Source organism: Brassica oleracea, chromosome C9 (assembly GCF_000695525.1).
Source record: "Brassica oleracea var. oleracea cultivar TO1000 chromosome C9, BOL, whole genome shotgun sequence".
Lineage (NCBI taxonomy): Eukaryota > Viridiplantae > Streptophyta > Magnoliopsida > Brassicales > Brassicaceae > Brassica > Brassica oleracea.
Genome location: NC_027756.1, coordinates 26,993,850 through 27,065,938, shown reverse-complemented (window position 1 = coordinate 27,065,938; position 72,089 = coordinate 26,993,850). Strand labels below are relative to the sequence as shown.

Below are 72,089 nucleotides of genomic sequence, written 5' to 3'. Positions count from 1 at the left end.
GCGAAAAAGTGTCGATCAATAATTCGTTACGAATATCGATCGATACACCTTTCAAAATATCGATCGACATGGCTATTGCTGCGTCGATCGATACTTCTTCAAGAAAACTTTACGGATGGGTTTGATTTATATTCTCTAACTCACTAGACCAACTCTCGTCTGTAACTACTCAGTTAGATCATACTAGTTAATTTCAGGTATTGAGATCAAGCCATTGCTTGATCTCAATTAATCCTAAGATCTAAGTTTAAAGGGTGATCAATCCTAAACTTAGCTTTAAGCACAACTAGATGAAGAACTATATTTCTTAACACCCTCACAATTGTTGTTGTCAGTAATACATTTATCAACCTATTGAGAAATCTAAATCTAACAGTAAGGACTACTCAAACATATTCATGGAACACATAGTTATGATGGTCTGAATAATGCTTAAATAAAATGAGTAAATAGAGTAAGCAACAAAATGAATGAAAACAAGGGAGTTCAAGATCTTCTCTGTTTTACAGTGTTGATCTATCTCTCCAATTCTGAGCTCTCCCCTTTCAATGGTGGCTTCTTGCTTCCTCCACATTAGGTCTAAAAAGGTCTCTATGCAAGTCTGCGTCTAAAATTATACAAAACCCTAATAAATAGCCTAACAGGCGGCCAGAAACTTAAGATGTAATTATTGAAACTTTTGTGAAACATGAAATCTTCTAATTTGTCATTAACTCTCGGGTGGCTTCGCTGTCGAACGATAAGAAGATGTCAACATCGATCGATATTTGTTGGCAACCATTATAATAACCGTTATAATAACTGTCTGATTTATATTTAATATGAAAGTTATATAATATATTATTTATTTATTTTTAAATTATTTTAATCTGTTTAGTTATTAACTTTTAATAAAATTTATGTAATTCGTTTGGTTAATTTTGTGATATACACTTATTTGATCATTGTTTTATTATAAAACTTATTTAATGTCAATTTACTAACTCTAACATTTTATTTGTTTGATATAAAATTAATTAAGTTAATGAATTATTATATTTACATTTTCATAAATAAAAATTTCCTTTATTTAAACTTAGTAAAAATTTCATATAAGATTCTTAATCTTAGATTTTTATTCTTAAATGTATATAATTAATAATTATATACGTGAGATTATGTTTGGTTTAAGTTGACATCAAATAAATTTAAACAAATAAAATGTTAGAGTCACTATAATAATAATGTTAAAACACTACATATCAAAAATCTTAAAACATATTGATTTTGTATAAAAAAATTCTTACACTTTTAAAATGTGGGTTAAAATATAATTTTATTTAAATCAAGGTCGAATCGGTCATATTTAATTGATGAAACGAGATATTTAAACGGTCTTTGGTATCTACATCAATTTTGGATGAATGAAATTAAACTTGTGATGTTTACTACATAACATCATTAAGTTGAGCATAACATATACTTCGTGTAGCTAGGTATACATTAATTTAGCTTGCATGGTTAGCGATGGTCAATACTTCACGTAATCAATCTTTTTTCCATAAATTTACTACCATTATATCCTAATAAATGTATTTTTCCTAATCCTACCAAACGAATGTGGCCTTTTACCGGTGAGTAAAAATTCAAGACATTTCAAAAATTAACAAAACTAAAACATGACTCTGGTTCTAACCTGACTTGCTATGGCATCAGCGCAAATGTTGCATATCCTGGGATAATGGACTAAAATCCAGCTCTTAGAATAAATATGCAAGAGGCGATAATAAGCTAACGCGGACGTAAAAACTGGCCAGAATATGAATTCAGGGCCTTGGTTCTCATTAGGGACCGGATTAGGGTAACTTTTGACATATACATGACCTGACATAAACGCTTCCTGCAGTTATTTTATTCCATCTGGTATTTAATGGCTACATAGATACAATAGCAATACTAACTTATTATAAAGAAACTTTACAATTTTCAGCCAATTATCATACAAGCAGCTGATTATAATTATCCACAAGTACGATAAGCATAATATATATACATATATATATATATAAATCATTAGGGGCAGGCACCTTCATATCGTGAATATATATCTAACACCATGAGCTTAAAGTTGAGTCATGAATGCATACTTGTGGTTTCCGGTTTGTTCTTTAAATTTCCCACTAAATTGGAGTGTAGTGGTAGGTGTGCATGGTACTTTCTCCTTCAACCACTTACATTTTTCCAACATCTATAGATTCATCTTCATCCAATAATACGCTTCCCAGAATGCTAAATGGATTTCACACATATTCTCAACTAAAACTAAAAAATGTTATCTTACAACACTAATACGTTTAAATCAATTAAAAATAGAAGGTATTGATCTCTAAGAGCATGATTATTGGGGGGCTCTTATGGTGGGGTTCTTAGCGGAATATAAGAACCCGTCTCTTACCTTTTAACTAAAAAAACTAAGAACTGGTTTTTAAATAAGAGTTTTAAGAGCCGGTTCTTAACTTTTTTAGTTAAAAGTTAAGAAACAGATTCTTATATTCCGCTAAGAACCCCACTCTTAGAACTCCACTTTAAGAACCCCCAATAATCATGCTCTAACCGCACTTGCGATAAGTCCAATAAGCAATTCAACTTTGTCCGTTACTTGCTGCTTTTTGGTATAGTGATATCAACTAAATTGTCACTTGATCAGCGGGGGAAAAGAACTGAGTGACGGTACACCATTCAACGGCCCATATGGTCTAACTTAAGAAAACAATATGAAACAAAGTCACTTTCGTAGCCTCATCTCACTTCAAATCCTCCAATAGTTGTAAGCGAGGTCAAAGGTATAGTAGTCTCTTTCTTGTTTTCTGGTTACAATCGTTTGAGGTTTTATTTAAAATACATACGATTCAGATAGGAACTCTTAATTAAGCCTATTCCAACATTGTTGGTTATGTCCGGGTAAATAAAAAAAATTAAAATCCCCCAAAAAATTATTTTTGTAGTTTTGTAAACTATTGGTACAATAATTTTTTTTTTTGTCCACCAACAAAAATTAATCAAGAAATTAAAATGTGGTGTTGGTATTTTTCACAGCAAGGAAACTTGTTTGGTGTACATGGGACACTAAACCTGGGCCTAATTTATTTAGTTTGTCTTTCGTTTGAATGGAAAATATTAAAAGACTTGGGATGTCAACACATTTCAGGTTCGATCCACCTGTGATATCACTCAAATTACCCTAAGGAGTGATTTGTACTCTTTCAAATAAGAGGCCGAGTTGTAGCACTTAGGGATCAAATTCACAAGGAGCTAGGACACACACTAGATCTAAATAGTTATTGATTAAGGTAGGCTAATAGATTATAAAGCAGTAAATACCAAAACATAGTGAACAAGGTAGTTGTTCAGTAAATTGATGAGTTGTTTGATGGAAGGATAGTTCGTTAAACTTAGAGCTTCTATTCAGGCAATCAGAATTATAATGGTATAGATGCTAAGGTACGATATTCTGAAACTCAAACTAAGTAATAATCTATCAACTTCTATTTGTTTAGATTATCTATTTTCTAGATCTAAGACCTCAGCTGTCGCTTGTTGGTCTTGAGAAAGTGTCGATCGATACCAATTATGGATTGTCGATCGATACACCTTTCAGTCAGTCGATCGATGCAACTACTGAGTTGTTGATCGACGTTCCTTCTAGCAAGCTTTACCGCGCGATTTTGACTTGTTCACTAGGTTAAACTAAATCAGTTGTCACTTGTTTATAGCAATCCTAGCACAATGTAAACTAAATCAGACAAAGGACCATGCTTCTCTTGCGTCCAATTATCTATGGACAAGGTCCTAGTTAGCTACTTTAGAACACAAACATTAAAGAACAGTAAAGTTGATTGATATTTTAACAACTTAGCAGATCTATTTTTTTGGGATAATCCCTCATGACTATCTGAACCCTAAATCTAGCAAGGTGAATCTATTCAAACATGATAGTTGTCACAAAAAATCATAGATGAAACTGCAATATATATAAAAACCGAAGGAGTTCCAGGAGGACTCTGAAGGAGTTTCTCCCTTCTCTCCTAACTAAGAACAATGAATAGAATAAATAGCGTAAAGAAAGTTTAGCCGTCAGCAATGGCTTAGAAAATACATAAATATGGTTTTAGGTCGTCCAAGGGTATTCTGGTAATTTTTGGTTTTTCTGGGCTTAAGTCGGTCTTGAAATATACTTGGCCCGCATTCTGTAATCACCGTCGATCGACACCAAGGATGTCTTATCGATCGACGTTCTTTCATCTCCTCGACAGTTTTCTCTCGCGAGGCAGACTGACCACTCTTCAGTAAAACGGGCATAACTTCTGCTACATGATGTTGATTGACCTAAACCGGTGGCATTGGAAAGCTACCTCAAAGCTCTATCTTGTGTCAAAATATCAGCTCAATCTCACCGTGGGAAGGTTTCCATCCATAGCTAGACATCTGACGTGTCTGTGCATCTCTTCACCTAAAAAAGCTCTAAAAGACTCTAAAATCACCACTTTCCTCTAAAATGTACCTTAACCTAAAACAATACTAAAAAGACTTCAAATCGTAGTAAATATATCCTAAAACACTTATATATCATGGGTAAAAGTAGGTAAAATCCATGGTATATCAACCTGCCATGCGAAACTAAATCACATGTTACCTAAACACCCTACATGATATGGACATTTGCTTTCGGCCCATTTAAATACCCGGAGAAATATTTATTATTGAGAATTTATACTCATAAAATAAAAACAAAATTTCTAATGTGAATTTTTTGAATGCAAATTTCAAAATTAAAATATTAAGGTCTCAATAATTTTTAATACAAATTAAAAAAATTATCATATTTAAGTATTTTTCTATGTTATATACTTTAATTTTTAACTATATTAATATATAGTATGAATATCAAGTAAATGAGACTTCATATTCATATTATTTATGATCATTTGTATCTTGTTATTACAAAAAAAAAATTAAAAAATTGATCACAAAATGTTAGTGTGCGACATAATGTTTTTAGTAATTTATAGTCGTTTTAAAAATTCAAAATATAACATATAAGAATTTTTTTTAATTATATATTTAATGTGGTTGTTTAATATCTTTTAATAATATAAAATTAAACAAAAATGAGCTAAAATCAAAATTATTATCAAGTATTTATTATTCATAATCATTAATTGTCATATATACGTTAATCATATTATGCAATTCCGTAGTTTTTATTTGAGAAAAATGCGAGAATATTCTTTTATATACTATTTATCAATTTAATAGTTAGTTTAATAAAAAGTATAATATAAGTTAAGATGAACCAACCTATTTCTCTAAGAATTATGAATTTCATTCTCATGGTGACACGTGGCTACAAAACAATGTTGTAATGTTTCTCAATTAATATATAAGGGATATATCTATATTGTATCTCTCTTATGTTATTCCAATAATTCAATCAAATGCCATCAAAAGTATTGTTTCTGGACAAATAATAATGTGTTTATTTGATGGGCCTAATCTATAAACGAAAATATTATTTATGGGATAAATAAGAGATTTTAAAAGGCTATAATTTGATATTAGATGGACCAAATGTGTAATATGTTTTTCACAAAAAATGTAACCTATATAAATCTCTAAAAAAATTGTGATATATATAATCATTACTATATAACTTTTAATAGAAATTTATTAATCCTAATGTTTAATATGAAATTTCTAAAGCACAATTAAGCATGTATATTTCTCAATAATACATTTTGATAACTACAATGTTAGAAAATGTAATGAAACTCAAAATTAATAAATTAGATTAAACAAATTTTTATTTGGTTAAAATTATTATAAATTGTGTTTGACTGAACTAAATTATTTGTATAATCAAATGTTAACCAACATAAAATTTAACAAAATCACCTCCTTAATTTAAGAAAAACAATAACAAAATTAATCCTTAAGTCAAACCACTAAATTACCACATATTAGCGCTGGGCAAAAACCCCGAATCCGAAGAAGCAAACCAAATCCGATTTGAATAGTACCGAACACAAATATAAATTGGTTAAATATCCAAATGGGTTCAAAAACTGAATCTGACCCAAACCAAAGTATTTTGACAAATCACCTCCTTAATTTAAGAAATATAATAGCACAATAAATCCTTAAGTCAAAACACTAAGTTTATACATATTAGTGCTGGGAAACCAAAGAAGCAAACCAAATCCGATTCAAAAATATGAAGATAAGATCCAGTTCTCTAGTTTATATATATATGTGCATTTTGAAAAAATGCAGCAAGTTCGTGAAAGATCTATTGGTAGATTTTTGTAGAGAGATTCAGATTGTTCTAGCTTTTTAGCTATGGACGTCTCACTAAATTGCGGCCGCCTAGCCGATTTTTCTGCCGCCTACACACTACACGGTTGATGAACGTGGCGATTATCATCAATTTGGTTGTGTTGAATAGTATCACGCATAATCTGCGCCTAGATAATAGAATAAGAAAAACGCGGCGTATAATTGTCGGAAGCCGATTAATCAAAATCTAAAATTTTCGATGTCTATTCCTTTCTTCTCTTTAGCTGGTGCTGTCGTCATCTTCATTTCTAAACAGTGGTCCCATCGTGTTTCTGGCATATTCCCTAGCTCTTAAACAGCCAATCTCTCTGTATCTGCATAGTTGCTTTAAAGGATCTTTTACTTCTTGTAGTTTCAGCAGCTGGAGTATTGCTTAAATGTAATTTACACTAATAAGCTCATCATAAGCTGCGTTCGTGTGTTTGGATAGATAGAACATCAACCGTTTATGAAAAATATCAAAAGAAATTGACAAAATATTTTGAATAAAAAAAGAATGGTTGATGGCAGAAAAATAAAATACATAACTCATAGTAGGATTTTTAGGAAGATGACAGGGAAAATGACTTTTGTGCCCTTCTCTATGTTTAAATGAAAGATATATCTGATAAATAATGGAATGAAAAAACAGTAGCAAACCACTGCACTACGTAGTTTATTGGTATTTTTATTTTAAAAAAGGTATATATTCGTATATATAGCTATAACAGTGCTAAAACTAAGTTCCGATTAATCTCCGCGTAATCTCCGATTAATTGATTCGGCGCTAGGTCCGGGTCGAGCGTACGCGTTGTTATGCCTAGCGTAATTTTGAACAAGGATTATATTATTACAAGTTGGATGGGCTGCGTGTCTTTGAGAGTCTCCCCTCATGTTCCAGATACTTCATGTAACAAATATGGCAAGACTAAAGAAAATTGGACTAGCCCATGACACTTCTTTCTGTGCAGGCCTATTTTCATTGGCCCATTACAATTACTGCATTTTTCAATCAAGAGATGCGAATGTTGACGAGTCATAGACCTTTGTCTACGCATGGGAAAGGGATGGGGAGTGTGAATGTGCCATGAGCTCCTGACGTTCTAGGGTGTTGGATCAGTCTATGCTTGTCCAATGTGCCATTGCCTATGGTCATTCACTTTATCCCCCAATCTTAGTTTTGCATAGTGTGGTCCTCTCATTTCTTTTGGCTTGCCATGCTTGTGCATTAAGAGAAGCTTGTTGTTTTGTCTGCCAATTTATATCTCAAAAGGAAACAAGTAGTACACAAGCTTCTGGAGAATCATGTCATGGGGACTTCGGTAGCAGAACATTTATTGACTTAAATGCCACCCACAAAGTTGGTCTAACCTCAGCATGTGAACCTATTCAAGTTTCTTCTTTCTTATTCCACTTCTCTTAGATTCCCTCCTTGTCCTACTTCTTAATAATGTTAAGGAACATGTTCAGTGCCTTTGTATTAGAAACTTGAAGGATGAAGATACAGTGTGAAGTGTGTGAAAAAGCTGAAGCAGAAGTACTTTGCTGTTCAGATGAAGCTGCACTTTGCAAGCCATGTGACATTACGGTTCATGAAGCTAATAAACTTTTCCAGAGGCATCACCGAGTTCCTCTACAGAAACCTTCATCCACCACATCATCTGCAGCTCCTCTATGTGATATTTGCAAGGTTTGTTTCCATCATCTCTGTTAACACTCGCAGAGGTGTTTTACCAATTGACTCGAACACATATAAATATGTAGGAGAGAAAAGGGTACTTCTTCTGCTTAGATGACAGAGCATTGCTCTGTAATGACTGTGATGGAGCCATTCACATTTGCAGCTCCCACCAAAGATTTCTACTTTCTGGAGTCCAAGCTTCTGATCAGTCTTTGACTAAAAGCTCCGGATGCAGCACTAATCTTAGCTCCGAAACTTACCACATTCAGTCAAAAGCATCTTTGAATAGTCAATATTCCAGTGAGGAGAATGAAGCCGGAAACTCAGGTGAGACAGACAAGACTCCTTCTGTCATCTTAAGTCCTTAAAGATACACAAAATCATGGATGGTCCATTCATGTTTGTAGACTAAGTGACAAACTACTGAATATTTATGTCTAATAATAACAGTTTATGTAATGAAGTCTATATATATACATAGTTTCCTCTAGGTTCACCAAATTAAAAAAAAAAAACAAAAATATTGTCAAATTATATTATCTTTTTAAAATTAAAAGGTAAAAAGAAATAAATAAAAAATAGTAATAATTACAAAAAAAATATTTTTAACGTCGTCAGCAAAACATTAAACCCTAAATCCTAATCACTAAACCCTAAATCCTAAACCCTAAACCCTAAACCCTTGGGTAAACCCTAAACTCTAGGATAAATCTTAAACTATAGGATAAATCTTAAACTTTAAATCAAAATCACTAAACACTAAAACGCTCAAGGGTTTAGGGTTTATAATTTAGGGTTTAGAGTTTTAGGGTTTTGTGTTTTTATTTAGGGTTTAGGATTTATCCAAGGGTTTAGGGTTTAGGGTTTACCCTAGGGTTTAGGGTTTACCCTAGGGTTTAGGGTTTACCCAAGGGTTTAGGTTTACCCAAGGGTTTAGGATTTAGGATTTAGGGCTTAGGGAATAGGATTTACGGTTTAGTATTTTGCTGACGACGTTAAAAAGAGTTTTTTAATTCTTTTTCCTGTAGCTGCTATTTTTTTTTAACTTTTTTAATTTTAAAAACATAATATAACTTGATAACATTTTGTTTTCTTTTTTAAAAGATATCGAAATTGAAATAATAAAATCTTATTGGCTGGTGAACCTAAAGAATAACTCTATTATTCCACTCAGAAGAGATGTTGAGTAATCATATTTGTGGTTTATCCGAGCAAATATAGAACATGACTTCAAAATTATATGGAAAATCATATTTTAAATCTTGAAAGTGACACACAAACGTATTTTAAATTTTGAACTTTTCAAATTATCACTTTTAACCTTCAAACAAACAACATTAACATATCAAACTCGAAATTTTATTTTACACTAAAAAAATTAATGAATATCCCCTAGACTATATTTGCGAAGTGATTTTGCCACATGTCCTTTCTACAATCAATTTCACAAAACAAATATGACATGACTACTGAAATTGATGACATGTCGTATAGCTTAATATGACATGGACAATTGCATTTAATGTTAATTTATATGTTTGGTAAACTTTTTAAAATATGGTAATAACTCATATATTACATTTAATGTCAATTTATACTTTTGGAATTGTTTTTAGAATATGAGAATAACTCATAAATTATCATTAAAATAAATATATTCAAATATGACATTATAAATTTCGAAATATAATTTAATTTAATATTTTTAAATTATACAATTTTATTACTAAATTTTTCAAAAATGTATACAATTTTTTTAGAAAATTATAAAACTTTAATCGTAAAATCATTATTTTCTTATATATCTACAAATTTTATAAATATTGTTTAATTTTAATTTTTGGTAATTATGCAACTTTTACAAATTTATTTAATATATTTAATTAAAATAAATAGATAAAAAATCTATCTAAGATTATAATTTCAAATATACATGCATATTCTTAAATATAATTTTTATGTTTAATTAAATCAAATTTATAGTAAAATATTGATAAGAAAAAGAAAATTTACAATATTAATAAAATTTTATTTTAAAATATAATTTATATTTATCTGTTAAAAAATATTTTAAACTTTTTTACTGCAAATGGTGCAGGAAGACACCTAGTAATGTATTAAAAGTGAAGTTGTGGAGATATGACTACATAAATAGAAAAAACGTCAAACTTATTACAGTAAAAATTCGATTCAATTAAATTATTATTTGTAATTTATTTTTATTAAATTTTTAAATTAAAAATAAAACGTAACAAAACTCTGATTATAAATTTAGATTTTTTTATTAAAAAAAATTAAACTACAAAACTAACAAAAATATATTTAATATTTGATTTTTAATTTTTTTTGGAAAACATAAGATTTCACTATATAAAATCAGAATATATAGTTAGATTTGTAAATATAATGAACAAAAAATCTTTTTCATAGCAAATTTGTAAGAGAGTTGCGAGACACAAATTAACCTTGCAAATTTTCTAGGTACATGGTGAATGTGAACATGGTGAATGTGGATGCATCCTAAGTCTGTCGCAAATTTTCTAGAAAATTTGGTGCCCCTAAATATTTTCATCGCAAATCCCTCTTACAATTACAATAGAATTGCGAGAAAGACGTTTAAGTGTCTCATAATTACCTAGAAAATTTGGGAGAAATTTGGGTGATAACTTTTTGAATGCTTAGCAAAAACCTCACAATTTTGCCAGAAATTTATAAATTACATATATAATATAAATTAATAAATAAACACTAATGAAATTTTAATTAAAAATATATATTTTAATATAAATAAATTAAAATAAAGTAAAAGAAGTTTTAAATTCATTACAAACACATTAAAATAAACAGAAGTTATAAAATAAGATATAAAAAAACTAACTTCTTCAGAATCGTTGTTGCGGCTTGAGAGTGTTCCTAGAAAACAACAATAGGGGTCTGAAGAATTGTTGCCACGGTCAAATCTTTTGTAGCAAGATAATAACAGACATCGCATAACTTCTGAATCTTATCATCATGGCTCTCAACCGAGCATCGTGGCTTTCGAGCCGACTGTTTTGTGCACGAATCAAACGAGCTCATTCCTCGATGATCATCTTCAACTTCAGAAACGTCAGAACAAAAAGAAGCGGGAGTGGATGCTAAAGATTTGCTTATAGAACCTACTTCGTACATTCGTCACTTTTTAACGGGAGTGAACTACATAATAAAATTCAAAAAATCAAAATTTAAATTGATTTAAAAATTTTAACATTGAGAAATAAAAATTCATTGTAACATGATGAATCTGGTTCCATCAAGAGTGAGGAAGAAAGGAAGGTTCACATTTGATAAACGTTGGTGCACTAAACCAGAAGTCATGGAAGTGGTTCGTAAGGGTTGGAATGTTAATTCTAGAGGGAACATAGGCTCTGTTTCCGAAAGAATTAAGTCATGTCGCAAAGAACTGTCGCACTGGAAGAAAACGGCGAATGTAAACTCAAGTGAGCAAATCCGGAAGCTGCGTCAGACTCTAGAGATTGAGGGGCAGAACCAGTATCCAGACTTGCAGCTGCTGGCTTCTATGAGAATGGAGCTTGAGAAGGCTTATCAAGAAGAGGAGTCCTTTTGGAAGCAGAAATGTAAAAACACATGGCTGCAGGTTGGGGATAAAAATACCAAAGTCTTTCATGGCTGGGTGGAAACGAGGAGAATGAAAAACAGAATTCAGTCGCTTTTGGATGGCACGGGGGTTGAACATTTTGATGAAGATCACAAAGGAGAGATCGCGGTGCAGTACTTCCAAGATCTTTTTCATTCCTCTGGCTCTCAAAGTGCAGACCTGTTGCTAGAAGGAATGCAAACAAGAGTCACAGACAGAATGAACAACAGCCTTACGAAGCCGGTGACAGATGCTGAAATTAAATGTGCAGTCAAAGCTATCAAAAGCGACAGTGCACCGGGGATAGATGGCATGACAGGTCAGTTCTTTCAAAGATACTGGAGCATCACGGGTGCACAAGTGACCAAGGAGGTGAAAGAATTCTTCGAGTCTCGAGTGATGCTGAGAGACTGGAACCATACTCAACTGTGCTTGTTACCGAAGGTGCCCAATGCGAAACAAATGAAGGATCTGAGACCAATTACTCTTTGCCCGGTGGTGTATAAGATCATCTCGAAAGTGTTGAGCAACAGGCTAAAGGTTATCCTACCTCGGATTGTCTCTCCGACCCAAGGAGCCTTTGTTGCAGGTCGGTTGATTTCAGATAATCTTCTCATAGCGCATGAGATGATTCATGGTCTCAAGACGGATCCCAACTGTAGAGGAGATTATATAGCTATAAAGACAGATATGTCTAAAGCTTATGACAGAGTGGAGTGGGATTTCTTGGAGACTTTGTTCACGGTTGGGGTTTGCTGGGTGTTGGATCGAGTGGGTAATGAGCTGCGTTTAGTCAGTCTTATATAGGTCCTCTTGAATGGAGAATCCTTTGGAAATATCACTCCTGAGAGAGGTATAAGACAGGGATCCCCTCTTCCTGTTCTTGTTTATTCTTTGCGCTGAAGCTCTTGTACATGTGATGGAAAGAGCAGAAAAAAATGGGTCACTTACAGGCATGAATTTGACGAGGAACTGCCCTTCTGTTCAGCATTTGCTTTTTGCAGATGACAGTATGTTCCTGTGTAAAGCCAGTTTAAGTGAATGTACTGAGTTCTTAAGATGCTTAAAGCTGTATGAAAACTCCTCGGGTCAGGTTATAAACTTCCAGAAGTCAGCGATCACGTTTGGTACTGATATTCATCCGGTTATGAGGAGTTAGTTTGCTGATATTCTACAGATTGAAAACGAAGGTGGCAAAGGGAACTACTTGGGTTTACCTGAATGCTTCTCGGGTTCAAAACAGACACTGCTTGCTTTCATTGGTGAGAAACTTACAAGGTTGGTTTGCCAAAAAGCTTTTCCATGGAGGAAAGGAGGTGCCCCTCAAGTCTATTGCTATGGTGCTCCCAGTATACGCGATGTCATGTTTTCGCTTGACCAAACACCATTGCCAAAAGATCATGAGTGCAATGGCCAGCTTCTGGTTGGATGAAGATGGTGAGAAAAAGAAGATTCATTGGATTGCTTGGAAAAAGATATGTGTACCAAAGGACAAAGGTGGTTTGGGTTCAGGGATATAGAAGATTTCAACCAAGCGCTATTGGCAAAACAAGCATGGAAGCTGCATAATGAGCCTGATAGCTTATTGGCGAGGGTTTACAAAGGTCGCTACTACTCTGCATCGAGCTTCTTGGAATGTGGCAAGGGCTATTGAAATTACGCTTGGCGTAGTAGTATCTTGTTTGGCAGAGATCTATTGAGGAAAGGACTAGTTAAATCCATTGGAGACGGGAAAAATACCTACGTATGGTCTGATAAATAGATACTCGATGATGTTCCTCGAAGACCTGTGAATAAGCAAATTTCTAAGGATGTAAATTTGCGGGTTTCAGAGCTGATAGGAGATGATGGGAAGTGGAAAATAGATACACTGGAGGAATTATTCCCACCAAATGAAGTTCAACGTATCAAGCAGATCATACTGGGTAACATGGATGACAAGGAGATTTGGGCCTTTAACAATGCTGGAGACTACTCAGTTAAAAGTGGATGTTGGATACTAAGGAAACTAGCTGAGAATGCGGGAGAAGAAGGTATGGTGCAGGATCAGGCTGTGATTGATCTGAAGAAACAAATATGGAGAATGAGTACTATCCCCAAGATTCGAAAGTTTTTATGGGGTGCAGCATCGGGGGGCCTAGGGGTAGCAGAACGTCTTACGGCCCATGGCATGCATGTGGAGATAACATGTAAGTTATGCCACCAAGGGATAGAGACAATTGAGCAAGTTCTGTTTCAGTGCACAAAGGCACAAAAGCTCTGGAGTGAGTTTGATCTAACCTCGGGCCATTCCTTTAATGCTGGTATACTCACAGAGTTGTTGAATGAATGTCTGCGGCTTATGAAGGATGAAAAGATAGAACACACAAGAAGAAGAGCGATCCTCTGGATGCTATGGACGATATGGAAAAATAGAAATAGCTTAATCTATGCTGAAGTTCAAGTATCTCACTCTCTCTTGGTACAAACAGCGTTAGAAGAAGCAACATTATGGCATGAGTTGAATAGAGTAGAGAGCAGTGGAGTTACAATGCCTAATGACCTAGGAGTTCCAAAGCAGTGGACTCCACCAACGCCTGGACTTGTGAAGTGCAACTTTCATGCGATCTGGAGGAATAATAGATACCACTCAGGAGGAGCTTGGATCACATGGAATCATATGGGAGCGGTGGGTATGCACACAAGAGACGCTTTTGCTCCATCACCGGATAAATTATCGACTGAAATGGAATGTTTACTATGGGTCCTTCGTAGTCTGAGAGATTTGCGGCTAGAAGAAGTTAGTATAGGTACAGACTCTTCGAGCTTATTGGAAGCTATAAAGAACCCGTCACGTTGGCCACGGTACAGAGGGTTTCTTAGCCAGATTGCTGCAGTTTGCACTGAATTTGAAGTGATTTCCTTTGAAGTGGAATCAAGTGATTCCAATCAGGTGGCGAGAAAGATAGCTAAGAGCGTTCTGCGAGATGGACGGTTCCAGTCTTATCTTGGAATGGGAGGACCATCGTGGTTACATGATCTCATCCGAACTGAGGTTACAATCGTTAATTCTTAAACCCTTCCCTTAGGGTGAGCTAATGTAGGCCTTGGTTTTTGTTGATGCTTATATTGTTGGCTTTCGCCGTTTGATTCTGCTTTGCTGTTTGTAAACTTGAGTTTGGATTCCAATTCTTTGAATTAAAAAAAAAAAACATGTACCTCAGAATATATCTTGTTCTTCTCCGTTGGGGTGAGGCCGCCAAATACGGTTCTCTAGGGATCATCACTAGCAGAATGAGATAACTTCTCAAATCTAGAAGTCACTGACCTGATGAGATTTGTCAGCGTCGACGAAATATCCATCATGGTTCCATTTAGTCTGCTCGAGAACCCAAGGCAAGTCGGGAATAAAACACCCAGTTGCCCCACGGTTCCGTTTAGTCTGCTTTTCCTGGTTGCAAAGCAATACGGGTTATTCTTTACTAACAAGTCGATACCATCCTCAATCAACGTTTGACTGCATAGATCCCTAAAAATGGCTCCAATCCCTATAAATTTCATCATTAAACAAAATATTATTTTTATTTAAATTGAAAATTAATATATATATATATATATATATGTATATATATATATATATGTATATATAATTTTTAAAAGTAAATTTCAAATTTATTATCATCTTTTGCTTCATGGACATGTGTTGGTAATAGCTTTGCCATATAAACGGTAAGAGTTGCTGCATGAATATGTGACAATCTTGGCTCTTTATACCATAAAATTTCTGGTCTTGCTCTTTGCATCTTCAAAACATCGACACCAGTGTTTTTAAAACCGGACTAGCTAGTGAACCTGAAATATTTTGGGTCATGAGTCATTGTGGTTCGACCGGGTTTGAACCGGGTTCGATCGGGTTTGACTGGATTAAATTAAATTTAATGACATTTTATAAACATTATGCATATTCTTATAAAATAGATCATATCAAATAAAATTTTTAAATAGCCATAATGTTTAGAAAAACTTAAAAATAACAATTAATATGTAACAAAAATAATAAAATAATTTAATAGTTCAAATATAAAATCAATATGAAAAGCATATTTAAACTTTATTCCCAGATCTTATCACTCTATATCTTTGTCACCATTTTAAAAAATTATATATACATTAGGTAAAAGTTATATTTTAAAATAAAAATTTCACAAATGTAAATGTTTCAATTATTAAAGTCTTCAAAACAAGTGATTATAAAATAAAATTTAAACAAAGTGAGAAGTAGACGAAAACAATATCTTCACATGAATATTAAACTTTGTGAATCTTGTAATTGATAAGTTGTAGAGACGTCAAAAGAAAAAGACAAGAGGCGACTTTGTTAATTTTTAATAAATCATATTTTTTCTTAAAAAGGAAGAAAAATTAATTGTTTCATTAATAAAATTTTGGTTTATATACGAACTGGGGTTTGGCCGGTTCATTGGGTCGGCGGTTTCCGGGTTTTTAACGGTTCGATAGGGGTTTTTAACCGGTTCAATTTTAGTTGGGTTTTGGCATTAACCCAACCCGAATTATTATCGGTTCATGGTTCAACCCGGTCCGACCACCGGTTCGGTTCGGGTTTAAAAACAATGATCGACACATATCAATCCGTGATCTTTACGATAGAATTTTGTTTACACTTTTCCTTGAAATTGAAAATTGTGCACAACGTTCTCAAAATATTCATTTGTGTGTCCGTCAAATCAAGGTTGTGCCTTAAAGATGATCTTTTCAATCTGGAAGCTCCCAAACTATGTTTTTTTTGTGCCAATTATGAGATGTTGTATATTCATCCAGTAAGTTAGCTGGAGTGTGCCAATTTCCCCCAACTTTACATATCTCATGAATATAATAATACTCAATCTGCTCTAACAAATCAGTTTTTGATTGATATGCAGGTCGATGAACATACACTACCTTGTTTTTCCTAAACAACTTTTTGTTCTAACGATATGTCTGAAGTGGTAGAAGAAGCATACGGTGACAATCAAACCAGAATGATTTCCTCCCTTTATTCAGTTGAAAACATATGATCTATCCAGAAAATATGGACATGATAACCTTACATGCGTAGTACACCCTTATAGCATTTCATATGAGAGAAAGTCACTAAATGGTGCACACAAGAACGCATGCATATTGAAGTTCTGCTGCTGCGAGTAATCGAACGTCCGCGCACCGCAATACCACAACTGTTCCAGCTAACGGAACAGAGGTTGCATAAATACATTAAGTGCTCAATTTGGATGTTCCGGACCAGGCACGAGAACGCTTATGAACAAAAATTCTCTTGCATGCTCATTTACATAAGGAGATTGTATGGCTTCAAGATGACAAGCCATCAAAAATATTGTCCCCCAGACATACCAAATGAACTAAATCCATCAGTGCATAGGCCAAACGTTTCAATACTCACTCGAAAAATCGGTATGTTTGAAAGTGTTTCCATAACTTAGCATCTGAGATGTGTAACCTCGCCATCTTCTATCGAATGTTGGTCATGCCAACACATTGACGTGGACATCATTTACGAGTGATACAAACGCTTTAATGTATCTATTGATTGACAAGTATAACATACGTTCATACGGGACACATTTCCTTCTTATGGTTTTCTGATATCTCGGCTTTTCAGAAAATTGGCATTCTTGCAAGGTTCTCATCACTTTTCCAAAAAAATAATGCAATTGTCGACACATACATCAATTATATCAGATGGTATACCAAGACCCGCAACTAACCTCTGAATTTCATAATAATTTGCAACAACAATATTACCAGTAGGTAAATACTCATTAATTAGTTCAGCCTACGAATCCATGCACTTCTCATTTAGAATATGATCACTTTTAACTGTCATCATCTTAGATGTCAGTGATAATCTAAAAAGACCATCTCTATGTTCTTCGTCAATGGTTTTTTTTTTCATCGTCTAATATATTAAACCGTTTTGAGTCTATGCTAGGCTCTTCCCTATACTATCAGGAATTCTGCTTCATGACATAAATATGTAACCATATCATGATACCTAGTTCCCTGGTCATACTACCTATCACCCGTTTATGATTGTACATCCACGCATGTAATGCATATTTTGATGTTCTGAAGACATTTTACTCTCTCTCTCTTTTTTAATCTTGTGTTCAGAACTCAACAAATGTTTTTCTATTTATAGATTCTCCTAAAAACATTGCGAGAGACTTGAGTGGAAACTGTAATGGCGAGGGATTTACGAAAACATAATATTTTGTGAGGGATTTGAGAGCGATATTTCCCTCACAAAAAGTTGGATACATACCAAAACGTGTCTCACCTACTTTATTCGATAAAAGACCATCTCTATGTTCTTCGTCAATGGTTTTTTTTTTCATCGTCTAATATATTAAACCGTTTTGAGTCTATGCTAGGCTCTTCCCTATACTATCAGGAATTCTGCTTCATGACATAAATATGTAACCATATCATGATACCTAGTTCCCTGGTCATACTACCTATCACCCGTTTATGATTGTACATCCACGCATGTAATGCATATTTTGATGTTCTGAAGACATTTTACTCTCTCTCTTTTTTTTTTTATCTTGTGTTCAGAACTCAACAAATGTTTTTCTATTTATAGATTCTCCTAAAAACATTGCGAGAGACTTGAGTGGAAACTGTAATGGCGAGGGATTTACGAAAAAAATAATATTTTGTGAGGGATTTGAGAGTGATATTTCCCTCACAAAAAGTTGAATACATACTAAAACGTGTTTCACCTAATATATTCGACTTTTATGAGAGAATTACGATGAACCAGAGTTCATTCGCACATCCTACGCAAATTTGTGAGGGAGTTAAGATGAACCAAGGTAACAAGCAAATGCCTCGCAATTTTTTTGAGATTGTGAGGGTTTGGGGGGGGGGGGTATCATGATACCTAGTTCCCTGGTCATACCTATCACCCGTTTATGATTGTACATCCACGCATGTAATGCATATTTTGATGTTCTGAAGACATTTTACTCTCTCTCTTTTTTTTTTTCTTGTGTTCAGAACTCAACAAATGTTTTTCTATTTATAGATTCTCCTAAAAACATTGCGAGAGACTTGAGTGGAAACTGTAATGGCGAGGGATTTACGAAAAAAATAATATTTTGTGAGGGATTTGAGAGTGATATTTCCCTCACAAAAAGTTGAATACATACTAAAACGTGTTTCACCTAATATATTCGAGGGGGGGGGGGGGGGGGTTCCTCATCGAAAATTTCTCTTGCAAATCGATGGTTTGTAGTTTACTCCTCTATCAACATAATTCTATAAATGATTTGCTTTCGTGTTTATGTGACCAACACTGAATAAATTTAAGAACTCAAAAAGAACTAATAAAAGTGTACATTTTGGAGATGCAACGAAAGTTTCAAGCAAAAACAGTTTTAGCTTGCTTTCATCTAGCTATCTTTCTTTTTCTTTAGACATCGAATGTTTTCATAAGTTTTAGTTTGATATTTATCTGTTTACCTGGTAACTTTACTGTTTCAAAATTAGTAAGATTGTAAATTTCATGATTACTAAAGGCTACAATATTAATCTAGGTAAAAAAAAGTAATAAGCCCATTAAAAAGCCTAACTACCAAAAATAGGGGCCCGTATATGAAATCATTACCTTCACTGAATGTGCAGCCACAATCCGCCTTCGCCTTGTCTTTCTCGTCATAATTTTTGAAGCTCATCATACCACCAGTTCGAATTTACAACCCTGTTTCTCCAATGTCTGCAACAAATCCAAAATCGTTCCTTTGCCAAAGAGATAGGGTTCATCGCCTTTTATTGACAAAATACCCAAAAAATTTGTATTTAACTAACCATAATAAATGCTCTCCAAACTAACGAGTCATTTTTACCCATTCCTCCAGCGTGGAACAAATTTTTCCCGGGCAAAGAACATCGCATCTGCGCAAGTTTGTTGGGCAATTTCGCAAGTTTGTTTGGCAAATTGGCCCAAAATATAAGCCCAAACCCGATTTTCCTGCAAAATCTTTTAAAAAAAAATTGTTGGCGTGTCGTTCGCACATGCATGTAGCGCGTGTGTGTCGGAAAGATGGGCACATGTTTTAGGGCAAAAATCACTCCAGAGCCCACAAACAACTTAACAAGTTTATGGGGCAAAAAGGTTAAAACAATCAAACAAATATTCTCTCTCCTATTAAGTCTCCCATTTTGCCAATTTAAACTTGATGTTGCCCATTTTGCCAATTATAACTTAAACTAGTCCAATTCTCTAATTTTTCCTAATTTTGAAAAAAAAAAAATTGAACAAGTAATAAAATGACAAGTGTTTAAGTGGTCTCTCACGTATTTCTAATAGTCCCTCGTTAAAGAGACGACCTTGACATCTTTCTTGTTTTACTGCTTTCTCTCTCATGCTTTTGATTAGTTTACAATATTTATTGTTTAAGAAATTGTTTTGGTAATTGGGTACTACCACTGCTAGTGCTCTAAGTTTCAATATAAATCAGCTGATGGAAAAATATATTTTTTAATATCAAAACATCATTTTATTTTTTAATGGAAAGTCAAACAGAATAAAACAAATAAAAACAAATAAAAACAAATTTCTATGAAAAGAAGAAACATTCCGAACTAAATGATCCACACTTGAACGCAAGAAAACGAGTCTAGCAAATTTATTGAGCTCGGTTGATAAGTTATGCCATGATTCTAGATCTTATGGATATCCTTTTGACACTCAGTTGCAAAGGCTTGAACTTATATTCTTACGGATGCCAATATGTTTCATAGAATAAACATAAATATAAAAATACGGATGATGAAACACATCCGCTTGGATTGTTTCCATGGACGCGGAGAATTGCAGGGTTGTCTTCTTTTTTTTTTAAATGATTGTTAAATTATATTCACCAAAAAAAAACTGTCCATCATAAGCTGAGATGCTAGGGTCTAACAACAGTTTTACAATCTTGTGCCAAACCAAAATTGTAGAAGACCTTCCTGTTTCTTGTTGTCCGTAGACCTCAGTACGTAGAACAAGGCGATTCCTCACATTTTAATCCAACTGTTTGTGTAGAACTTGAGCAGAGCGGGAAGCTTCACCGTGAAGACGATTATTTCGTTCACTCCAAATCATGCGGATGGCAGCCTGCAAAGCATACCTAACACACCCCTTCGACTTGAAATCAAGCTGCATGACGGAGACAGACTGAACAATCTCATTCCAGAACGTAGTGTGATTCCCTTGAAGTATACCCAGCGTGAGGTTGCGCCAGGCCCATGAAGTTTACTCACAGGAGAAAAACAGATGGTTTCAAGATTCAGCCGAGTTATTACAAAGCACACAGTGAGTTGGTGCGTCGCAGGGTTATCTTCTTGCTCTGCTTATTAGTTTTGTCAATGTAAGTGGTTGGCACAAACCAATAGACTTTTTTGAATCGTTTTGATTGGTTCTTTGACATCTTGATTGTCAACTTCATAACCAAAGAACAAAAAAAACACAAGAAATGGACTTGATGCTTATGTTTGATACAATGATTCATATGTAACCCTCCAATATTTTGCTGACAGTTTCTAAAACAGGTTTTTGAACAAAAGTGTAAGGATTTGATAATGCAATCAAGTAAACCCTATACATTAGGTCGTCTATTTATCTCAGTGTTACAATTCAAGGGTTTGTCTTGATTAGCAGTAAAATGAGAACCCTAACTCTTGTTGAACTTAAGCGACTCTAGGCTTCGGATTGAGCTCCGTCTCCATACATACTGGTATTTTGCGGGTTGAAGCATCGCCGCCAAACTTGCGAACAAGGATCTTGAAACACGGAAGCAACACAAGGTACAGCGCAATAAAGAAGAATGGAGTTGCTACAAGCCACCCTAGTAACTGCAGTAACCAATAAACCAAAGGACTAACAAATCAAAGACGTATCTTTCAAACCATATATGACTAGGCTAGGGACTGCAACACGGCAGATTTTATAATGCTGGAAACACGCTTCAAGCCTAGGCAAATGCTCAATGTCGCCTTTGGTATCCGAGGCGCCTTCACTGATCCCTACACAAGAAAACATTAGGTGAGTTATCTTTATTGATCCCAAAACCATTTTAGGACATGGTTGCAAACTTGGAAATAATTTACTAGATTATATATTCACGTGTACTTAAAATTTTAAAATGAAAAATGATGTTTAATGCAAAATTTACCTTTTTGGAGGCATGAGAGCAGCGTGAGGAATTACAGAGCGAGCTGCTATGTGAAATTGCATAGCCTCACTATGTTAGGCGATGAATGAGACTGCTTACCTCACCTTGAAGCCTTCGCGCCATTTGAAACACAAGATTACGCTAAGAGAAAAGAGAGAGTCTCATTGTAGCTACTTACCGCATTACCAATGCTTAAAAAGACTTCATGGGAGGCTTGACCAGTGAAAACCTTCTTCAGGGCATCTGATGTCAAAGGAAAATGAGGTCCACCTGTGACTTTCTCACCAAGTCTTAGGAAAGGCACCACGAGGCTTTAAGTTAAAGATAAACCAAAATCCAAGTCAGCAGAGAGTTGATGATGTCAAAAGAATTAAAATGGTGTGTGTATAGCAAAAAGGATATACGCAAGTTCTGCTGGACTGGCAATGATGTTAGCCAACATCACGGTAGGAGCATGACAAGCAGATCCAAGAAACGCAATAGCTACTCCACACAGAAACACAGGAACACCGCATATGGGAAATATCCCCAAGGTAATACCGAGTGCCGGGGAGAAAGCAAGCTGCTTCGGCTCAGTGCCTCTATAATAAAATTGCATAATGTAAACAAAATCAAACTCAGATTATTACAAGTTACAACAATCATTTAGGAGCTACAATGAAGAAACCAACATAGGTCAGGTTTTAAGACTCAGTTATTTTGGAGGAGAATCTAAGTAAACAACTATCAGATCCCATATACAGTCAGAGATGTGATGATAGAAAACACGTAAAGAGAGAGAAGACAAACCTACGCAAGATCTGGAGGAGAGGATCGGTGATTTTCTTATTGAACAAAAGGTTTCTATTCACAGATTCGGAGATGAACGTGAATCGGCTTTTGCCTCCGTTGGTATTTTCAGAAGCGGGTCTGGGTAATCGGTCTACTATTGACTTACAAATAAGGCCCCAATAATATTTAAGATTCCGAAATTTATAGGCCGATGATAGATTTATTATTTTGAAAGTTATGCAGTGTGTGACCCACCAAAATTTTGATTATCCCTTATATACTAAATCACAAATATTAAATCACAAGTCACTTAATGAATTAAAATTTGACATTTGACAAAACTTTTTAAAAAAAAATTAATAAACACAAGAAAATCATGTTTTCGCTTCTTAATATTTATATAATAAAAAAAACTAAATTCTTAAATTTTCTCACAACATCTCATCTCACGTTCAAAAATTTTGGTTTACAATTTCAAATGTTTTATCCTTTATAAAATTCCATTTACTAATTTATTTCCTCTTTGCTCTTTTCACTCTCTCTTCTTCATTTTCGTCCTCATTGTAATCCTTTTGTTTTTGTTAAGATTTTGACTGTATACAGAAGAACTGTTAATATTTATTGTTTCTGTTGTGTATCTTGAAGATTGAAGATGAAACTTGAATCAGAGCTTCATTGTTGAAAAGAATGTGAAATAGAAACTTCATCATCAGCGACAGCAACTAAGGTAACGAAGTATGTTCTTCACTTGTGGCTTTAATGCATTTTTCCTTCTCAAAACGCTTTCATTTACTTTCAAAGAAAAAAAATTATATAACTCTAACTTCATCATGCATTTAACAAAAAAATACATAGGCTCTGTATGAGAGAGAGACTTACTTAGAAATTCACACTAGCCAAGAGGGATTCATGTTCCCATTCAGAAGGGTCCAACTTTCTAAACTTACGGTTATTTTCTTCAACTTCACAAGCAAGAGTATTAATATTAAGTATTTACGTATCTGTTTTGTGGCTTATGTTTATTGAGTTACTTGTGTGGCATTGCATCAAATTTAAAACAAAAACTCTTGATATTGGATGATCTAGGATGTTTGTCAAAAGTTATACCCTATTTTAAGCTATAAAGATTGAGAAGAACAATTATTCATGACACACCTTTCATACACACGAAACCACCACAACAATACTATAATATCACGTGTGCCATTTTAAAATTTTACATCTACTTCAGTTTTGTGACGTGAATTGATCATCATATATTAATTTTATGTTAAAGTAGCTGATTATCCTAGAAGAAGTCATTTTCTTTCATTTGATAGGGGGTTAACAATTCCTTTATATGTCTTATATACTAATCAACAAGTCATGTAACGAATAAAAATTTGACATTTGGCAAAAAATTCAAAAAAATAATAATAATAAACACAACGAAATCATGTTTTCGATTCTTAATCTGTATCTAATTTTAAAAAAAAATCCTAAATTTTCTCACAACATCTCATCCCACGTTCAAAAGTTTTGGTTTACAATATCAAACTGTTTTTATCCTTTATAAAACTCCATTAACTAATTTATTTCTTCTTTGCTCTTTACACTCTCTCTTCTTCGTTGTCGTCCTAATTATAATCCTTTTGGTTTTGTTAAGATTTTGACTGTATACAGAAGAACTGTACATATTTATAACTGTTAATATGTATTGTTTTTGTTGTGTATCTTGAATATTGATGATGAAACTTAAATCAGAGCTTCATTCTTCAAAAGAATGAGAAATAGAAACTTCATCATCAGCGACGTCAACTAAGGTAACAAAGTAAGTTCCTCACTTGTGGCTTTAATGCATCTATCCCTCTCAAAACGCTTTCATTTACTTTCAAAAAAAAATTATATACCATGACTTCATCATTCATTTAACAAAAAAAAAATATATATGATTTGTATAAGAGAGACTTACTTAGAAATCCACACTAGCCAAGAGGGATTCATGATCCCATTCAGAAGAGCCCAACTTTCTAAACTTGCGGTTATTTTCTTCAACTTCACAAGCAAGAGTATTAATATTAAGTATTTACGTATCAGTTTTGTGGCTTATGTTTATTGAGTTACTTGTGTGGCCTTGCATCAATTTTAAAACGAACACTCTTGATATTATGTTTGATGCTCTACGATGTTTGTCAAAAGTTATACACTATTTTAAGCTATAAAGATTGAGAAGAACAAATATTCATGACACACCTTACATAGACATGAAACCACCACAACAATACTATAATATCACGTATAACATTTTAAAATTTTACGTCTTCTTCAGTTTTATGATGTGAATGGATCATCATATATCAATTTTATGTTAAAGTAGCTGATTATCCTAGAAAAAAGTCATTTTCTTTCATTTGATAGGGGGTTAACAATTCCTTTATATATAAATATGCATTTCAATCGTTAGAAGAACAAGTTCATGTGTGTTTACCATTATCCCGTGTGATTGTAATTTAAACATAAATTCTTAAGAAATCATAGATTTAGAAGGAAGAAGAAACTGACCTGTTCCTAGCATGTGGGTAAATACTAGTAAATAAATAAAAGGATGAAAAAAGTTTAATTTTAGAAGCTGAATAAACACATAGGAATTTATGTTCCTTTTTATTTCCCATCAAATGTAAGGAACAAAACAATTTCTTAACTTTCTACAATACCTAACAAAAATAGAGAGATAATATGAAACCCGTATACCAAAATTTGACAAAAATTACTTTAGTAAAATAAAGAATTATTGTGAAGAATATATTTATTTTATTTTTTTGTTCAACGATTATTTTAATGTAAGCGTCCAAAAACTTGAGAAAGTACAGTCCGAGATAAACTCAACAACAAGCTGATTAACGAAGACAACTACAACAAGAAAAAGATAGATGTCTCTAAGGAATGAAAGGACCCGAAGAGACGCTTCACTTAAGACCCGAAAACTGATATTCAAAATAACACTTTATAGTCGAATAAAACAACGTTGAAGCACCTGTGAGTAGAGATAGGAGAACGATCCAAAGGATCGTATCCGGTAGTGGAATGTTACACGACAATAACTTTTGGTGAGAAGTTCTAGAACTGTAGATAACATCAAGAGTAAGAAATCCTAGCTGACTTTATCTGACACTGAAGTTCAAGTGTTGTGGATCCAAAAATCCTATTAAGAAGTAGCATTTAGCTTTACAGAAACGGCTAGGTGAATCATAATAAGCAGAAAAAGAAGTGATGGATTAATACTGAGGTGTAATACCTTCTTGGCCTTAAGATTTGGGTCATATCTCACTTTAATAATGGCCAAGGCCCGTATGGAGAGAGAATAGTCAAATAAATAGATCATTGTTGGAGTCAACTAAATGTGGACTACGCCATGGAAACTGTGAGGCTTGGTACTGAGCTAAAGCACCTTACGAAAATTCTCTTACAAACCAAATTTTTATATTTAATTGGTGTCAGTTGACCCCTCTACCCCTCTTTTCTCTCTGTGGGTCCGCCCCTGTCCTCCACCATCAACACTTCAGCCACGACCTCCATCTTCATTCTCTTCCCCAAATCTGGTCCTCATCTGATGTCTGCATCCACCCTTGAAGCTTCAGACACACCCTTAACCATGTCCTTCGTCGTCAAGCTCTCTCCGCCAAATCCGGTTTTCATCTACTGTATTCCTCCATCTTCTATCTCTGTCAATAGTCAACAGCTTCGAAGTCAATATATTACATCAAAAACGAAACTAATATCTAGAAAAATTGCTCAAAATTTTTAAGTTGGTTACCACTTTTCAAAAATACACTCGCTTAACATTTGGATTTCATGTTTAGTGATTAGTGTCTAGGGTTTAGTATTTAGGGGGTCGGATTGAGTTTATATATAAACTTATGTAAATTATTTATAAATTATTTTAAAAAAATTATAAATGATTAAAGAAAGTTAATTTAATTTTTATCACAAATTTTTCTTCATGAAAATGGTTATCATTTAAGGGAATTTGAAAAGTGATATCAAACTTATGGTAAAATTTAAATTCCCCAAATAATCTGAGAGAGAGAAAAAAACAAAAATTATCTGTGAATAGAGATAAAGCGATATGTGAGAAAAAGAGTGAAGAAGAAACATAGAGGAGATGATGAAAAAAAAACAGCAAATCAATTAATATTCACCAATGGATCAAATTTAATCCTGGCAAAGGATGTTCATCCATGCATTTCCATATCAGCCAATAAAAACTTTGCAAAAGTTATTGTTCAGATTTTGCAATAATTTAATTTTAAATATTAATATTTATAATTTACTTCAACAACAAAAATTTCAATTTTCTTAAAGACTAATGTTTGAAGTTTGAAGTGATCATTAATTTCAATAATTACAATTATTAATTTAAAAAATTTCAATTATGATATATACTTTAGGATTTAGTAATGAAAATAAGGTTTAAGTTTATATTAAAAATTTATGAATAAGATTTCAAAATTTTAAATTTGAAAGTAATAACTTTTACAGATAGATTTTAGTTTTTGATATCTAATAGTATTTAAGTTTTATGATTAAAAATTTAGTTTTTGATATCTAATAGTATTTAAGTTTTATGATATATATTTAAAAAAATCTGGTTAAACTTTGAAAATATTAGATTTTAAGATTAAAATTTAATATTTGTGGCTAAGTTTTTAAAATTTAGATTTGAAGTTTATATTTAGTGGATGTATGGTTTATGTTTGAAATTAAGGTTTAGAGTATAGAGTTTGATTGACGAAAAAAAGTTTGTATTTTGGAAGAGATTAAGAAGAATAAATTTTTGAGTTTAAATTTAAAATCTGAGGTTAAATATCAAAATATTAGAGTTTTAAGGTTTATAGAGTTCTAGGATTTAAATACATATTTTGTTTAGGGTTTAGGATTTCAAATAGGCAGGAAAAAATCATGGCAATATCATGGCTATTTTATGAAAGCCACGATAAAAACAATGGCTATATCATGGGTAACTTATTTATCTACCTTTTGTAACGTGACAAAAATGTGCCTAGAAAAATAGCAACGAGTTACTTGGTGACTAAACTATTGCTATTTTAGCCATTTTCACCTTGGCTAAATCATATTAAATCTAACCACGTTTTAGCTAAAGTTTTTCTATTACCGTGGCTAATTTTAAGTCGTGGCTAAAAAGTTGTTAAACCGTGCTTTTTCGGTTTAACCACGATTTTGGTGTGGCAATGCCGTGACTATGTCAAAGGTTCTTACTAGTGCATTGTTGATGCGATTCTTACATGATTCCTCAATCTTCATGAAGTTTTGTCCGTGAAACTCTTTTACCTACACACAGATAGATCAAGTTAGTCGACTGTAGTGTGTAAGGGTTTAGGAGCTTAGACTGATTTTTGTCGATTGGTTGAGCATCAGGCAGGTTTTTTTTATTGAGATTACTGGTGTCACTGATACTCTCAAAATAAGTGGTTGGTTAATTCAGCACTGGAGTTGTTGTTTCTTCCTAGATTTTACTTGGATACATAAACACTTTTGTCGTTTCACAACCTTCACCATATTCCATGTTATTACCTGAAATATTTTCAACCTTTTGGGCACTATATAGGTATGTTAAGACACTCATGGAATTTCTTAAAACAAAATTTGACACTTCTACTTGATCCTCTACAATTTTGAAAGGTGAAACAATTGTTGGTTTCTCAGTCCCATGCGGTTTAGAGAACGGTTTTACTTTCTCTTCAGAATCTAATAGTAATTTTCTCTAATGGAATTAAAGAGGTTGATTGCATCAGTTGCTCTTATCCATTTTGAGAAGAGAATCACTTACACTGAGTTGTAAAGCAGGTGGGTTTACGATTTCTTGTGGCTCATGACTAAGTGTTGTTGAGATTGTGGCTCTGTTTTTATTAAAGCTTTTTTTGTGGGACAGAATTTAACAACATGTTCCTTCTCTTTACACCTATAACATGTTAGTTCAAAGAAAATTGTAGGATCGGAAGACTTACCTTGATCAGGTCTAGATTTTTTGTCTTCTCGGGTATTTGGCTTAGGAGCTTGAGTTTCTTGGTACTCTGGATGCAGGCTGTGCGGGGGAAACTTTGCAGACATATACTGTGACACCCCCGATCGTAGATAACCGGAAATGACAGGGTCGATGTTCCCCGATGGTCGACCCGAGATTCTCGGAATATATCTGATCGCCTTACACCAACAACCAAGGAACATATATGTTCCTATCGGATATCACTCTAGGCTTTTCAACCCGATAAAGCAATATCCGATAGTTAGTTCGTCCCAGACAAGGACTAATATATCATATGAGAACTCGTGATTTATAAACATCTTTTATACATTATTTATTTACTTTAAACATCTTACAAAGTGTTATAGTTTTATTCTGCGGCCTATCGCCCAACAACGTTTTAAGTAAATATACATCAAAAGGTACGTTGCAAGGACAACAAAATACTACAGCTGGTTGGCCGTTCCTTCCGTCCAAAAGAGTAAAGTGTCTCCCGCCTAAGGGTTACCTGCACACACGAATGAGTAGTTTACTCAGTGAATCTAGAATGACAACACAATCAATAATGACCCAACAATTATCAAATGCATAAACATGATCATTCAAGGACTAGTACTGTACTTTAGTATATAAATCATCATTGTGAATTCTTATTTTAAGCGTCACTTCCACAACACCCACCCGTTACCATAGTCATGTAATACAATATATATACTAGACCCGAGAAACCACTAAGGCTAACCGAGACTACTGAGTTAGCATCACCATCATTGGCGAATGTCCTGTATGAACAATCCGACACGGCATCGTCATGCAGTACACTGTCTCCAGGGAGCTACCTCATCATCGTGTATTCATTACCTTTTTCCGTTCGCAGGACCAAGTCATGGTAATGCGGGGACTTTAGGGATAGTGAATATAACAAGACTTCACATGATTTTCACTTTTATGATTATTCCCGAATTAATCCATAATTATTCCTTAATTAATCATAATTAATCCTAGATTAATCCTTAATTAATCTCATATTACTCCTTAATTAATCTAAGATCACAGCTTCATTTGTAAGCAGATTTTAACCGCAAAGCATCATGAGTTGTGGTTCCATTATGCTAGGAACCCTTTCAGATTTTCAATGCAAGAATTCCATGCGATCACTGGTCACTGAAACGCGAGTTAGATTCACCTTTCTCACTGAACGCGAGGAAGGAATTCACCTTGCTCACTGAACGCGAGGAAGGTTCACCTTACTCACTGAAACGCAAGTTTGATTCCTCTTTATCAAGCTCAATGTTTTCGCTATTACCATTGATAGGTGAAGTAGACACACACAACCTTGTCGAAGGTTTTCCACGTACATATGTAAGAAGAATTTTGACTTGCCGATCATTCCCAATGATAACTGGGGGACAGTCTATTGTACTGATTAACTCCATAGGTAAGTAGCTTAACTCAAGCTCGACATCGTTTTGGTCACTTCCAAAATCCTCAAAAGACATAATTCCTAATCTTTAAAGGAACTTGTCAATTCCACAACCAGTACTCTACCTCGTTTTTCCTTATCAACCGCAAATCCCCATCCTTTAAGGGGATCAAATTTCCACACCCCCTTAAGAGGCATAAATATGCATCCTCTTCAACAAAAGATTCAAATTATTTTAGGTGGTTACAAAAAAAAAGTCAATAACGTGTGATGAACAAGGCGAACACAGTTTTTTTTAAAAAAAATATTAATTTAGGAAACACGAAAATTTAGAAAATTATAGATTTAGAATATATTCTCTTAACAGGTTTTGGAAAGACTTAGAGAAAATATACATTTCGAATCTGGCAGAACATACATTCTGTTATTTGTAGAATATAGAAAACATGGTAGATTATGTAAACCGGATGCGGTAGGATAGAGTATTTTGGTAGATAAAGTAATCATACTTTTATAGAGTATTAGTACATAGGCAGATTTTTTTATTTTGTTTTCGTAGATATATTGAGAAATAATAGTTAATGAAATCTATCGTAGTTCAGAAATAAGGGAAATGGCAGGCGATTTACCCTACCAAAATAGAATTATAACCATTGGCCGATTTTACATTTTACAAGCTGTAGATATCCATGTAGTTAACCGAATCTACAATCTACGAGCTCGTAGACTGTAGATCATGTTTTCTGCCATTCGTAGATCAAAATATGAAATTGTGTTCTAATAATATTTATTCAACCAAAATATTTTTCATATGATTGTCTCATGTTTATGTACATTTTGTATATTTCCCATATTTTTCTGACTCATAAAATTGATATGAATTTTTAAAGTTGGTCAGGATATTTTAAGTTCAAACCAGACCAAAAAGAAATTTATGGCAAAGAAATTTATGGCAAAGAGACAATGTAGTTATTTTTCTATTCCGTTTTGGCACTTTTTTCAAACAAAAATAATTCAGGTCCATGATGAAAAGCTTGAATTGAAAAATTACATATATTTTACAAAAATATATAAAACTAGGTAAATTCCATAAAAAGGGCTAAACTTTTTTATTACAAAAAAAGCGAACATAAAAAAAATCATCAAAATAGCATTTATTTAAAAAATAAAAGGGCAAAATTTTCATAAACTCTTTTTTTTTTAATTACCCAGAAAGTTTGGGTGGGCCTTAATCTTCCCTAGGCCAGGAGCCAGCCTTTGCTAATACCATTTCTGACGTAAAGCACTCCTTCCATGATAGATCAAATCCATGAGCACAATAGCACCAACGCTTGCGCTTAAACCAACTGAACTGCAACATCCGTGGTAAATTTTCATAAACTCTAACTACAATTCCCTAAATACTAAAACCTAAATTCTACTCACTAAAACCTAAGCTCAAATGTAAAATATATTTATTTTATAATTTATATATTTTAAAGTATTTTAGTTTATTATAATAAAATTATAATTAATAAATATGGGTACATGTCATTTTACCTTTCTAAGGAATGATCTATCCGAGATTATTCTCCTGAGTGTTTTTGTGACAATAATATGTTGTAGTGCTATTTGAACATATTTCTATATAAAATTATGTGTAACCACGTATATTACATTAATATAAATTTATTTGAATACATAAAAATAGGATTTACAAGTTAAATAAAATAATAAAGCTGAAAATATTGATATATAATGGTATATTTTTATTTATAATATTATAGAGTTACATGGTAACATACAACACCAAATTTTAAATAAAATATTTATTAGTTTATCAAATAAACTAAAAAAAAATTGATTTAAATTTGATCATAATTTTGTGCAAAGAGGTGATCACTCATCACCCCAACCTAAAAAATAAGGTCAAAGGATATTACATAACAACGGCTAAAACACAGCTTCTACAAGTATGTGTCATTTCTTAGACCCAAACCCAACAATGTGGGTTAGATAAATTCTTCCTTCCTTCACAGTAGCCGCTGAGACTAACCGATGAAACATACCACTCCTGAATAAACCCGTCACAGAAGCTGTCCGCCACTTGTCTGAGCTTTCCACCAATCTCGTAGAAGGATTACCTGAAAATAGTAACTCAATAACCCATATGCAAAACTTGTCTAAAATCATTTGTTAGATAACAAAAAATCAAAAGATATTAAGACTACCTGCAATAACAATCTTTGTTGGAGACAACAATTCGATCCCATCTCCAAACCTCAATGTACCACCAGTAACCTCAATGACATTGACTTTATTACTCTGATCTCCTTCCGTTAGGTCGATTTTGTATAGCAAAGCGGAAAAAAGTGTGGATAACGATGAGGAACCCGTTTGGGTGATAAACAATGCCGTTAAGAGCGACCAGGTTAATGAACCATCCAGGTGGAGTGAAGAGAGGGCTTTTAATAGTGGACATGAGCTTCCCATTGACATCAACTTTCCAAATTTTAATTCCTTTTGCATCGGTAACATTAGTGTTGCCTTATGCATCAAAAGCTACATCGTCTGCGAATGATATCTCTTTACCTTCATTCATCAAACATAAAAACAAGTCAAGGAATCTTTTTTCATGTGCTGTTGGTTTGCTTGAACGAACCAACAAGGAAACGTGAGATATGAACAGCAAAAATGAAATTATTATTAGATTGATGTTTAACTTTAAAGTTGACTACTTCCACTTGTTTCAAAAATAACAAGCCAATTAATTATGAATTATTTATGTGATATCCATTATACACATAAGTCTATGAGTTAGAATGTTTTAGATTTACATGTGTAAGTTGATGACAAGATTTACATGTGTTAATTTATTTATTCTTCAAATTCTACTTAATCTCCAAATTAAATTGTTTTGTTATATATATATTCATGGAATTAGACATTAATTTATTTCTCCTATTTTTATTCGCAAAACCAAACCTATTAGAGCATCTCCAATGTACACCTCTATATAATTTCCTTTAAAATAGTGATATCTATTATAGAAGTGAAAATGCTCCAATGTATGCCTCTATAATAGAGTTCCTCTATTTTAGAGGAAAATATAGAAGAAAATTACTTTTTGCTTCTATATTTAGAGGTGAAAATAGCATATCTCTATATTTTCTCCTATTATTAGAAGAACTATATTATAGAAGCATACATTGGAGCATTTTCACCTCTATAATAGAGTTTTTTCTATTTAAAGGGAAAACTAGATTCTGACCCGCCATTTTAAATTTTTTGTTTTAAATTTTTTAACAAATTTAATTTTTATATTATTGGTTTTTTAATCATATGTCAATAATGTAACTGCATAAATTAATTACATGTAAATTAATTACATGAAGTAACGTGTTATATTCATCAATTAACAGGTTGAAATTATTAAATAGCATAAAAATAGTTTGAATTCAGTTCAAAACAAAAAAAATTGGACTCAATATTGACAAAAGGGGAAAACGTAACCAATTGTAAATGGTCCGAAAATTTTGGATAGGAGGTTACATATTGATTAATAAAGGTGGTTACATTTATAAAATATTTGATTTATTTTTTATGTTGGACACAACATTAATCAATTGGTCATGATGCTGTTTTAATAGTATTGATATAGAGATAGAAATAGGGGTGGGTTGGAGATGGTCAAATAGCCAAGTGTCGCCTCTACAAAACATTGAGCGAGGTTCTTGCTATAAATCGTCGACGGAGTTAATCCACAGAAAATAAACAGAGGTAGGTATAGATATTTAGAAGAGCTTACTATGGCCACTAAGCTCTGTAAGGAAGATACGATGCCACGTGGACAAATCATAGGCCGCTAAAGCGCTGTACTTATTTCCAACCATATCGCCGATGGCGACGAGGAGACGGTTTCTGTCGCGGTCGATAACGATTCCAGCAGAAGCGTTTCCGGCGATGTCAACGTCTTTGATCAAAATGACTTCCTCCAACACCTCGCTATCATCACTGTCCGAATCTCTAATAACAACCTCGCCGATTCCTCCTCCGTCCATGAAGGACACAAGGAACCTCCGACCTACATCATCCCATTTGGCGCACTCACGTAAGAAGCCGGAGCTATGATAATAGATTACATGTGTAGAAGGAACAGCTCGCTCTAATGAAATGAGATAAGCTATAGGAACGGCTGAGAGTACCAGGAGGAGAGCAGCGGTGCATCGGCCGGAGCAGAACGTTATTTTGTAAAACAGAGGTAAATAAAAAGTCGGTGAGCGACCTTTCGATTATAAGACATCAGAAAAGTGTGCCCACTACTTGACCAATATTGGTGGCTCGTTAAATGCAATATTGGGCCGTATCTAAGATTCGATACCTTGATACTCTTTTTTTCTTTGTGAAAGTACCATGGATTTAGATGTTTTTATATCAAGTATAGAGTTCAATTACTAGAAGTTGTCCATTAAGAACGTCATATAGGTAGAACCATCCATCGATCCGAGTGTTATATGAAAAATTATGCTGTAGAATGTTATCCATGAATTTGTTTATCAATATCAGATATGTTTGATACGGCCTGCAACAAACTTAAATGCAAAGATCTAGAGATGATGTATGAACCATCTAGGTCTCTGATAAAAATGTGGTTTAGTAGGCCATTCAAAGGGAAAATTGGTCTGATTCATAAGATATTAAACCAAGAGAAGATGCAAACTTTTTATGCGTCCTTGGAACAACTTGAACCAGCTATCAAACAAGATTTGGATCGCCTAGTGTTGGAATCTATTTTTGACTAAAACATATGAATGACTTTTTCAAATTTTCGGTGGCTTTTCCGGCCAAACTGGTTATTGTTGTAACCAGATTAATATCTCACTGGAAAGCTTGCAACGAGCAGTACAATCTAGATTATCAAACATCAAAAACAGATTTGAATTGAAGGATAAATGATGCAAAAAAGTTGATAACTTGTCAAAACACAAAATGCAGACCAAAAATGACTTATAACACATCGGGTAAGTAAAATCCTTTTGAGTGGTGTATATATATGTTCATTCTCATCTTTTTGTTCAAAGGCCCCAAGGAGATAGGAGTGGCCCACATGCTCGGCCGAGCCGAGCTGCGGTGTCGCGGGGCTGAGGCATGGGAGAATGTGTGGCCCTGAGGCCAGTACAAGATGATTTTTTTTAGTATTTTTGTGATGTTTTACACTAATTTTATGCTTTGGAAAAAAATTTGTCAACCAAGTCTTGCGAGAATTTAGGAGCTGTTACACCCATGTTCCACGTTTCGTGAGTCAAACGATTAGCATAGATTTCCTAAATAATTTGCACATAATATCTCAGAGTATAAGGAAAATTATTTCCCTTTCCTACATATACAAGTCATCTCTCTTCTCATTTGATATGTTTTTTGCAAAACATTTCTCACCAGCAAAAAATCCCTAGACGTAAGTTAGTTCAAGAGTGTTTTGTAGTTTATTAGTTCGGGTAGATCGTTCATGAGTGGTGGTGAATGGGTCTATCATAGTTTTATCCTGAGACTCTCCTCCACTATATCTCGTCGCACTAGCAGAGAAAATTTAAGAGTTAAAGAAAGATATCGCATCTCAACTCCATAGTTTTTTTAAGTTTACGAAATATTTTCAAATTGTTTTCTTAATTATTCGTTTTCATATTCTTCTTTTCCTTAAAATCAATTTATAATATTTGCTTTTAGTTTCAATTCGTATGTCAGGCTCTTACAATCTTAACACTATCACTTCATTACTAAAGCTTTAATCAGATTGATTTCAAAACATTTTTATAAGACAATTCACAAGCATTTTTGAATCACTTTTGTTTTATTCTGAAACGGTTTTTTTAATTTGCTTACGCGAAATCTTTATCATTTCTCTTAATATGGTTCTGTGATTTGCTTTTAGTATCTCCAAAAAAAGTTTATAAATCTTTTCCTAAAAATTATAAATCTTAAGTTTCCACAAAAGCTTTAATAAACGAGTTTCTAAAACGATCTAAACATCTGTACAAACTTTTTATATGAACACTTCTGAGCAAGTTTGCAAACGTGTGCAGGCTTCTACTGATGTTATTTTGTGATTGGAATCACTTTTTAGTAATGTCATTTGGTGATTGAAAACACTTTTTAGTGATCTTCTGAAGAAAACCAAAAATTTATATCGATATTAAATAATTATTTTGCTTAAAATAATATGTTATTTTATGATTGTGTACTCATAGGCTTCTAATTTGCTGTCAACAGAATGACTATCGATAATATCATCATCACCGATCATACTCCACGAACGTTGCTCAAGTCCAAACGGATGCAACCGTGACAACTGTTGAAACAGAAACATCCAATGTTTCAAGAGGTAACAATGCCAATGAAACACACACCATAACCTGTGCGGTGCTGGTTCTTATCATGTGGGTACACCTGAAGTCACCACAAGTGCTCCGGTTGCAAATCCAAGCCCTCCGGCAATACCAGCTACAACCAATAAATGATCGCTGCCAGACAAATTTGATGGCAAATGCTTCAAAACATGGCAGAAGACAGTGATGTTCTTCCTAACAACACTTAAATTGGGCAAATTCATCAAGGAAGACAATCCCATTTTGCCTCACGATATTGATGATGTCCACACTCTCTGAAATGCTGAGATATACATGCAATCTAACTTCCTATGTAAAGGATGAATTTTGGGTCTCTTCATTGACCCATTGTACCGAATCTAGTGAGATTTCCACGGCGAAAAAACTATGAGATCATTAGACAAGAAGTACAGTGGTGAGGACGATGGCTCTCAAAAGCTTGTAGCTGCGAAGTTCCTTGATTTCAATATGGTGGATTCAAAGCCAATCACGAATTAATTTGAAGTTTTGCAGCTTTTGTGCTATGAAATTTTCGTTGAAAGAATGTCCATCTGCGAGACATTCACAACTCACAGCTTCATCGAGAAGCTCCATCCAGGGTGCTTAACTTTCAAGAACTACCTGAAGCACAAAAAGAAGAAAGTGAGTCTTGAAGATGTTATCATGAGGCATTCAAATGGAATCCAGGAACCGAAATGCTGACAAGCACATCACTAAAGAGCACCATGCCAACATGGCCGAGTTGAAAGGCAAAGAAAGGCTAAGGTACAACTCTTCTGTAAGCCTTCTAAAACTGTTGCATCCTTGAAGGCTCTAGAATAAAGTTCACGAAAATGTCGTTGAAGAAAATGTGGAAAAAATCAAAGGGAAGTGTCAACAAAATTGGAAACAAGTCCACAACAAGATCAAAGATGAGTGCCACAACAAGATCAAAGATGAGAAGGATAAAGTCAATCTCACTGAGGAAACCTTTGGCAGTGGTGATTGAGCTCAACAACCCCAAAGAATGATGGCGACACATGATCTACCACCCACATTTGCACTAAAAAGGCAATGTTCAACACCTATCAGAAGAGCAAAACTTAAGAGAAGTTGTTCATAGGAAAAACTGCAGTCTCCGAGGTTGAAGGTCACAGTAAGGTGATTTCGAAGATGACATCGGGACTTGAAGTCAATTTGCAGAATATGAAGCACCTGCCTGACATGAGGAAGAACCTGGTTTCTGAAACCATGCTCAGGAGGAATAAAATCGCCATGACTCGTGAGGCTGACAAGCTCATGATTAGAAACAATAAGATTTACTTGGGTAAAGGATATGTTAAGGAGGGATTGGTCAAGATGAATGTAATGATCGTTCCTTTGTACGTAGCTGTAAAAGTTTCAATGAATAAGAAGAAGCTAATTTTTTATTTTGTTGATTCTTTTAGTATATAGTGCAAACGATTCGACCATGTGAACCACAAATCGATACAAATATTAATGAATCAAAATATAATCCGAAAATGCAAAACAACTAAAAATGTGTTAAGTATGCGTACATGCTAAGCTCACAAAACGTCGTCACCTCATGTCAAAAGAACTAATGAACCTCTAGTTTTAATTCATACACATTGGTATGATTTAAAATACATACAAAATAGATGTGCGAAAAATACTGTGGCATACAATTACGACAGTGTTTGTGATATGGATGGGTTTAAAAACTGACAAAAACGATACAATCCACTAGTGAACATATAACATGGGCACATAAGTAAGATGTGAAACATAATACAACCTAAAAAGGGCTACACACCAAATCAACATTTACGACCTACAAAACTCTAATGACAGGAGACTAACATCTCAAAAAATGCATCCAAAAACACATAACAATCAATTGTTAGTCCTTCGTAAGATTTAAAGCACATTAAAAAAAATTCCCTCACGACACCTTCATTAACAAAATTGTTCAACATAAAATATCAACACGCCTAATGAAATCAAAACACATATAAAATTACAAACATTTCACATATAACAAAAATAAATTTTGATCAAAATCTGAAAGAATGTCCTAGTATTCATTGTTGTAATGTTTATGTATGTCTCGGTTCAGGTTGAGCTGGGTTAGTTTAAGCTTAACCGGAACGCACATGTATTATCACGTGTATAGTTTATTGTAAAACGGTGTAGTATAAGCCGTTCAGCTCAACCACTTGACACTCACTCTCTTGGATCTTATACGATCAAGAAAACAGATAGAGAAAACACCAAGAGAGAACGAGAGAGACAAAGGCGTCACTGATCTGAGAGCTCGAGTTTGAGCGTGATAGTGGATTGCTGGAGTACCAGCTTCGGTGAGTGTAAACGCTCTTCCACATTGGAGGAGTGCGGTGAACACCAGGTAAAAATATGTTTTCTTTTGTTGTTTGGTTGACAGAGAATACATCGTAGTAAATCAAGGTCATAATCATATCGTGAATCCTCACAAATTGGTATCAGAGCTCTGGGTGGGGCAAAATCAGATTACGCGATTCAAGATATACGTTCTCTCGAAGGAAGATTCAAAGATTGCTAGATCCAAAGTTGACATCGAGAAATTCGACGGAGATGGTGACTTCTCTTTGTGGAAGTGCATGATGTACGCTTACCTTAGCGTATCGGGACTTAAAGATTTACTCGTGACCAAGAAGAAAACATAGGAGACTAAAGAAGAGGAATCAGATCAAGATGATCCTAAGAAGCTGAAGAAGAAGCCAAATTAGAGAGGTGCGAGAAGGCAATGAATACTATCTTCTTGAATGTTGGTGACCACGTACTGAGCAAGACTAAGAGATGCACAACCGCTGCAGATACATGGTCTCTTCTCGAGGCTTTGTATATGCCTAAGTCACTACCTAATCGTGTTCATGCCCAGCTCAAGTTGTATGGGTTCATGATGCATGATCACCAATCTATTGCTTAAAATATAGACAACTTCAAGGTATAAACGGTTACTTCCAACTCTCTAGACGATATAAACGGTTACTTTCAACTCTCTCTTCTCCGAGAGTCTCTCGTCTTATTAGAGATAAAATATCTCATATCGGAAATTCAATGGAATTCTAAAAAATATATATAAATAGATGTGCCACTTCTCTTATCACCAAATTAATTTTCAGTTGGAAGCCTATAATAAACTTGAATCTAATACGATATCAGAGCCCAGATCCTAATACGCTAAACCCCTAATTAATACAGTATAACCCTACCCGACCGAATATAAAAAAGTCGTAATTGACTCGCTCGGCCGAGTATAACTGTAAGTTCTGAGATTTCTGACCGATAAGAGTCATTATCTCGAAGAAGAATATTAAGAGATATAATATCCCACATTGAGAATTCAATAGAACTTTAACTAATATATAAAGGGTTAGGATTAATCCATTAATCACCAATCTAAACTATTAAAACAGAAGTAAAATTAGAATTAACCCTAACTTTTCCCTAATAATTACAATCATATCAAATGCCATTAACATTAAAACTACTATTTTAATACATCATTAAGAGGCTTTCTCCAAAACTTACTTTGTACCGATTAACTTTGATTTTGTTCCCCAAATAAATTGATACTACAAATACATCTAATTAATTGATACAATAAGAACAATCATAAACCGGACCTTTTAAATCCAGTCATAAACCGCATGTATATTGACTTAGTGTGATTGAACCCTACAAAATTATTTTCTTCAAAACCAGTAATAAACCAACTGAAATCAATCTGTTATAAACCAAACATTTCAAAACCACTTAGTTATAATCCTTTCTCATTCCAATATCCATTTTTATATGCTAAATTTGGAAAGTAGTTTGCACACTGTCAAAACCTAAATAGTGAACCGACCATACAGATCAATAAAATTAAATTGAAGCAAATACACTATTAAAATTCGGTTATCAATTAGTATTTAAAACTGTTTAACGAATTTGAAAGTGATATATTCAGATCAATATGTGAAGATCAACTTGTGTATTAATGAATAGTATAGTCAAAGAATATATGAAGATGATGTCACAAATGTTAATACAAATCAATAATAACTTAAAACTCACGTCATATCCTACAAAATATTGTACAAATCTTAATAAAGAAACAACTTACTTATATTACACAAAATTTTAGCAAAAAAAACTATTTACTTATATCACGTGAAATCTTCATTTTCTATTTCTAATTCTAATAGTATATATTTTCAAGATTTTATTCTCTCTTTTTTAAGTGTTGTAAATGTGAATTTATTTGTTATATAAAATAAGTGGGAAGACATATAAATTGAAAATAAATAAAAACATTCCAACAAATATTTTTAAATAGATATATTAACATACATAAAATATTAAATAATTTAATTTAATCAACCAGTCATTAAATTTATCTTTTATAAATTAAGAATCAAATGTATAATATCAAATATTTATATCAAAACAAATGTCCGGTGGGACGCACAGTCAAAATCTAGTTGGTTTTAATCTGGAATGCCATGATACATCTGAATCTAACACTTCTCTATCCTCTTCTAAAATTTCAATGGATGAGATGATTCAATCTTCTATTGTAATATAGTTCGATCAATTTTCACTTTCGCTTGTCGGATTTCACTTTTGTTTTGACGATTTTCTTTGTTTTTCAATCTTAAATCAGATATGTTCTTCACGCACTCTTTGTTTTTCTAATTTAGGATTGAATTTTAATAAAATTTGTGGCAAGCTTCATCTCTCGTTCTTAAGTGGTTCTAATTCCGTCTGTCTTTAAAATTTTCTCCTCCTTCATCCGGTCATTCTCAATTTCGTATTCTGAAAATATCAACCTTTTCTTACTACGACTTTGGCAAAGTATTCTGAAGAATCAAAGAGTTGAGTTTTGGAAGCTAGATTTTATGATTTTTGTTCATTCTTATCATATATAATAGGGCCTTAATTGGGTTCAAAGTTGTAATGGGCTTTTTTGATTTGATTCCATTGGTAACGACATTAGCCTTTGGGCTTATAAATGAAATGCTGACAAGGAAAAGAAAAACGTATAGAATTGAACCCAAGTCAATTGTGAAGAAAAACGAATTGCCTTACCCTAATAACCAACCCAACCCCTTTGGTGTATCGTAATTGCACAAAGTAAGGATTCAACAATCATGCTTCTGGGTGAAACGTCACTCCACGACACATACTACGAGATCCTCTCCGTCAAAGAAGACGCGAGCTATGACCAAATCCGCAACAGCTATCGATCCGCCATCCTCCACTCGCACCCAGATAAGCTAAAAACCTCTCGTTGTTGTAGCTCAGACGAGAAGTTTCTCAAGATCCAAAAGGCGTGGCAAGTCCTAAGCGATGCAGAGCTGCGCGTGGTTTACGACAACGACCTTCGGTCTTCGAGACAGGACGGAGGAACCACTGCTGATGAGATTAGTATAGAGGATATGTCGGTGGAGATCACTGGAGAAGACATGGAGATTTTCTATCAGTGTAGGTGTGGTGATTACTTCTCTGTTGATCCATCTGAGCTTGAAACGATGGGTTTTGAGTTGTTGAGAGACGGTGATTGTGTTCAAGTTAGGAGATTGGGTGCTTCTGTGGCGTCTGTTGTTCTTCCTTGTGGGTCTTGTTCTCTGAAAACCAGAGTTTGGGTTGATTCTGACATGAAGATTCCTTTCCAAGATGATTCAGAATTGAGGAATCTATCTTAAAGGTGAACTCACTCTGCTTGAGGGTGATCTTTGAATGTGTGGATAGATTCTTTTAGGAGAAGTATGTCTTGTTACCAATGTGATTTTGGTTGGTTCAGATTTGAACATATTCTTCTGCAAGTTTGTTTCTTTTGTGGCTTGTGTACTAATTTTTTATATTAGCCGGAGAGCTTTTAGTTCTGTAATAAACTTAAACTATAATGGGTAACAAAAGGGGCATTTGGATTTCCAGTCTTGTCTCTTTTTTTTATTTGCTTGAAGCTGAATTGTAGCGAAGATCTGTTTAATAATCTTCTTTAAAGTTCCATTTGTGCTTCTGTTTGAGTATGAGAACATGATCGAGACGAAGCTGTATAGGTGTGATTGATGTAGTACATCAAGATTATTCTTTCTCAAGAGAGTGGTATCTCTTCTTCAACATCATAATTCTCTGATATCTATTGAACTTATTTTTATGTGGTAATGTCATAGTTTATCTGATATTTATGGTGATTTTGATTAAGGTGAGATGTAGAGGACCTAAAAGGTGGATGACCTGTTTTGGAAGTACTGATACAGATGACTTGAATTTTGACTTTGGAGAAAGACTTAGATCAGGGAGAATTATCTGTCATAGTTTGTAGATTCAGTTTTATTATTGGCGATTTGACATGTAAAGATGATTCAAAAGTCTTTAACAGTTATAAGATCTTCTTGTCTTTGGGTAGAAACTTTTCCGGAAGTCAAGTTTAGAATTAGGTTTTAACCTTCAGTTCTGTAATCACAGCAAGTTCCACTTGTTGCAGGGAAAAAGTTAACTGCAATATGCGTATGACCAAGGAACACAATGTTGGTATAAGAGAAGCCTAGGGAGTGGAGATAGCAAACTAGATAATAGATATAGTATCAGAGTACCATGATCCTTCAGGTAGCTATCATACTCTCTACCAATTTGTGAAGTGTGAACATCTAAAGGAACTAGGAACATGGTAGTTCTGTTGAATCTGTGCTTACGCAGTTATATCCAGCTTCTCTTGTTTCACTATATAATATCATACATATAATGTTTTGTAGTTCCGTTATTATTCACTGTTTACAACCCATTAAAGTAATGAACTGAGATAACAAGTAAATGAGGAAAAATTACTTGATCCCATAGGCGTCAGAGTGGATTGAATTTCTGGAGTTCCGGCATTCTCTTCAACATACTGCTTAAAGTATTATATTATTACATACTTCACAAATTGGTGCTACTAGGTACAACTTTGACTGATACTAGTGGATACAACTTGATGAAGACATTCCACATACTAGTATGATACTAGCTAATGGATACAACTTCTCATTAGATACCAGATTGGTAGTACTATGTGCAACTTTGTCAATTCAGAAATTGACACTACTCATTGAGTATTACATATGAAAAGAACAATCAAATATCCAAATTGGTAAAATGGCCAAAAAGTTCTCTTCTAGTTTATTTGAACTTTTGTAAGAAAAATTCACAATTATTAAACCACTTCATAAGTTTACATTTTCTGACATGCTTCGTGGATAGTTTTGCTGCAGCAGTTCATTTTTGTCATCAAACATAAATCTTTTCATAAGAACATGGTGGCAGATGCTTTAACTCTGAGGCATTCTCTTCTTGTGACGTGAGAAGTCTTGATCATTGGATTTGCGGCTATGAAAGAATTATAAGGGAGCCAAAACTCACACAATCAAAATTTGTTTCCCGAACCACTACAAACCAATGTTTCTTAAACCGAAAGAAAATATTTTTGGTCATGGGTCATTGTGGTTCAATCGGGTTTGATCGTTTTCGATTAGATTAAACTGAATTTAATGATATTTTGTAAATAATATGTATATTCTTACAAAAATCAATCATATATGTTTCAATAACCATAATGTTTAAAAATAACAAAATGAAAATGTAATAAAAACAATAAAACAGTTTAATAGTTCAAATCTGAAATCAATATGAAAAGGCACTTTTAAACTTTAGGTCTTCCACTTTAAATCTTCGTGACTTTAAAAAAAAAATTATATACGTAATAGTTAAAAATTATGTTTTGAAATAAAATTCAAAATCATATCAATTCAGTTCTTTGGAATCTTTAGGATATTCTTTAAGAAGTTTATCTTATAATTCAGAAGAAAAAAAAAGCAAGTTCCCCTTCTCCTTCTTTTTCCATGATCTAAAACTCAGTTTTATCAATTGACTGATAATCAACAGGATCATATGATCTTTTTTTTGCTGCATATCTACATAAACACAATAACATATTACCAAATGAATAATAACACACAATTATATGTTTTAAACTTCAAAACAAAAATAACCTGTTTTGTAAACCCAAGTTGTAGTGAACAGATACACGATCGTGTCTTTGATGCTCTAGCCTGTTTTTTTTTGTGTGAATGCGTTCAAAGACACTCCAATTTCGCTCACACCTGATGAAGAAGCTGTTTGACTAAGGATTGGATTGCAAGCTTTTGCAAATCAGGAATATCACAACCAAATAGTTTCCACCCTTCATCTGTAAGTACAATAATATATATATATATATATTAGTAACTAACCAGGTTAAAATGGAAAACATGTTATATTAGCATAAACATAGTAACATTACTTACCGGTTGGAGTAGTTTTGCTACAAGTAAGTGCTATTTCTCGAGAGAAACTAAGTTCTCGATCTCTACAGCAATGAAGAGTGGATACCAACATTGTTTCACTTAGACTGCCCCTCTGCTTTTCAACCAGATTTAGCAGTCCTCTTGTAATCTCGGCTTCATCACAAGAGTTCTTTTTCATACGAGAAGGCTGGATTAAAAAAAAAGGTGCAGTTTAGATATCACGACGAAACATCCTATCCAACCTATTGGCAATGATCTTCGTATAAGACCTATAAAGATTTTTATCTTTCTTGAATATATTTTTAATGCCTAGTCGTGCCCTATACATCCCTTCATATACATACAAAAGGCAAAGATGGTTTCTCATCAGCATCAAAGAGCACTCATTCAAAAGTCTTCATCAAAGATAAGCGGTTTCGCATGTTTGCTTTCTCAGATCTTGAGATCTCAAATAATCTTTATGGGCATGTAAACTTTGTAAAGCAATGAAACTTGTAGCAAATTCAGTTTCCGCAGGGCGAATTATCTCTCTCCAACTCATTCTATTTCTCAACCAATTGAAAATATGCTTATGGCTATACACAAACACAATGATCTTTGATGCATTGCTGGTTAGTTTCTCCACATGATGTAGCTTTCCCACATCTTTTAATATCAAGTTAATATAGTGAGCTGCACACGGTGACCAATATATGGTAGGACATTTTTCTACAAGCCTACCACCACCAGCTTTGTAGTTAAGTGCACAATCTGTCACCATATGGATCACATTTTGAGGGCCAATCATCTCCACAACCTCAGCAAATAAGTAACACAAATTTTCTGCACTTATATATATTCTGGAAGCATCGACTGACTTGATGAAATGATAGTTATCCCCTTAGGATAGTAGACCAAAAAATTAATTAAAGCCCTTTGCCTAGTATCTTTCCACCCATCACACATCAAAGTACAACCGGTATCAGCCCATGTACTCCTAAAAGAGTTGATAATCAAAGAAACTTGCGGCTTAGCATCGCATAGTAAACCAACCCTTAAAGCATGATAAGAAGGCCCTTCATAACCATGACCCATGCTTGCAATTTTTCAGATAATAGTCTGATAAAACCTAGAATTAACTGCATGTGGGAACCGAAATTCACACCGTCGATTTCCGTAATCGGAGAAAAGTCAAGAAACCCTAACTTTCCCTCAGGTCCCGTATTCTCTGCGAGAACCAACGTCAAGTGACCAAATAAATGCGAAAAATATGAAAAGACAGCAAAACGAATTTATAGAAAATGTAGATCTTATTTCGAATCCGCGTAAGAGTGTTGTGATCATTACAAGAGATTATAAAAGCTTCGGCCGCAAGAGCTGTCAGTGAGTTACATAGTTTTAGCAACCTAAAACCTTAAACCTAGTCGAGTCGCAGCTCGATAACAAAAGACGAAAAAGACACGAAAAAGGTTTTGATTTGATTTCGGACTGAACCTTATGAAAGGCTGCATACGTACCCCTTTCGAGGATGAAGGCGAACGTAGTTCGACTGAAAGGGTAGAACAAGAGATCGAACTGCCTAGGCGAGTTCGTCTAGTAATCGAGTGCCAGTCATGGAAACAGAACATGTCGAGAATAAAGCCTAAAATTTTCTAAGTGCAGAGAGTTTTATGAGTAAAAAGAATTGTCCCTTTGCCTCTTCAACCTCGACGTCCTTATATACTCCTCCTAGAGGCGGTTTACTTTTTCCCATTCTGCTCTCGGTCGAGTTTATCGCTTCGCGGAAATATTCAATTTTACTTCGATCTTCGTGTTTATCTTGGGAAACTTTGCATTTATCCTCTGAACTTGAAATTTATCTTCTTCTGCGGAATAGACGATAAACCATCATAATGATTGGGCTAGATTTCGTATAAAATCGTAAGTGGGCTTCTAGCCGCGTTTTTGACCCTTTCGGGCCGTTTTACGACAATCGTTTTTACAATTTATCGAAAGAGCGCTTCCGAAACGACGTCGATTCCGAAGTGAGTTCAATTTTTCTTGTACACTGGAGGCAGTTCGAGGTATTTAGTTAACTGTTGCCATTTTATACGATCAATTCGAGCTTCTTACGAGAAAACGAGTTCTTACGGTTTTTAAATTATAAAGTTCCAACTGTGACTCCGATCGAGACGAAACAAGAGCAGGTTCGATCCAATCCCGAAGGAGGAGCTACGAGGACAGAACAAAGGCAGGCTAGTTGATCCGACTCGCCGAACGAGCAATTTGGACGGCTTGCTCGATCCAAATCGCCCGTTCGGCGAGTTGGACGACTTGCTCGATCCAACTCGCCCCTTCGGCGAGTTGGACAATGGTTGTTTCTCTGCTCAGGATCTGTTTATCCGAGGATTCGAGTAACCTTTCTCGAGGGCTCATCGTATGAATCCCTTTCCGAATTCATACGAAACTCAATTTCGGTTTTCCTGCTATTTTTTAACTATTATCTCTTTCTTTTTAAAGAGAGACATTTTTCTTGAGAACTTTCCGACATTGATTCCGTCGTGACCGATTTTGACCTCAACACTGCATTCATAGGCAAACATCATAGAAAAATAAAACAAAGTGAGAAGTAGACAAAAAAAAATACATTGAGAAGTAGACAATACCTTGTAAGTTACAAAGGCGTCAAAAGAAAAAGACTAGATGGAGATACTTTGTTAAACTGGCAAACCCTACTTTTACTTTAAAAGAAAAAGTTAATTATTTTATTAATAATTTTTTTGTTTACATACAAACCAGAATTTTGCTGGTTCATTGGATCGCCGGTTCCCGTATTTTAATCAGTTCAATATGGACTTTTATCTTGTTCAACTTCAGTTGGGTTTTGGCATTAATCCAACCCGGATTGGTGTCCAATTACGGTTAAACCCAGTCTAATTGCCGGTCCGGTTCGGATTTAAAAACACTGATACAAACACACAAATTGAAAAAGTTGAAAAAGACTTAAAAGAATTTTTATTAATTTCGGATAGGACCTTTTGAAGGGTTGCATATGTACATTTTTCGAGGATCAAGCCAAATGTATTGTACAAAAGAGATCAAATTGTCTTCACTAGAGATGGCAAAGTCAAACTTGGACCGCGGGCCTGGCCTACAAAGGCTTGTAGCGGGACAATATTTGGCCAGGGTTTTCTAGGCCCGCAAATTTGCGGGACTCGCGGGATGGGATGTTGTGGGACTGGTTTTTTTTGGGATGGGGCGAAACTGGTCATGCGGGATTATAAGGACCCGCATCTCTTTTTCTTCATTTCTTGTTTCACCTGAAAAAAAACGAGAGAGAGAGTGAGAAGAAGACAATACCTTGTCACTTTGGCAGAGAGAGAGATGAATTCCGGTGACGATGGTTCGAGCTCAGACGGTGTTTCGGTCTACACATCGTCAGAAATTATGTAGTAGAGGAGCTTCACGGAAAGAACCGATGGCAACGGTGATGGCGACTTCCACCGACATAAGCTTGTATTTTCAGTGATGACGATTTGACCTCTGAAGGTTCTTCCTCTCTTCTCCTTCGTCTTTGATCTACATGCATGCAACAAAATCATGTACAGAGCTCATGTTTTTTTCTCTTTTTAGTAGATCTACTTTTAATTGCATGTTCATTACCTCAAAAGGATTGCATTTTTCTATATATTATTTATTCGGGATTATAAGGACCCATGTCTCTTTTTCTTCATTTCTTGTTTCACCTGAAAAAAAATGAGAGAGAGAGTGAGAAGAAGACAATACAAAATACTATTTCGGTTTTTCCGCTATTTTTTAACTATTATCTCTTTCTTTTTAAAGCGAGACATTTTTCTTGAGAACTTTCCGACATTGATTCCGTCATGACCAATTTTGACCCCAACAGTTAGCCCCCAGCACTCTAGAATCTTTGCGATGTTCTTGCGAGCGGTTAGGCAGGTCAGGTAAGTTAGGCGAAATTAATGGTTGGAAGTGGTATGTTCACTGTACTAAAAGTGGAGTGCGATAAGATTAGGTATGCGCCTTGTGAAGGCTGCCTACGTACCCTTGTCGAAGGGATCAAGTCTTTTGTAGTTCGTCCTGGAGTTGAGATTCTTACAACCTGTTTTCCAGTCAGACCTTTACGGTCTTGTTATGTGTCGTGCAGAAGTTATCAGGCATGTTGCTACCGATGGCATTTTATATTGGTGTAGAGGGAAGACTACGAGTTGTCATCTCGTAATCTAACTCTGGGTGAACTGCTATATATGTGATCTGTTTCGAGAGTTTTCCGCAGTGCGTAAACTTGCAGGATTTCTGAAGACGCTCGAATATTAGCAAAGAGACAAATTTTTGGTTCTCGTATCAGGGTGTTTGATACTATGTCTAGAGATGTTAGAGACAAGTGTGTTGGGTTTAGGGCAAGACCTAGGTCTAATCACGGCTTTAGAAGGTGTGATGACTACTTCGACTTACGTTTTCCGTATCGTTTTTGTCCTGATTTTGTCCCGCCTTAAAGTATGCGATATGTTCTCGGCTTACGTGACTTGTATGGTAGAAATCGAGCATCTCTTCGAGGACAACTTTTAAGTCTCCCGAAAGTGCAGACCAAAATTCTGGATTTTTTTTAAATAGCGATATTACCCTTGTGTCGGGTGTACGAGATCATCTCTACGAGATGGCTTAGTTTATTTAGGACGTTAAGAGTTTGTTGTGATCAGCAACAAACTTATCGGTAGATATTACCATTTTGAGTCTTCGCGAAGAATACGTGTTTGAGAAGATGTTAGTGTGTATGACTGTTTGGTCTTCCAAGATGGTGTTTTTATCGAGGAATGTATTTTTGTCGAAAAACTTATTCTTCAAGCGTCTGCGATGTCTCGCCATGTTGAAGATTGTTTTTTCTTTTGCATGTCGTGGTTCGTGGTTGAAATGTTTGTGGGCTTGAAGATTTTTCGCGGTTCTGCAAGAGTTTAGTCTTAACCCTACGTCGGAGAAACATTTTTGGTTTGTCTGCGTATGTTCGTAGCCAGAACCGTTGTTGCCGTTTGGATGCTAATAGTTCGATTTGTGATCGCGTAAATTTTTCCATGGGAAGAAGTTTTTTCCTTCATAGTGCTTTGTGAAGTGTTGGCCTTCCGAGATCTATTTCGTGCATTTTTGAGGATGTTTCGTATAGCTCTAGGAGCTTTGTTACGAATTTTTCCTTACATGCCGCGTGTTATGGATAAAACATAGCGGGCTTAAAGTGAATTGTGAAACGTATTGAACTTGGTCGATTGTTGAGAAGTTTAGATTTTCTGTTAACCGTTTGGTTGTTAGGACTGAGTTTTGTTACGAAGAATTAATCATATGATTTCCGACTATGGGTTATACGATAGTTGTTCTCTTAATAGTTAAATCGCAGATCGTCGTTTAGCCGTTAAGTGATGGAGCAATGGTTGCTCAAATACTTGGGCTTGGCGTGAAGGATGTGTTCACTTAGATAGCCAAGGACCTTGTAGGTCAAGGATTAGACCATGGTACTTTTGTGTTGACATTAAGGTTATATTAGTTTACGATTATCCTTAAAGGGGATGCCGAATTCTGGTTCGGACTTTTACTGGAAGGCGTAATTGACCGAGGGCCAAAGAGTGCTTATCGAGATTGATAGGCCATGTTTGCCGGGGTTATCCGTGTTAAGATGGCCGATAGTCATAGAAAACGATTCTCCGCTTTTAGGTTTCAGTTATACGATGAATGTTTCGTATAATGTTACCTATAGGCTTATGAAAATTGATTCGATTTCGTCTGAGGAAGACGAAGCCTAAGAGGTTTGATACATAACCAGTGTGGAGTTAGTTGCGGGATGATTGCCTGCTCGGAGGAGACCGAGGGTAACGAAAGGCAGAAGCCAGGGAGCCGCAAGGCTAAAAAATGAGATCCATTAGATCGTAATGCGAAGAGATAGAGTTAGATTGATCATCCAAAGTCTGATCTTACAGCTTTGTATTTGCTATACGAAAAATATTTCTTCGTAAAACTTGTTATGTTTACTTTTGAAAGTTTCTTCGTATGATTTGATCTGATTGTATGAAAGATTTTTCGCGTAAGTAATGGGCGACCAGTTTTACGAAAGTTGTAAATCAGTGATATGTATACAAATGTCAAAGTAGTGTTGTTTCTGCGGGTTTTACGAGAAACGTTTCTGCTTTGATTTCGATCTTTGGTGAAAGTTGCTTGGAGTTACTAATGAGTTTTACCAAAGTTTATTTCGCCACGATCTAGTCGTAGAACGTTTTTTTATAACGATGTTTTTATCCTAATTCAAATCAGTGTAGTATTTTAGATGTCAATTCATTTCTAAGTGTTTCAATGCAAAGAAAATACAAGTTCAAACTTAATCTAAGTGCATTCAGTATAATGAAGTGATTTGATTAAACTAACAAGATTCTAACACAATTAACTAGCAGTTTTCAAGCAAATGGATAAAGGAGGAATCATGAGTATAGGAATTTAATTTCAGATGATTAAAATTTAATCTAAAATGATAAGTTTTCAATCAACACATTTTTCTAAGTCTAGATAACAATTCTAAGCAAGTTCTTTGTCAAGACAAATGCTCATTTACTCTCATTGATCAAAATCAAATGCTTTTGGTTTGTGTCAATCAAGCAATCGTTAAGAACAGATCATTCAACTTTCTAAACTCCCCTAACATCAAATGCCTTTGGTAGGGTAAGCTAAGAGCATGTTGAGTTGGCTCAGACATTTCATCGAACACCTTTTGGGCAATGAAATCTTTAGATTTCTAATCTAAAATGGCCAACTCTAGATTAGCATTACAATCACTCAATCAAGCAAGGAAACATATTAATCTACTCTAAACATTCTAGATCATCACTTAATCATCCTAATCATCATAACCCATTAATACAAAAAGAGTTTACTCACTAATCTTCATGAATAACCTTAAACCCATGAAAGATTTAAGAAAAACATGTTAAAAAAATGAGATAGACTCAAATTACTCAAAAAAAAAAGATTAGATTAATAAAAATTCAAACTTTCTCCAAAGTCTCGATGTATTTTTCTAGAAAACAAGCTCTCCCTAGTTTTAAGATCTAAAATATATTTATCACTTCTAAAAACGAGTGGACCCATTTAACAAATTTGGGAAAGCCCACAAAACAAATAAAATTTGACCAATGAAGTGCGAGAGCGGGTTAGCTCGGCCGCTCCATGAACCCGCTCTGGTACTTTGGCTCGCGACGACTTCTGCTTAAGAATGTGAGCGGCTCGGTGTCGTCGCTCCAACTGCCCGCTCCAATGTGCGCTCAAGACACCACGACTGCTGCAACTCGCCAAGCTTACCCGCTCCAACACTTAAGCTTCAAGACGTCTTTACGTAGAGAATGCGAGCGGTGTGTTGTGATCGCTCCAAGAGATCGCACCAGAACTCGTGAACGTTACAGCGGATGACGCGGCTCGCTCCGTGACCTCGTCTTCATTACAGTGGCCACAGCTCTGTTCTTCCTCCGTAACCGTCGATCTCAGCCATGCTTCGTATTCCTCGTAGTCGTGTCTGCGTGGCCGTGCTCAGCTCCGCCGGTTACCGTTTCCGGGTCCAAAGCCACGAGAAGCTCCAAATCAAGTCTATCCCGTGATTCCTTGCTTCACCACCGGCATCTCCTCCACGAATCTCCATCTTCGTCAATCTCTGTTGTGTCTCTGCGCCATGCTCTTGTCTCCGTCGTGCTCCGCTCTCCGCGTGGCCGTCGGGATTGAGCCTCACCGTCGAGACTCCTCATCGAAAAGCTCTCATGTACAAGTCGTCTCCTCCTCGCCGTGATCGGATCTCCAAGCCGTGGTATCCGCCTCCGCCGTTCGGAATCGGCCCTGCTGTCATCGTCGGGATCTACAGCCACGAGAAGCTCGTGACAATGGTGGTTTCTTCAATTTTCGAAGACAGGTCCCTCAACTTCTTCTTATTTTCAGATCGACCCAAGACTTTGTAAATTGTAGAAACTTCCTCTTGGATCAACCCCAAAGTTTTCAGTTGTATAATTTTAACCCAAGCGAGTATTCTGAATTTGCAGCATTGGTCCCTAGCCTCTTGTTAACATTGCAGTGGACCCAAAACTTCCAAAATGTGAATATAACCCTTGAATTTTGCCCCAAACTTCCAAGAATTTTGCCCCAAACTTCCAAATGTGCATTCCAACCCCTATGATATGCAAATGAATATGCAAATGCAACATAAAGACTTAATTGCAACCTAAAATGATCATAATAAGCATAAATATGAATCTAAAACTTATTAAAATCAAGAGATATCATTTTTCATAGGATTTTGAGAGGATTCTCATTACATATTTGTTTCTGGAACGAATTGATCAACCAGCGGTATATCTAGCCAACGAGCGAGAAGACAGTGTTCCCTTTAATGTGCATGCTGCTACTTTTGTTCTCGATTTTTCTTCGTCGCAAATGTTTTTGATGCTTTTTCATGACTCACTTGGTTCAACGGAAACTGAAAGAAATGTTTTGATGCTTGAAGATTTCTTGTAAAATTTTTTATACGATACTGGATTTAGAAAGCCGGAAATGGTTTCAAGACTTTGGCTAATCGTCGAGTTTCAGTTTCATACTGGTACATTTTTTCTATACGCATGATTGCGACAAGAAATGCTGTATAGTCTTTGAGATTATGTTCATGATCGTCTGGATATGTTGCTAGCGTTTAAACAAATTTTATATTGTCGTTTGCCTTTTTGGACAATTTTAGTGTGGCATCGTGTTGCCTAAATGTTTTTCTGCCTGTTGATGTGAGAGTTTTCTTTGGCGAAAGCGTTTTCTTGATGACGAGGCAAAAGTTTTTGAAGTTTGGGAGTATACGAGTATAGTATATGTACCTACTCCCTTTTTTTTACGAAAGAAAACGGTTGAGCCGATACTTTGAAAGGTTGTGTACGTTTCTTTTTCCGAGGATTGGAATGATCGACAATCTGGGTCGATTTAAAGACGATGCTGGGACTGTGATTGGGTTGTTTTCAGGTTGACGACTTAGAATATGTCGGTTTTAAGAAAATCGCTAGAAACGAATCGGATTTAAGACGATGTTCGTGTCTCTAGTTCTTTCTTTCTTTAGGAAGCGAGCTGAATATTCGTGGCGATCGTTTCTCAATTTTCAGAGAGTTTAGACCGGTTTGCAAGATCTGGCTGAACAGTTATGGAATGATATATCGAGACAGGAAAAATCGCCTAAGACTTAATTCGCTAGACTATCCACCTAGGTTTTAAGTTCCCTGAAGTTCTATGGCAGTCTCAAAGGCGTTTTTATTTCTTAGTAATTTCCTACGAAAATTCCAAGTCTGATTTCAACAATTTCAAGTCGGACATACCTTAGCTCTCTCAAAGATTCGGGTTTAACTCTTCTCTGTTTTGCTTGATCATTTCCCCTTCCTCTTCTCGTGTCTGAACGCCCTTTTCGATATTGGGGTTTATCCTTTGAAACTTGACAATTATCTTCCGAACTTGACTTTTATCTTCTCCTTTGATACAACGTCAATTTTTATAAACAGGTTCAAATTACTCGTATAGTTGAGGCAGCTAGGGTGTTAAGTTAACCGTTGTTGTTTTATACGATCAATTTGAATTCATACGAGAAAACAAATCTTTACGGTTTTTGTCGTAAAGTTCCAATGGTAACTCCAATCAAGACTAAACAAGAGACGTTTTGATCGAGATTCGAAGGAGAACGCAAAGATGGAGGTAAGGGCTAGTAGGATTCTCAAGAGGGCGAGTAGGATGCCCAAGAGAGCGAGTAGGAGCAAGCCAAGGAGTTTAGGCGAGTCTTACTTGTTTTCGTCGTAAAATCTCAACGGAAACTCCGATTGAGATGAAACAAAAAGCGTTTCGATCGGAATCCAAAAGAGAACGCAAAGAAGGAGCCTTTGGGGGGGGGGGGGGGGTTCCAACTGTTCAACTCGCCAAACGGGCGAGTTTAGATGACTCGTTTGGTCCAACTCGCCCGTTCGGCGAACTGGACGGTTCATTCGGTCCAACTCGCCCGTTCGGCGAGTTAGACGGGTCCAACTCGCCGAACAGGCGAGTTGGATGGTTCGCTCGGTCCAAATTGATTTTTGATGGTACGTTGATGCGGTCGTTTCGTAAATGCTGTCAATTTTATTCTACGAAAGTCGTATCGTGACATGTTGACTTCTTTCACTTTGTGAACGATGTTCCATAAAACATTGCCGAGTTTAATTTTACGAAAGCTGTTTTGGAAAATGTTGTTGAGCTTTAATTTTATGAAAGTTATTCCGCAAAATGTCATGAGTTTAGTTTTACAAAAGATGTTTCATAAAATGTTGTTAAGCTTAATTTTACGAAAGTTATTTGGAAGAAGTACAACCGGGGGGGATTGTGTAACAGAGTTGTTATGCTTTCTTTTTTCGCGTGTAATATAAGTTTTTTCCGAAAGATATTCAGAAGAAGTACAGCGGTGATTTTCCGCGATTCATCTAGGGTTTTTCTGAAAGATATTCAGAAGAAGTACAGCGGTGAGTTATGTAACCGATTTTCTGTGCTCCCTTTTCCCTCCATTAACCTAGGGTTTTTCCGCGGTTTTGGGGAGAGCAAGTTTTATTTTTTCCGAAAACTTTTCGAAAAACGTCTTTCGGTAAAACCCTTCACGTTGAGACTTCTTTAGCTCGGTAATGAGCCAAATCTTACGGGGTTTGATCAAATTTATCGTTTTCCTTTATGTTTAGAGAGAGAAATCGTGAGCTCGTTTCGTTGCTCTTCATGTGGCGAAAAATCGCGACTAGGTTTTCAATTTTCTCAAGAATTGTGGCGTTTCCGAAAGAATTGGCAATAGGTGCAGTGGCTACTGGAGTTGTTTTACCAGCGTTGTTGCGAACTGCAATTTTTTCTCTCGTTTTTCCAGACATCGTTTTGAAAAAGTGTTTTGCGGCTATGAGTTAGAGTAATCCGTACCCCCCCCTCCTCCTAGAGCCAAACAGTGGGAACCGAAATTCACACCGTCGATTTCCGTAATCGGAGAAAAGTCAAGAAACCCTAACTTTCCCTCAGGTCCCGGATTCTCTGCGAGAACCAACGTCAAGTGACCAAATAAATGCGAAAATATTAAAAGACAGCAAAACAAATTTATAGAAAATGTAGATCTTATTTCGAATCCGCGTAAGAGCGTTGCGATCATAACAAGAGATTATAAAAGTTTCGGCCGCAAGAGCTGTCAGCGAGTTACATAGTTCTAGCAACCTAAAACCTGAAACCTAGTCGAGTCGCAGCTCGATAACAAAAGACACGAAAAGGGTTTTGATTTGATTTCGGACTAAACCTTATGAAAGGCTGTCTATGTACCCCTTTCGAGGATCAAGCCGAACGTTGTTCGATTGAAAGGGTTGAACAAGAGATCGAACTGCCTGGGCGAGTTCGTCTAGTAATCGAGTGCCAGTCATGGAAACAGAACATGTCGAGAATAATGCCTAAAAGTTTCTAAGTGCAGAGAGTTTTATGAGTAAAAAGAATTGTCCCTTTGCCTTTTCAACCTCGACGTCCTTATATACTCTTCCTAGAGGTGGTTTGCTCTTTCCCTTCCTATCCTCGGTCAAGTTTATCGCTTCGCGGAAATATTTCATTATCCTTCGATCTTCGTGTTTATCTTTGGAAACTTCGTATTTATCCTCCGAACTTGACATTTATATTCTCCTACGGAATATAATATAAGCTTTCATAACGATTGGGCTTGATTTCATATAAAATCGTAAGTGGGCTTCTAGCCGTGTTTTGAACCCTTTCGGGCCGTTTTTCTACTTAAGCGTTTTTACGATTTATCGAAAGAGCGCTTCCGAAACGACGTCGATTCCAAAGTAAGGTCGAATTTTCTCGAATAGTGGAGGCAGCTCGAGGTGTTTATTTAACCACTGCCATTTTATACAATCAATTCGAGCTTCTTACGAGAAAACGAGTTCTTACGGTTTTTAAATCGTAAATTTCCAACGGTGACTCCGATCGAGACGAAACAAGAGAAGGTTTGATCCAATCTCGAAGGAGGGAGCTACGAGGACGGAACAAAGGTAGGCTAGTTGATCTGACTCGCCGAACTGGCGAGTTGGACGACTTGCACGATCCAACTCGCCGAACTGGCGAGTTGGACGGCTTGCTCGATCCAACTCGCCCCTTCGGCGAGTTAATTGATGGTTGTTTTGCTGCTCGGGATCTGTTTGTTCGAGGATTCGAGTAACCTTTCTCGAGGGCTCATCGTATGAATACCTTTCAGAATTCATACGAAACTCAATTTCGTTTTTCCCGCTATTTTTTAACTATTATCTCTTTCCTTTTAAAGTGAGACATTTTTCTTGAGAACTTTCCGACATTGATTCCGTTGTGATCGATTTTGACCCCAACACTGCATTCATAGGCAAACTTCATAGAAAAATAAAACAAAGTGAGAAGTAGACAAAAACAATACCTTGAGAAATAGACAATACCTTGTAAGTTTGAGAAGTAGACAATACCTTGTAAGTTACAGAGGCGTCAAAAGAAAAAGACTAGATGAAGATACTTTGTTAAACTAGCAAACCCTACTTTTACTTTTATATACAAGCCAGTATTTTGTTGGTTCATTGGATCACCGGTTCCCGTATTTTAATCAGTTCAATATGGATTTTTATTTGGTTCAACTTCAGTTGGGTTTTGGCATTAACCCAACCCGGATTAGTTTCCAATTCACGGTTAAACCCAATCTAATTGCCGGTCCGATCCGGATTTAAAAACACTGCTACAAACACACACAAATTGAAAATTTTGAAAAAGACTTTAAAGAATTTTTATTAATTTCGGATAGGACATTATGAACGGTTGCATATGTACATTTTTCGAGGATTAAGCCAGATGTATTTTACAAAAAAGATCAAATTGTCTTCAATAGAGATGACAAAGTCAAACCTGGACCGCGGGCCTGGCCTGCAAAGGCTTGTAGCGGGACAATATTTGGCCAGGCACTACAAGAAAACTGTGCGATACCGATGGACTAATCCGTCATAATCTCGTCGGGAAAGGCGCATCCCGATGGAATCCCGACGAAATATGTTCGTCGGTACCCAGATATTTGTCGGGAATTCGTCGGGAAATACCGACGGATATATTTCGTCGGTTTTTTCTAAAATTTCCGACGACACATATCCGTCGGTATTTCTAGAGAATACCGACAAAGAGAGTTCGTCGGAATATTCAGAAAATACCGACGAAGCGAGTTCGTAGGAATATTCAGAAAATACCGATGAAGTAAGTCCGTCGGTAACTGAAAAAAAACTGACGACTTTAGTCCGTCGGAATTTCTAGAAAATACCGACAGATCCTATTTGTCGGTTTTGTAGAAATTCCGATGGCTAACTGTATCCGTCGGTATTCCTTTTTTAATTTAAAAAAAAACAATTTTTATAATTCTTAATTTAATTTCAGTAAAAAATTGATAATTTAGAATTTAAAAACATTATAGATAAATAAATTCAACATTATTATTATACATTAAAGTTATAAAAAGTAATAAAAAGTTCTTGAAAATTAAAAAAACAACTAAAAGTCTTCACCGAAGCGGGTCCTAAACCTCTGCAACAAGGTCTGGGTGAGAACATTGTTTTGCTCCATAGCCGTTCGGTTTTGCTGCAGCTCAACCCGGATTTCAGCATTATCCTTCTTCAGGAACTCAATCTCCGTATCCTTGGTCTTAATCTGCTCCATAAGCTCATTAACACGTGGATAGTGAGCTGAAGAAGAAGAAGAAGCCCCTCCGGTCGGACGAGCCAATCCAACATAACGGCCCTTTTTCCTTGGAACAACCTGAATGAGAAAGAAAAAATACATATAACACACATTGTATTCTCACAGTTTTAAAACTTTGAACATGACATATATAATCATTCAATCAAAACCGTATATAATCAATCAATCAAAACCATTCGATTTTTAAATCAACAAATACAATTTATTTTTTTAATTTAAAAATCTACAACGTTTCAAACCCATAATTTGTTTTTAGAAGAAATCTACAATGTTTAAAAGTAATTTGCATATACATTCATAAAAGAGTATCTACTCTCCATCTGAGGAATTATCTGATGATGAACATGATGAATCTGAATTGTCTTCGTCAAACTCTCCAATCTCGCCGTCCTCTTCGGTTAATTGTTGTTGTAGTGGATCAAATACTCCTTGTACTCGGCTTCTGGGATTTATTGACATGACAACGATCCAAGGATCGTTCCTTTGCCTAATCCGCGGATAACGAATATAGCAAACCTGAAAAATTATAAATTATATAAGTGGAAGTAATTATATATGATTAGTTTAGATGGAAAATATATTTCAAAATACATACTTGGTCAGTTTGTGAAGCAAGAATGAATGGATCGTAAAAATCCAGTCGTCGTCGCGAATGTACAGATGTAACACCGAATGCGTCAGTGCTTACTCCGCGACCAACAACGTTGTCGTACCACTCACAGTTGAAGACAATACATCTCATGCCAATCATTCCCGGGTACTGAATTTCCAAAATCTCGCGTACGTTACCGTAGTAGACATCGTCTCCGGATGACGAAGAAACCCCACAATCAATTGTTCTCCTTACAGTATTTTCCTTAAGAACTCTGAATGCATATCCTCAAGTTCAATATCTCGGATCTGACTTCGCAACAAACTTTGGACCACAAACTATCTCACGTAACCAATCTTTAGGTGGGTGCCCAATAGCTAAACAATGGCTTACCTATAAAAACAAAAAAAATGTTTTCATTCATTAAAGATAATAAGTAAAATGATTAGCTACTAATAATTACTGATTAGACACTTACATAATCAGAAAGCCAAGTTGCAAAGTTGTTTTGCTTGAGTTGTTCGAGTTGTTTTTCGGTCGCATCCGGGTACTTTAAGCTCATCTCTGCCAAGTAAATACTGTAAAAAACACAAAAATGTTAGATATGTTTCAAAAATATTGCAAATAATTCATATTTTTAAATCTATGTACCTCTCATATTCAAGAATGTCTTCGCAGTTTGTAAGCAAATATGTGTGCAAATGAGCATGCTCAGCCACGGTAAGTAACCGATCCATTGACTTTCCACTATTCATCAAAAAATGATGGAGGAAATATCTTCTCGAGGTTGCATAGGATCACCGGTATTTTAACTTCCAAATTGCGGATACCATCTGATGTGAGTGATCTCGAGCATAAATCACGGAAGAAAGCACTTATCCCTACATACACGAAGAAAACAAATTCCATAAGCATATATATATATATATAAGCATTAAAAAATAATATGACAAATTAATTAACTATGTTAAATTTTAAAGTACCTGCGATTGCTTCATGAACATTTCGTGGCAATAGTGCGGAAAACGCAAAAGGAAGGAGGCGCTGCATCATTACATGACAATCATGGCTCTTCAAGCCAGTAAACTTCCCTTCACTTTTGTCAACACAATTACGCAAACTTGATGCATAACCGTCTGGAAATTTAACACTGTGTGTTATCCAATCAAAAAACTCTTCTTTTGCAGTTGCATCCAGTCGATATATGGGAATAGGACCTTTACCGTGCTCATCAACATGAAGTTCGGGACGAGCACAAATATCAACCAAATCCAGTCTTGACTTCAAGTTATCCTTCGTCTTGCCTTGGACATCAAGGATGGTGTTCATCAAATTGTCGAAAAATTTCTTCACAATATGCATGACATCTAAACAGTGCCGCAACACATGAGTCTCCCAATAGGGAAAATCCCAGAAGATACTCTTCTTATGCCAATTATGATTTTCCCCTACACCATAAATCGGTTCATGTCCGTTTCCACCCACGTCTGGCGTTCTATCTGCACCAAAATCTCTTAATTGTTCCTTCAACTTTTTGCCACTTACTTCTTCAGGTGGACTGTCAAACACCCTCTTGTTCTTTGTAAACAATGTCTTACTCTTACGATATGGATGATCGTGTGGTAGAAATCTCCTGTGACAGTTAAACCAACACGTTTTCCAACCATTTTCTAGTTGGAAAGCATCTGTGTTGTCTTGTCAATAAGAACATGATAGCCTCCCATGCGTGGTCCATCCAGATAACATACCATATGCTGGAAAATCACTTATTGTCCACATAAGTACTGCTCGCATCTGAAAATTTTCTTTCCGCGAAACATCGTATGTATGAACACCGTGCTCCCATAATAATTGCAGCTCATATATCAATGGCTGAAGAAACACATCCAGTGATCTCTTAGGATGATCTGGCCCGGGAACGAGAATTGAGAGGAACAAAAACTCCCGTCGCATACACAAATGTGGTGGTAAGTTGTAAGGTGTCAAGATTACCGGCCACAATGAATATTGTCTTCCATGCTTTCCAAATGGGCTGAAACCATCTGTGCATAATGCAAGATACATATTTCTTACCTCAGATGCTAATTCTGGATATGTTGATTGAAAATCCTTCCACGCCTCTGCATCGGAAGGATGTGTTATCTCACCATTTGTTAAGTGCTCAGCATGCCATCTCATTGGTTCTGCTGTTCGTTCTGACTGTTATAACCTCTTTAATCTTTCAGTCAACGGCAAATACCACATTCGTTTGTATGGCACCGGAACTCTTCCACTCGTATCCTGATAACGAGGTTTCCGACAGAATTTACAATTCTCCTGGTTCTCATCTGCTCTCCAGTAAATCATGCAGTTATCGATGCATACATCAATCACCTGATACGGTAAGCCAAGACCAGCGACCAATTTTTGTACCTCATAATATGAACCAGGTGCAAGATTATCTTCAGGTAGAACATATCTAACAAAATCTGCAATCGCATCCACACATTCTTCAACCAAATTATAGTCAGTCTTTAGCGCCATCAATCGACTTGCGGATGACAAGGGTGAATGCCCATCTTTACATCCTTGATACAATGGCTGCTTAGCTGCATCTAACATTTCAAAAAATCTTCTCGCTTCTAGATTGGGTTGTTCTCGTTCTCCTTCCTCTTCACATGGGAAATTTTCTAAATTGGGTTGTTCTTGTCTATCTCCTTCCTCTTCACCGACGGGAAATTTTCTCCATATAAATCATATACCATCTGAATCTGTGGTAGGTTCATCTAACCTATCGGCAGTTTGAGGTTCGTTACTACTACCATACTCAAATCTGTCTCCATGAAGATACCAAATCTTATAACCACGTGTAAATCCTTTCAGATATAAATGACTCCATACTTCCATTTTTTTGACACATATATTATTCTTACAAGTAGAACATGGACATAATAAATACTTACTTGTTCTTGCTTCCGGTTGACTTTGAACCACCGCCATGAATTCTTGAATACCACGTGCGTATTCCTCCGTACGTAAATTTGTATTTGGATCCACATGAGGTTAATCTAGCCAAGAACGAAAATTATAAGCAGTCCCCATGATTTATATTGTTTTGTTGTGATTTGAATGAATGAAGGAGAGGTCGTATTTATAATAATCTGGAAAACTTCCTGACGGAAAATATTCGTCGGTATTCCCTCGGGAATAACAACGGCTAAATTAACGTCCAAAACCCGTCGGTGTTCCGTCGGTAATTTAAACGGATACTAACGGCTACATAATTCGTCGGTATTCCGTCGGGAAGTGCAACGGCTGTTAAATTTGTCGGTATTCCGTCGGGAAGTGCAACGGCTGTTAAATCCGTCGGTATCCCGTCGGAATATACCGACAGAATTCTGACCGAATACCTAAATAGTCGGTATTGCGTCGGTATTTTGTCTGTATGCGTCAATTTTTTGCAACGGTCATATTTTTGTCAGAATTTTGTCGGTTTTCTGTCGGGATCGTATGACCAAATACAGACGAAAGTATTCTGTCAGGATTTTCCGGCGAAGTTCCGACGAATTTGCCGAAATAGATTTCCGACAAATATTCGTCGGCATTTCGTCGAAAAATCCTGACAGATTTTTTTCGGTCGGTTTTTCCGTCGGGATTTTCCGTCGGGATTTTCCGTGTTTTCTTGTAGTGAGGGTTTTCTTGGCCCACAAATTTACGGGACTCGCGGGATGGGATGTTGCGGGACTGGGTTTTTTTGGGATGGGGCAAAACGAGTCATGCGGGATTATAAGGACCCGCGTCTCTTTTTCTTCATTTCTTGTTTCACCTGAAAAAAACGAGAGAGAGAGTGAGAAGAAGACAATACCTTGTGACTTTGGCAGAGAGAGAGAGATGAATTCTGGTGACGATGGTTCGAGCTCCGACGGTGTTCCGGTCTACACATCGTCAGAAATTATGTAGTAGAGGAGCTTCACGGAAAGAACTGATGGCAACAGTGATGGTGACTTCCACCGACATAAGCTTGTATCTTCAGTGATGATTATTTGACCTGTGAAGGTTCTTCCTCTCTTCTCCTTCGTCTTTGATCTACATGCATGCAATAAAATCATGTACAGAGCTCATGTTTTTTTCTCTTTTCAGTAGATCTACTTTTAATTGCATGTTCATTACCTCAAGAAGAAGGATTGCATTTTTTCTATATATTATTTATTCGATGTTATGGTGGTTCTTACTGGAAGAGTCGGTTTTATTCCAGAAAATCTAAGAATTCATGGAAAAAAAAAATTCGTCTATTTCGGCCTTTGTTTATACACTTAACACTAGGTGGGCGACAACTCCTTGCTCGAGTAAGTGGGCGACGACATGTAATAAGTGTGTGCGAGTGTAAGTAAATTTCAGAATTTTGTGTGTAAAATTCTCAATGATGATGCTTGTGGATAGTGGCGGAGCCAGAAATATTTTTGACTGGGGTTATAATATGTAAATTTAATATTTAAATTTAAGGAAAATTGGGCTGTATGACCATAAAAACGTCTAATTCACTGTCTAACCAATATACCTAACGTTTCTATACATGTCGTTATCTATATAAAATAATACAGTATTGCCCCTTCGTGCAACCGGCATAACCTGAAGAAATAAAAACTAAAAAAATTAATTATTATGTGTAAAACTAAATCGTGGCTTAACTGTGTTCACATCTTATCTTTTTATTTCCCTAGGTAACTTCGTTGAAGTTGAATGGTCTCCGTCACCGAGTTGCTCCACATCGTCACCTCCATCGGATTCATTGGTTTTTCCTTCTTACTCACTGGTTTCAAGCGCGCGCTCAACTACTCTTCTGAAATTGAATTTCACACGACGGCGTTACAGTTGCAGCTGTGAATAGTGCAAACCCGTACCCATTTAAATTCCAACTGTCTATTCTTCTCAGACGAATTAATTACTGTATGTTTTTCGGATTTTAACTTTCGATTGTCTTCATCTCATGTTGTTTTATTTCTTGTTTGCGCTATACTCAGAACTATGGTACTCTTTAGGTTAATCTACAGCTTCGTTGCCATTGCCCGTCGTACTTGCTTTTGGTGGACGAAGTTCACCAATTGATTTAGGGTTTGGGTGATTTGGGGTTGGGGTTTCCCTGGTTGTTATTACTTTTTGTTAAATTTGAATTGTGCTTTTTTAGCAGATATAGGTGTAGTTATATAGGTTGTTGTATGGAATATAATCTTCGATAGTTTGACTTTTTGGATATAGTATGATGTCTTTCATTCCTATTATATTCGAAATGGTATAGGTTTGTCTGCGTGTGAACATAGTACGAGATCATTCATTACTATTATATTTGTAATGGTCTAATATAACTATATGTAAGACTAATTTATTTGAGATGGAATTAAATGGTTACTGCTCCACTATTTCGTCTTCCATTATACTTGTTTGCACTATAAAACATCATATCTATATAAATAGAGTAAAGTACTATGTACTAACCGTGTTTACTTCTTACCTTCATCGTTCAGGTTTGGCATGGACGATTTAGGCTTTCTGAATAGATTGTTTGAGACAGACGTTGAATCCACTGGAAAGAAAAGGATTAACAACTATTCTAATCCTCGTTGGATTGGGGTGATCAAGGGTGCATTAGAGGATGAGGACTTGGCTATGCTGAATTCATCACAGTTTGGGATACATTAATGTACATTGTCTTTTTATTGCAATTACATTTTCACCTTGTCTATTCTATATGACTCATGTGGAATGAAATGCATCTTTGGTGTCAGCTCGAAACTTTTTCTTTTGGTTGACATTGGATAAGAGTTGATATTCCGTGGAAAAACGGATTTAGTTTTTGGATTATTGGTTTCGAACTTGGGGAATGCATTACCTACTTCCACTAAATCATAGACGGCTCAAATCTTTCAGAATTAGTGAGATGCTGTTTCGAATGCAACTACATTTACCATGTTTCTATTCTCCCTTTAAACATATAATGAAAATGCATATCTTTGGTATGATGGTTCTATACGGTACGGTTTACTATCACTTAATTTAGCTTACCACTTGGTACTAGCATTTCTTCCATACAATCATAGACATTTCATAATTTCACCAATATGTACTATGTTATTTATTTTGTTCTATTCTATTTGGGTTAGAGTTTATATTGGGTTCATGGTTTATATTTGTGTAAGAGTTTAGTGATTATAATTTAAGGTTTAGTATTTAGAAGGTGATGTGGTATCGTTGAGGTCAACATTAACTTCTTCCAAGCAATCATAGACATTTCATAATTTTACCAATATGTACTATGTTATTTATTGTTCTATTCTATTTGGGTTAGAGTTTATATTTGGGTTCAGGGTTTATATTTTGGTAAGGGTTTAGTGATTAATAATTTAGAGTTTAGTATTTAAAAGGTGAGAGAGTATCGTTGAGGTCAGCATTAATTTCTTTCATGCAATCATAGACATTTCATAATTTCACCAATGTGTACTATGTTATTTATTTTGTTCTATTTTATTTGTGTTAGAGTTTATATTTGGGTTTACGGTTTATATTTGGGTAAGGGTTTAGTGATTATAATTTAGGGTTTAGTATTTAGAAGGTGAGGAAGTATGATTGGGGTCATCATTAACTTCTTACATGCAATCATAGACATTTCATAATTTCACTAATATGAACTATGTTATTTATTTTGTTCTATTCTATTTGGGTTAGAGTTATATTTGGGTTTATGATTTATATTTAGGTAAGGGTTTAGTAATTGTAATTTAGGATTTAGTATTTAGAGGTCGAGGTGTGATTGGGACAAAGTTTAGTACCTAGGGTTTGCAGTTGTGATATGTTTAGTATTACGGGTTGTAGGTGAAGTTATAATCTTATACTACTTCAGTTATATAGAATAAAACATTTGGTATATCTATGTATGTGACTAATAAAAGTGTAACGTGGATGACTCCTTCTTCTTTCTAATAAAATATTTAAGACATACTTGACTATGTATTACATAGACTACGTGGACACACAGAACACATTTTTACTGGATAATGGCAAAGAAGAAAAGTATAACCGGATGAATTAGGGTGTTAAATGTTAGTTTATTCATTATGTCAAAATAATTGTTATTCACTTAATTTGTCTTCTAAATATGGCTAGTTGGCAAATAAACCCTAAATTAAATATATATATATATATATATATATATTATTACAGAATTTTCTTTTTCAAATTTAATGGGACATATGAAAACTTACACATAAATTAGTGGGATCCTATATTTTAACTAAATATTATAATAATTTTAGAAAAAATACATCAAAATTTTGTTTTCTCAGTGTTTTCACGTCCGACCCGGATCCGCGGTCGGACCGGTAAACCCGGTGACCCAGCATGTATTCCGGTTTGAGTTTTAAGAAATATCCACTATTTAAAAACCCGGTAAAATCTGCAAAACCCCGTTAAAACCCGGAACCCGGACACCGGTTGAACCAGTGGATAACTTTTATTTATTTTTTAAAAAATTGTGATACTAAAGTCGGTTGGATATTCCAAATAAAAGGATTAGGTTTTCAGTTTTTCACTTATCAATTTCCTAGTATTGTCTTTCTTGCAGCTGTCTCACATACTCTGTATCCCCAACTAGGTTTATAGTTTTTATTTGTTCATGATGATATGTTTTGTATGAATCAAAGTCATGAGTCTTATTCTAATTGTTTATGCAATACCATATGACATGAATCATGTTCTGCGTGACTTTTTTTTGCTGTGACTATTGTTTTGTTTAATCACAATGATGTGTCATGTTCTGTTTGTTTTGTACAACACTATATATTTCCTTTGTCCCATGATTTTTAAAAAACTTTGTGTATGATTTTTACAGGCAATGGAGACTGAACCTGAGGAAAACTACGAAGAAATAGCTGTTGCAAACCGTTCGGTCCGAGAAAAAAAGATATTGCATGGTCCTATGTGATTCAGTCAAACGATTCAAGATGAAAACTGGTTTTAGAATGTGGATTTTGTCACAAAAAAAAAACTAGGAGGTGGTATTAATAGGCTGAAACATCATCTTGCTGGTATGAAAGGGGATACTGATGCATGTACGAAGGTTCCGGCAAATGTGCGATTTAAATTTATGCAAACACTGAAGAAATTGAGAGCAAGAAGCGAAAAAATATTCAGTTAGATGATTCTAACTTAGTTTATTTTTATTATTGACAATCTATTACAATTATTACAATTTTGATGTTTTAGTTTTTTGGAATTAAATTTTGGAAGTATTATTCATATTAGATTTTCAAATATTTATTTTTAATAGTTATATATAATTATATATTAATTTTAATGAATTTATTGACCCATGGTTATTCCGCGGTCGAACCGGTGACCCGGAAAATACTCTGATTCAATGTCCGGGTCGAGTTTCAAAACATTGGTTTTCTCCAATTTTAGTGGGGTCACCTGACCCCACAATCTTCTCTCCAATTTTAGTGGTTTCAAAACATTGGTTTCCTCTAACCTTTCTCTAAGAGTTTTCAAAGAAAGAAATCAGGGTCAGGGGCCGGTGGTTTCACCACCGCCGGTCACGTCTTTTCTTTTGTATTTTGCTTTTTGTGTGTAAATATTAATAGGATCTTCGGCGTAGTCCAATCCTTCCTTCCGTCTGCGGATTACTTCTTAGGTTTTAGCCGATTTATATCTTCGCAAGGCGATGTTTTTGTTGTGTGTTTGAATAAACATCATCTACTCTCCGGTTTTAGTTTCAAATTCCGGTTGTCTCTTTGAGCTCTCATCTTCTCCGATGGTTATCCTCAAACTCTATTACTGGATGAAGTCAATCTTTGTCTTTATAAATCTAGGCAAAGTATTCAAAAGGGTTAGAGTTTTGAGTTTTGCAGATTAACCTCACCGGTTTGTTTCAACTTAAGAAAAGCCAGAGTTTGCTTCTTGCAAATGTTTTGGCAATAGTTGGTACCAAATCGTTTGAAGGTATTTGGAGTTCTTCACATCCAGAGGAAGAGATTGGACATTGAAGAAACAGAGGCGCGAAGGAGAGTATTGGTTTCAGATCTACTGGAAAGGTATTTACCGATCTTCGGTGATGAGGAAACAAAAGCAGGGTTGAAAGAACAGAGTCTTTTGCGGTGAAATCTTCACAAAGTCGACGGTTGTCGTTTCACGGTGTTGACGGTTTCTGCTTCACGACCTTGACGGCTACTGCTCTGTGTGTGCATGGAGGACATTTGTTGTGTGAGGATGATGCTCCTAGGTTATTCTAGAAATTGGGTTTGGACTTTAAAATTTAATGTTTTCTCTATATGGATCTTTCATTGTATTCTGAAACATTAGGGATTTAACATTAATAAAAATATTTGTTAAAAAAAAAAAAAAAAAAAAAAAAAAAAAAAAAGAAGGTAAGTGTAAACCGAAACCACTAGACCGATAGGTAATCTTTTGTCAAAATGAAAGGAAATTACAATTCCAGCCCTCTTGAAGCTTTTCGTAATTACCTTCTCAATTTCACAATCAGTTGACGGAAACGAATCTCGGAACAGCATCTCTTTCATCGTCTCCTCATTTTAGGGTAATCATCAGCGTCCATGTCCGGGAACACCAATTGTACCGTGTACATAGGGAACTTGGACGAGCGAGTAAGCGATAGGGTTTTGTATGATATCTTGATCCAAGCAGGGAGAGTAATCGATCTACACATCCCTCGCGATAAAGAAACTGAAAAACCAAAAGGCTTTGCGTTCGCAGAGTATGAGACTGAAGAGATCGCCGATTACGCCGTCAAGCTCTTCTCCGGTCTTGTCTCTCTCTACAATCGAACTCTCAAATTCGCCGTGAGTCCTCCCTCCTCCTTTCTTTGACTTTGTGTGGTGCTGAGTTTCGCTTGTGGATTTTAGATATCTGGACAAGACAAAGCACAGTCAGGTTCAGGTCACAGGACAAGACCTCAGTCTCTGAGTTTCGATCATTCGGATAGAACTCATCACCATTCGGAGAGATTCTCATCACAGTTGATGTCTTCACCTTCCCCTATGCCTCTTGGTTACACTCAAGGTTTGTTCTTTGTTGCTCTTATCCAAAAAGAAGGAAACTTTTCTTAGATACAAAATTCGTAAAAGCATTGGCACAAAGTAGGCCAAAATGTACATGGCTGCCTCAGTCTTGCCGTGATTGTTATTACGAAACAGAGTATTTAGTTTGCATTAACCCTAGTCTCTCTTGAGAATAAGGTTAATGCTGGAAGATACTTGTTTATTGATAATAAGATCCTGGAAGAATCTTCTTTCTCTTGTTATTTGATACCACAACGTGTAAGTAAGGAAGGGACTTTTCGGGTCACCCTAATTCGTCTTTCTAAGTATGAGACTTGATGTAGTTTCTTGGGTCTTTGCAGAGCCACCTCCGCCAGGGGTTTCAAATGGAGCCGGTTTGGAGTACAGCAGTAGAAGGGTTCTGAGTTCGGCACTAGATATCAACCATTCAAGACCCAGTCGCTACTGAGACCACTTTTCTTTGCTTTTTTGTTGTTGTGAAAAGAACGAACTAGAGGGAGATGAAGAACTCGTGATTGTAATCATCCAAGGAAGTTTAGTTCAACTGATGTAACCTTTGTTTTTCAGTAAAAAGACGCATCTTTCTGTGTTGTTTAGAACAAAGGGAACGTGATTCAGATTTGAAACCAAGTTAAGGGAACTGCATTTGCTGATGCATTAGCCACCATTTATTGGAGGCATTTTCTTTGAGACAGGGTAAAATAATACCTAGGAGATCCAATTGGCAATAATACCTTTTTTTTTATAAAAACTGGGGATTAGAGAACAGAGCAGAAACTTCCATCGTTATTAATTATTCAACTTTGTTTTTTGCCGGTGACCCTGTATATCCCCCGGTTAAATTACGAAGTTATTATTCAGCATTACATAAATAGTTGGACACATACAAGTATACAAAGCATAATGTCAGTACAATCACAAGAATAATAGTTACTAGAGAGAAGTTCAGTTCTCATCATAGTAATTCTGCAGAATCTGGGTTCTCACAGACAAAGGAATTGTAACGTTGTGCACATAGTCACTCCAAGTCAAGCTTCCAAAGTAATATCCTGTGTTGGTTTTGTGTGTGGCCGAGACTCTCACTTGGAAAGAGACCTTTTTGTTGGTTGAGTTGAACACTAGCGTTTCTGGTGTCACAGTCACTTGAACTCCAAATGGTGGCTCAACAGCTACTTTATAGACTGAGTCGACTGGTCCAACATTGGTGAGGGTTCTGGTGAGTGTAACTTCTTCTTTGAGGTTTGGGACCGTGATAGAAGGCAAGTTGAAATCAAGTACGGAAGGTATGGGATTCGAGCAGATTGTTCCTTTACCCACAAGCTGAGAGATTGATGACTCGTTATAACCAACAGTGCACATGTAGAGAACATAGTCTTCGAGGCCCAAGTCATATACAAGACCTGGTTTTGCTGCTTTCTCTGGATTCACAAGACCTCCTCCATAGTCGAACGGATCAGCTAGCTTCCGGGGTGACCCTTCTGCAAAAATCCGCTCTCCAGATGGATCTGTTCTCCAAGCTGCATAGTTATTAAAACACATTTGTCAGAATAAATATGTTCTTAAAGAGTTGACTCTATTAGTTGTCTTATCTTTTCCAAAGAAGGCAAGAACCTGTAGTGACAATGGCTGATCTAATGGCAGCAGGAGACCAATCACGGTGTGTAGCTTTGAGAAGTGCAACAACTCCTGAAATGGCAGGAGCCGCCATTGATGTTCCTGAGAGCATAATGAATCCTTGGTCGTTGAAAGTGGTGTTAGTGTTTGTAGCTGCTAGTATGCTCACTCCTGGTGCTGCTATATCTGGCTGCATTGCCACACATGATATGTGATTAAAAGCATCTTGAGACAGACAAGTTATGTGCATGGACTCTGACGTACTTTAAGGATCGCAGGGGCAATTGAATTAGGTCCTCTTGATGAGAACTCAGCCACCTTCGTACCAACGGGTTGTCCAATGAGTGTTTTAGAAGGTTGTATCTTCACAACAGGCGATCTGCAAACCACAACAAGCACATTATCCGTAATACAAGAACCAGAGTTTGATCACATTCTTCTCTCAAAGCTCATGTCTTCATACCCAGTGGAACGTATGTAGAGAAGTATATTTGTCCCCAGCTCGTAGTCAACAGCAACACAAGGGAAATCATCTAGACATGGGGAGAGAGTGTCTCCTGGGTTTCTTGCGATAATAACTCCAACACCACCAGCATTCTTCACATAACGTGCAGCGCTTGATACAGCCCCGGAACGTTTCGATGATGTGAAGCACAACACAACTTTCCCCTCCATTGTACTATTAGAGTTGAAGAGAAGAAGCTCACATGTACTGTATTACAAGAACCAGAGTAAAGTTAGCAAATGATTTATTGAACAATAAACATATATTATCCTAATAAGAAACTAGCTAGAGATATTACCCATAGAAACTTTCATTGCTGTTCCCTGGATTCTCTGGGTAAACCAAGCTAGTGAAACCCAGTTCTGGACCTGTGTACATTGCTTGACCCTGATAAAGAACTCACAATAAGACATTATTATTTGCTGTGTAAACATCTTACACATGGTATAACAATGGATATAATGTTACCAATATGACTTTATTGTTCCCAAGTGTAAGAGGTGTGGGGAAGGACCGGTCTAAAGTAGTTGCAGCCACTGTCAAGATCCAAGGAGCCGCGTTTCCCACAGTCTGAGCAGCTGGGCCAGAGTTACCACCTGAACAAACAACTGTGATACCCTTTAAAACGGCATGGAATGCCCCTGTAGCTATCGCATCTCGAACATCAGTTTCTGGGAAGTAAGGAACTCGATAGCCAAGAGACAGGGACAAAACATCAACACCATCATGTATAGCTTCATCCATAGCTTTCAAGATGTCAGCTGAATAACAACCAGAATCGTCCCAACA

At 35.6% G+C, this 72,089-nt stretch overlaps 6 protein-coding genes and 1 pseudogene across 6 annotated transcripts in view; 3 read left to right on the top strand and 4 right to left on the bottom strand.

Moving 5' to 3' along the window:
* The first annotated feature begins 7,797 nt into the window (after window positions 1–7,797).
* LOC106317472 (B-box zinc finger protein 23) lies at window positions 7,798–8,499 on the top strand. Its single transcript, XM_013755283.1, has 2 exons — window positions 7,798–8,041; window positions 8,116–8,499. The coding sequence occupies exons 1-2, from the start codon at window positions 7,847–7,849 to the stop codon at window positions 8,398–8,400; spliced, it is 480 nt and encodes a 159-aa protein (XP_013610737.1). The 5' UTR covers window positions 7,798–7,846; the 3' UTR covers window positions 8,401–8,499.
* Window positions 8,500–21,198: 12,699 nt separating this feature from the next.
* On the bottom strand, window positions 21,199–26,332 carry LOC106314683. Its single transcript, XM_013752516.1, has 5 exons — window positions 26,261–26,332; window positions 22,676–22,818; window positions 22,291–22,467; window positions 22,065–22,197; window positions 21,199–21,566 (listed from the first exon to the last, which is right to left on the bottom strand). Exons 1-5 carry the CDS (start codon window positions 26,330–26,332, stop codon window positions 21,402–21,404), a joined length of 690 nt encoding a protein of 229 aa, XP_013607970.1. The 3' UTR covers window positions 21,199–21,401.
* Window positions 26,333–27,947: 1,615 nt separating this feature from the next.
* On the bottom strand, window positions 27,948–28,765 carry LOC106314682. Its single transcript, XM_013752515.1, has 3 exons — window positions 28,512–28,765; window positions 28,186–28,287; window positions 27,948–28,104 (listed from the first exon to the last, which is right to left on the bottom strand). The coding sequence occupies exons 1-3, from the start codon at window positions 28,763–28,765 to the stop codon at window positions 27,948–27,950; spliced, it is 513 nt and encodes a 170-aa protein (XP_013607969.1).
* A 3,269-nt stretch (window positions 28,766–32,034) lies between these two features.
* On the bottom strand, window positions 32,035–36,706 carry LOC106314680 (annotated as a pseudogene).
* A 4,829-nt stretch (window positions 36,707–41,535) lies between these two features.
* On the top strand, window positions 41,536–43,026 carry LOC106315964 (DPH4 homolog). The gene is made up of 2 exons (XM_013753819.1): window positions 41,536–42,177; window positions 42,961–43,026. Exon 1 carries the CDS (start codon window positions 41,621–41,623, stop codon window positions 42,173–42,175), a length of 555 nt encoding a protein of 184 aa, XP_013609273.1. The 5' UTR covers window positions 41,536–41,620; the 3' UTR covers window positions 42,176–42,177; window positions 42,961–43,026.
* A 25,605-nt stretch (window positions 43,027–68,631) lies between these two features.
* On the top strand, window positions 68,632–69,836 carry LOC106315948 (splicing factor 3B subunit 4). The gene is made up of 3 exons (XM_013753800.1): window positions 68,632–68,962; window positions 69,026–69,182; window positions 69,523–69,836. The coding sequence occupies exons 1-3, from the start codon at window positions 68,717–68,719 to the stop codon at window positions 69,627–69,629; spliced, it is 510 nt and encodes a 169-aa protein (XP_013609254.1). The 5' UTR covers window positions 68,632–68,716; the 3' UTR covers window positions 69,630–69,836.
* Window positions 69,837–70,017: 181 nt separating this feature from the next.
* Window positions 70,018–72,089, bottom strand: part of LOC106313596 (subtilisin-like protease SBT3.3) — a 3,489-nt gene continuing 1,417 nt past the window's right edge. The window contains exons 5-10 of the mRNA XM_013751455.1: window positions 71,769–72,089; window positions 71,599–71,687; window positions 71,259–71,507; window positions 71,060–71,174; window positions 70,793–70,985; window positions 70,018–70,698 (exon numbers count right to left, since the gene is read on the bottom strand). The exon at window positions 71,769–72,089 is cut by the window's right edge and continues 341 nt beyond it. Of these exons, the coding sequence (XP_013606909.1) occupies window positions 70,127–70,698; window positions 70,793–70,985; window positions 71,060–71,174; window positions 71,259–71,507; window positions 71,599–71,687; window positions 71,769–72,089 (1,539 nt within the window). The 3' untranslated portion in view covers window positions 70,018–70,126. The remainder of the gene's footprint in view (window positions 70,699–70,792; window positions 70,986–71,059; window positions 71,175–71,258; window positions 71,508–71,598; window positions 71,688–71,768) is intronic.

Excerpts from the sequence above, each read along its gene's own strand:
- LOC106317472 (XM_013755283.1), top strand. The coding sequence starts at position 7,847 with ATGAAGATACAGTGTGAAGTGTGTGAAAAAGCTGAAGCAGAAGTACTT. Across the intron at positions 8,042-8,115 it reads CTCTATGTGATATTTGCAAG|GAGAGAAAAGGGTACTTCTT; the intron begins GTTTGTTTCCAT and ends ATAAATATGTAG.
- LOC106314683 (XM_013752516.1), bottom strand. The coding sequence starts at position 26,332 with ATGAAAACCGGATTTGGCGGAGAGAGCTTGACGACGAAGGACATGGTT. Across the intron at positions 22,198-22,290 it reads GCCAGTCCAGCAGAACTTGC|CCTCGTGGTGCCTTTCCTAA; the intron begins GTATATCCTTTT and ends TTTAACTTAAAG. Across the intron at positions 21,567-22,064 it reads TTTTAAGCATTGGTAATGCG|TTACTAGGGTGGCTTGTAGC; the intron begins GTAAGTAGCTAC and ends TGGTTACTGCAG.
- LOC106314682 (XM_013752515.1), bottom strand. The coding sequence starts at position 28,765 with ATGTCTGCAAAGTTTCCCCCGCACAGCCTGCATCCAGAGTACCAAGAA. Across the intron at positions 28,288-28,511 it reads GTCATGAGCCACAAGAAATC|AAATTCCATGAGTGTCTTAA; the intron begins GTAAACCCACCT and ends TTTTGTTTTAAG. Across the intron at positions 28,105-28,185 it reads GGTTGTGAAACGACAAAAGT|TGACACCAGTAATCTCAATA; the intron begins GTTTATGTATCC and ends TGAGAGTATCAG.
- LOC106315964 (XM_013753819.1), top strand. The coding sequence starts at position 41,621 with ATGCTTCTGGGTGAAACGTCACTCCACGACACATACTACGAGATCCTC.
- LOC106315948 (XM_013753800.1), top strand. The coding sequence starts at position 68,717 with ATGTCCGGGAACACCAATTGTACCGTGTACATAGGGAACTTGGACGAG. Across the intron at positions 68,963-69,025 it reads ATCGAACTCTCAAATTCGCC|ATATCTGGACAAGACAAAGC; the intron begins GTGAGTCCTCCC and ends TGTGGATTTTAG. Across the intron at positions 69,183-69,522 it reads GCCTCTTGGTTACACTCAAG|AGCCACCTCCGCCAGGGGTT; the intron begins GTTTGTTCTTTG and ends GGGTCTTTGCAG.